Genomic DNA, 60,948 nt, shown 5'->3' with positions numbered 1-60,948 from the left:
ATAAAATTTATTTTCGTTTGATTGATAAAGAATTATGATAAATGTTGTAGTATAGGTATAGAAGAATGACGTTTTGTACCAACATATTTATATTAACGTGTACTTATTAGTGTAAATATATCTTAAGCTTTCACGGTTATTCCTCGATGGCAAAAGGCGATTTATTATATTTCAGATTCTTCCGTTACCATTAACGGACATCGATTCCGATTGTCATGTTTCTCTGCACTACTGTGTTTTATAATATCTTAGAATACAAATTTATATATTTGTGACAAGGACCATTCATAAAATTGAAGCAGTAATGCTTTAAAGTAAATGAAAATATATCAATACACTGAGTTAAGGTTTTACTCTAAATCTCATCTTTTATGCTAGCATGCATTTACCAAAGACATCGATTTTTTAAAGTATTTGGTAACTTATTTGAACAAATATTCATGTTAAAATAAATGGTACACAGAAAAGTGTTTTTTAGTAATGTAGGATCGTTTTTCTACAATACTGTGACTAAAAAGAATGATAACAGACTGAGTAGGCTGATATACAAAAAAAAAAACAAAAAAAAACTATGTAAACTATGTAAACTATGTATACTCATAAGTCAAATCGTTTGTTCCTGTTGTATTTTCACATCCTGTCATGCTTTGGCCTATTTACAGCAGTTGTTGTTGCAGTGTTGCTAATTGTTGGAAGCTGTAAGTTGATGTACAACATTTCTAGAAGGGATTCCTTTAAACGTAAACTATATGTATATGCACTTGTTCAAATGATCGTATGACTTGATGATATTTTCTTTTTATTTCAGCAAATTTTCTTTGGGTCTAGATTAATCATTTATCAGTATTTTCTGTTTTTATTTATAGTGTACTAAAGTGTTAAAATGATATCTAATTGAAAACTGGCCATTAACTAGGTAAAGAATACAATTGAATTATCATTTAAAATTTCATGAAATCAGTACATGTCAAATTAAAGAGGTTAAATGTCTTGTGAATGAATTAAGTGTTGAGTTGAAATCTCACTACTATGCTTAACGACGACTTGTTCAAGCTACATTTTGATCCGGGAAAAAAGTTAATCAATTAAAAGATGTCTTGAAATAGAGATATTAGAATATGTATAATCCGATATGTATTATCTTTAATAATTCATGGCACATTTAAAATGTTGGAAACAATATGTTAACTTTGACAAAACAATTAGTATTGATATATAAATTTAAAATCTTTGTAATATATAACAGATACCACATTAAACTTTCTATGACAGATGAAAGCATTCCATAAACAGTACGTTTTTTAATGAGACCTTAGTATCATTAACTATTAATAGTCTAAACTAGGTACAACAGTTAATTTTCTAAATGTAATTTGGTCTTTAATAGTTGCTTTGTCATATAATCATAAACAACGCTCCTTTCAATCCTTTGTACAAACAAAATATTCACCAACAAGTGATATGGCATCTCCAATCCTTAGGTCATTTCGACAAATAGTTATGTGTTTTACAGATCAAAGAATTGCACTGACGTTGTTGCTGAAAACTATAATTGTATTTCAAGATAAACAAATTGAATTTTATAATAACTAAGGAAAACGCATGCATGCATGTATAATCTGTATTACGATTCAACACATAACCAAGATCGCATATTCGGGAATACAAAATTACAGATTATACAACTATGCTGGTATCATAAGATCTAATACTGAGGAGACATTTTGTTAATGAATTGAGACACACACACATACACATATATTGTGGTTAACCATTTCGCAATGTTGATCGTAAAACGTAAATCAAGTCTTAACAGCCAGGATAGTCCAAAAAGAAACACAATAGTCGAACAAGATATGAAGTTCTGGGATAGTTTTAGAAAGTCATATTAGATTCAAAACTTTTTGCAACTTATGCCTTTCTTATTTCTATTAGCTGGAATTACTGCGGTTGTGTCTGAAATGACATGGATAAGTAGTTCAGACTTATGTGTATCGAAAAACAAACGACTGGTTTACATGATGTTTTATTCTCGACAACCAGAATTTTTCCAATTCCTTTCACAACTATCAGCTGATAAAGGTGTTGGGTAAGAATGCACAAACTTAATATTAGATATATCTATTTTTGATATATGTTAGTTTTTCTCACCATTGTCTGATTGTTAATTGTAGAATTCAATATACAGTCTACTTGTTATATATTTTGTCTATATGAATGTTTGTCTTTGTTTGTTTTGTCACTGTGGTATTATGAATGAAGGACAAAGTTGTCCACTGTGTCCTAATTTTGACATTTATACATTAAAGTTAAACCTTTTATGTCTGTTTGTTTTGTTCACACACTGTTTCAATATATTTGAATTTGTATGCAACATTCTTACAAGTGAGAGGTTTAGCTATCTATAAAACCAGGTTTATCCTACATTGTATACATGCCAGTACCAAGTCAGGAATATGACAGTTGTGATCCATTCACTTGATGTGTTTGAGCTTTTAAATTTGGTATTTGATTAAGGACTTTACGTTTTGGTTTTCCTGGAAGTTCGATATATTGTTATTTTTCTTTTACAATCAAATGCACTCCCAATTGAAAATTTGAACATCTATCGAAATGACTTGGATACCAACTCTTATCGAGACAAACAAACGGGTTGTAGTAGTTTATAGTGTTTAATTAAGCGGGGAAAATGCTGGTTTGAAACTATTCATCAGCATAAGTTGTCTGTTTTTTTCTACTATGTTTGGTTTTATATTTCTCTTAAATCTTTTCCCTTTACCAATTATCTTCGAAGTTAAATGTATTTTGCACAGTGAAAATATCGGTTTACGTTGAAAGCGGTAAACAGAACAAGTGCTACGATTAATGAAATCAACTGGCTATGTTTTGACGATGGCTGTAAAACCAATGAGTAATTCAACATTTAGTCTAAAAGTAACTGACATTTGTCACCAATAAATTATAAAGATCTTTATAAATCAGACACATACACACTTTTGCGATTGCGTGTTCGAATATACAGTACCCAGTAATTAAAATCAAACAAATGTTTTTGAGATTGCTTTATCATTTCTGATTTCAAATTTTATGTCTCACCAGCGAAATAACATTTTGGACAATACACAAGGTAAATGACACGACCGGCAAAGGTGAAAGGTTTTACACGGATTTCCCTGCTGACAATTTTATGTACGATGCTACATCTCTTCTATGTGTGTACCTTGTTTACGAAGCAGCATCAAAGACGATTGGATGGGAAGCAGATGACTGTGACGACAACACAGTGAAACATTTTTCATTTTGTGATGATAGAGTAAACAACTATGAGGAGTATGAAAGTAATTTCTTATATTTTATTGGCTTGGGTCTGATGTGATAAGCTATATTTTAGTTTTAGTCTAGTCTTTAATACATCATCAAGCACTATTGCTGCTGCCGAAATTATCACAGTATGTCTGGTGCATCTGTAGTTTCAGAGTAGAATCCAAGATGAACAATTTGTTGTTTGCACTATCTTGTTTGGTATATAAAAAGTAGAGAGAGAGAGTTGCATTTCCCTTGGTTTACTTCCAATACCAATACCAATAGACAATGTCATGAACAATCTAATTAAAAACCGATCTCTCATTGCTCCCGTTTTCTGATATGTCGCGTGGGTGATCTAACGAAACCCGCTTTGAGGTCACATGTGAGTGAACTGGAAGTTATGAATTTATAATGATATGCAAATGAGTTGCCGACCTATTAATAAGCCAATCAAAAAAGTTTATGAATTATTTGGACTGACGATTTCTTCGTAAATAAAATGAGTTACATCCCTTTACCTTACAATAAACTTTCAAGATCGTGGAAGACTCATTTTCATTGGTCGAAAAAGACACACCTACGAGGTCACTCACATGTGACCTCAAAGCGGGTTTCTTTAGATCTCCCACGAGACATATCAGAAAACGGGAGCAATGAGAGATCGGTTTTTAATTAGATTGTGTCATGAACTACAGGCATGAATGATCATGTCACATCAACAAAATGATCAATGTCACTGGGAAACACGACGTTAAACAAATAAAACTGTCAAGCTGAACATTAAATGTGCGTTTCAAATATGATAATATCTCATCAAAGAGTTACATTTGTAAGTGTTATTCCATTAACTATAGATTTTATTGAATTAATCGAGCATCTGTAGTTTCAGAAAGTCAATATGGCTTTTAACTGCTTATTTAAGACATGTCAATTGTGCATTGATGGAATATTGTAGCAAAAGGACGATTAATTTTTATTCAAAAATTTCATAAGTATACCCTAAGAATAATTAGGATAAAATACATTTTTGCAATCGGGCATTGATGTGTAAACATGGTCGCTACAGCCCTTATCTATGTTGTAAGCTATTCCCTCAAATTAAACTCCAATAAGATCTCGATTTATGTGTTTTCCCTTAACCATTCTTTTTTTCCTGCATATTTTGAAGATTTAAAGGAGATAACACTATTTGAAAAATCTGTGGCTTGGGAGGAAGCAAACACCTACTGCAACCAAATGAATAGTTCATTAATTTTAACGGACGAAAGATCTTTGTTCGAGCAAATTTGTTCTCAATCTTTGAGAGAATTGAACTTAACAAGGTATAGACTGTAGTATTATATTTATTAAGTTACGAAAAGGAATAGATACTTTACATAATTTGTTTAAAAAAAAACAATTATCAAATGTACTTAAAAAGAAGTGGAAAAGATGTCATGATTACGGTGCTACAAAACTGAAATCAGTTCTAGCAAGGACGTACTTTGACCTAAAATGGTTAATGTTCATATATTTTGGAATAATTTAATTTTGGATGTAACGCGTCTTCTGATTGGCTGACGTTATTTTTTTATCAGCCCATAGACATAATTTAGTCATGTGACCGTGACGTCATCAACATTTTTTTCATGGTTTTCTACGGTTTAAAATGGAATTTAGAATTAAATTATAAGAAATGACTGTAATATTTTTTTCGTCTATTCGAAATAACATAAAAAATGTGGTGCACACTGTTAAATAACCCGCTACGCGCGTTATGCAGTGTGCACCAAATTGTTTATGTTATTACTTCAGACAAAAAAATATACAGTCATTCCTTAATTAGATGGGCAGTCCTTTCATTGACACTCTTAACACATCTTCTTAATATTTATAATTAATATGGAAAAAATACTGTGAATTTCGTTTTCCCGACAAATACGACTTATTCATGCTGGTAAGAAGGAAATATCAAATTGAATGAAAATTTTTAAAAAAATCATCAATCAACGAAAACCGACAAATATAATTGAATTGACAATAAATAACATTCAAACAATATATATTGAAATAATACGTTAATTAATGACGTAAGAATTTGTATTTATGACTCTTATTTTGCAAAGTCGTTAAAACGTTGTAATTAATTTTGTTAGAACATGTCACAGAAAGAATGAAATAACCATATATATATATATATATATCAAAATTAAGAAATTAGTTTATCAATGTTTGCCAATATGTCAATATTTTTTGTTTATTTGGACTGATTTGAGTTTTTTGGTTGGTGAAGGGTCTTTTTAACTCTTTAAAAAAATGGTAGAAATCTAAAGGGAATATTCAAATCCATAAGTCGATAACAAACAACGACAACTGACCTTCAGACAAACAACAGTATAAAAAAACAATAAAAAATTATAAACAGAAGAAACGCACACATTAAACCATCGGGCCAAAAATATTAGACAAGTGTATAAAAGTATAATTTTTGAATCTTTCATTTCAGCCAAATAACGGTTTGATAAAAACGTGTATTCAATTAGTTGTAATTCAATTGCTGTAATTGGGCGCTATATTCCATCTTTGTTTTCGTTGTATCCTGCAGTTTTCTTTTACACATGTTTAAAGTTTTAAATGACAGGGATCTCTACTCTGTATATGTAAAGTTCATTATTCATGATTTTTACGTCCGTACAGTGGAGTGTTACCGATCACATCTTAACCAATTTGTCTCGAAATATTAGATGGTCGTTTCTATGACAAAAATATTAGATTCCATTGCTTTTATAACTTAGACGTGTTAAATTATAAACATCCAACATGTGTTTTCATGATACGTTCCATCATAATAATAACGTCGAACAGAACAACATGCATGCATTACCAAGTACGATTTTCAAAACATCACTTAAGAAATTGTACAGTCGCCATCATGACAAAAGTGTGTCAGAAATCATATCTGATATTCTTCCTCAGTCATAATAACCTTTCATCATTACCGAACTGAACATAGAAATAACACGACGGCTGCCGAACTCATCCGGAGCACCTGATTTCACTCCCGGTTTTTAGTGGAATTCGTGTTGTTTCTTTTTTATTATTTTTAACTGTCACAGACTTGTGCCAAAAGTGAAGATAATTCCAAGATGGCCACCACATAAAGTTGTCACGTATCTGTCAAAGTTCAACCTTTGTAATTTATAAATTAAATGATCTGAACTCACGTAATACTTTGTGATGTTTCCTTTTGCCCTTATTACTAGCCTCAAACGTCTTGGAATTGAATGATAAAGTTTTCTTATGAATTCTAAGGATATATTTGTCCATATGTCCCGAATTGCTGTCTCCATTTGAGCCTTTGTAGTGATGTTATGTGCCTGTTTTTGCAGTTCAATTTTGATTTTACTCCACATATTTTCAATAATATTAAGGTCTGGACTTTGTGCTGGCCATTCCATACCATGAAGTTGATTTTGTTCCATTTAATCCTTCACAATTTTGGCCCTATGAACCGGGGCATTGTCGTCTTAGTATATGTAATTGTCAGCGGGGAAATGACGAGCATTAACAGGCCAAACAAAATTTTCAACAATCTCAATGTACTTTAAAGCATTTACATTACCAGTTACAACAGTAATAGTACCAACACCTTCATAGGTAGTGCAGCCCCAGATCATCAAATTCAGTCGTGACCCACGGCCAGGATTTAAGCAAGGAGGAGTCCACTCCTCACCATGCCGTCACCAGACTAAAACACGATTATTCATTCCAATTTCCACCTTACATTCATCACTATATATGAACCTTCTCCAATAATCTTCCACAGTTTTGTGCCTGGCTAATTTACACCATGCCAGCCTTTTTTTGACTTTTGCAGCCCGAATTCTATGGATTTTTTTACAACACGTTTTTTTAACCCTTCTTCATACAATTTTCTCTGAACAGTACGCTTAGATACTGGTTCTTCCCTAGATTCATTAAAAACAGCAGTTATCTCATGCAGTGGACATTTTCTGTCCGACTTGACAGTGGTGCAAAATTTGCGAGTATCCCGCGGTGTTAACAGATTTGGCCTTCCCGTTCTCTCCTTGTTTTCCAAACTCCCCCGACCTTTGAAACGGTTTAAAACCCCATAAATTGTTAAAAGTGGGTGTCTTGTTTGTCTTGCTATGTCAGGTCCTTTCATACCAGCCTTATGCAATACGGCAATGGCATTTTTCTCAGAGAATGACAGTTCCTTGCGTTTTGGGGCCATTCTCAAAACTATACGAAATGTAAACAAAGCATACGATTACAAACTTCCGGTGACGTATCAGGTCAATGTGCTTTCTCGAAACTTTCATATTGTGCAAAAAGAGAGATAACTCCAACTTATTTACAGAGAAAACGGCTTTAGAAGTTGTTACTTCCAATCCGCATTCGACATGACGTCTTTAAATTATCTTCACTTTTGGCACGGTAGTGTAAATGTCCTTTGTTATTTTTAGCCTCTGTTTACTCCTTGGTTTTGATTGTTATTTTCTCATAAGATCCAAACCAGTTTTCGTTTGGTTCGTATTGTTCAGTCAAATGTTTCTATTTTTTATATACTTTTATTAACCTTAAAGTAATTTTTCGTTGTTTGTCTCCAGTTTTGTCAGTTTGTCACATCAGGGAAACTGAATCTAAGTTTACCTAAACTTTAAATTTCTGGAGACAGAATGTCTAGTAGGAATATGATAAATATTTGCGTAATACAACCTCTCCTCCTAAAATATAAAGAAGGTTTTTCAAGTTATTTTCTATTGAAGAACTTTAAACAGTTTCTGCTACACATCATGACCGTCTACGCTTACCCCCAAGGTTGTTTGTTTTAGTCGATTTTTCGTTCTTTCCTCTCTTTTTTTCAGTTTGTCATCAATAATACTGAATCTAAACATAATTAAACTTTAAAAAATTGGACATAAAACGTCTAGAAGAATAAGATGAACACTAATTTAATACAATCCCGCCTCGTAAAATATGGTATTTTCCAGCAAACCAACTTATTTTCTAGTTATGTTTTCTCTATCAAACTTTGCGTCGATTTATTACCGCCATTTTTTTATCTTTTTTATCAAATTATGTAGAAGATTCAAAATTCCACATTCTATAACTGTTCACCATTGTTGTTTCATATGCTTTCCAGAAGTTATAGAAAAAATTAAAATAACTAAGAACATGCAAACAGAATTCGATCAAACGATATGTAATCCTTTTGAAATTGTTATAAAATAACTCGTCAAGTTAATGTTATTAATAGGAACAGCTCACATACAAATGAATTAATGTCAATTAAACAAGTCTACTTTTATTAAAAGATTACAATTTCAAAGAAATGTCAAATACAGGTCAGTTCTATTTCATTGACAATAAATATTTTTTGTCTAGTTTCAGTACATTTTGGATTGGACAAAAGTATTATGAAAAAGTAGATGGAGCTTTGGAGTTTCCTGCAATTGGAAATCAAGTTATCAATAATGATTCCTTTTGTTGGTATGCAACAACAGATTGGGTTGATGGCAGTTTCAGGTTGCTGTGGTCAACAGAATATTGTCAAACACCTCTGCATGGGTTCATGTGTGAGCACCGAACAGGTTAAGATTATATAACACACATTATAAATTCATACTTTGAAACCAGTGAAAAATAGCAACGTGTTGTAGTACAGTGGTTTACACTGGGTCGATGCCACTGTTGGTGGAGATTTATTTCCCCGACAGTATCACAAGCCCAGTAGTCAGCACTTTTTGTGCTGACATGAATTATCATTGATATGGTTATATTTATAAATTTACTGTTTACAAATTTTTTATTCTTTTGCAATACTAAGGCTTTTCTACCTCAGGCATAGATTACCGTAGCTGTATTTGGCAAAACTTTTAGGAATTTTGGTCCTTAATGCTCTTCAACTTCGTACTTTATTCGACCTGATTAACTTTTTTGGATTCGAGCGTTACTGATGAGTCTTTTGTAGACGAAACGCACGTCTGGCGTATATACAAAATTTAGTCCTGGTATCTATGATGAGTTTATTAGGTCTTTCCACTTTTCCGTGTGGAAAGACCTATTGAATTTTTTTTATTGTTTTTTTTCTTCCGCCTTATTGTTTTCTTGCGGTGTAAAAATGTTTCAAAAGATGTCGCTTAGTTTTTTTTGTATATGATATCATACAGTCTATACGCTTTTGAAATTGACCCTGTTTAACCAAACACTTTTCTTTGTAAGAGTTTTCTCCCCAAACACTGTTTTTCTTGTTTTCAGATCTCCTCCGCAACGGTACAAGAAAGCGACAAATTTATTTTTCCAAATTGCTCGTACAATTCCTCAGGATGTTAGGTTTTATTTTGACCGAAGCTTTACGAAGACTCCATATGAGAGTTATTTCCCTCTTTGTATTGAAATAAGTGAAATAAGTTTGTAACTGGAAAACCATAAGTGATAGATGCCTAGGGTCTTCTGATTTGAGGTCCTTGGTCCAAAAAAATGAAAACGAGGTCAAAGTCAAAGGTCAAGGTAATGTTAAAATTTTTGATTTTGGCTTGTTATCTCTTATTTTCAGAAATCATACAAAATATCGACAAAATATTTTCAGACAATTGTTAGTTGCGACATGTCGTAACACGTAAATTTTACTTAAAAGGGTACGTAACATATAATGTGAGTTTTCCCCCTTTTATATCTTATATTAATTGTATGGTAATATAACTCACAATATAAAGTAAAGGCCTAAAGTCTTTTGATTTGAGGTCCTTGATTGATGACCTTGAAATTGAGCTCAAGGTCAAACGTAAATTAATTATCTAAATTTTGACCTTTGCTCTTTCTTATATGTATACATGATAAAGCCATGGGACTTTTTGAAAAAGTTACAAGCAATGTGACCTTGAAAAAGCAAACTGGAAGTGACCTTTTGTAAACCGGAAGTAGCCATGTTTTGTACTTATTTAGTGTTAAAGTATATAGAACCATCTATTTTTGGAATCAGTGTCAAGTTAACTGTCAAAACATACCGGAAGTAACATTTTTTAAACCGGAAGTAAAAAATGATTTCTCTTATTTATATCTGTTTGTATGGAAACCATATATTTTTGGAATCAGCGTTCAATACTGTTCGTTCATGTGAATGACTAAATATCTTTTAAATCAGTTGATGCATTTTTCTATAGGTTAAATAAATATTTGTGGGATTTAGAAATTGACTCTTATCTAGAAAATTATTCGGTTGTTGAATCAATGACAATATTGATGTATATCAAACATGTATTCATGTAAAGATAAATTGAGTTTGATATTTCCCCAAGCACAGAAGATTCTTGTAATAATCAAGAAACTAAAAAAAAAAAACAGCACACGATATCAATAAATGAAAATCTTATATATAATTCATTCATGCACTTACATATTGCAGAAAAACTTCACTTTTATGAATTATGGAATTATGCTATTAAACGCAAAATACCAATCAGAAGCATCATCACAAACAGAGTTACTGAGTGTAAAGAACAATGTTCAGAAATAAGAGAATATGGTCTCTACTGTATTGGATTCAACTTCGATCGGACTTTGCAACAGTGTATGCTTTTGGGTGAACCGAGTACGGAGTACGATACAACGTCGGAGTACGATATAACATCATTTAGGATGATCGAGGGAATGACTGCCTATTGTAGAATGGACGGGAAAGGTATAATATAAAAGTGAAAAAAAAGAGATATTTTAATCCTTGATTTTTTGCACATTTACAATGTACTATAAAAAAAACTGGAAGAATATACAAAATAAACCCTAACAAAATTCTTGTCAGTAGTTAAAAACGACAGAGGACAAAAGGTAGTCCCTAGCACATTATGTAGAGTGCAAATCATTAAACTGCAAGAACTACGCAAAAGACTGAAAGTGAACGCAGTAACGATAAACTCTTATTATAGTTACCTAAAAATGATATGTATCAATATTTATTTGTAAATATGCGTCCGAATAGCCGGTCATGAGACTGGAATACGATTCTTTATAAGAATCTACAAGTTTGATGTTCTTTGTTCAGGGTGTTGCCTCTTTGACATATTCCCCATTTCATCCTCAATTTGATGAATTATCGATTAAGAAAGAAGACTTTTTTTTCAATATTTTAAGACGGCTGAGAATTAAATGCTATTTTAATCGTAAAAGCTCAAGGGTGAATCCCACAAGTGATGAATTGGTAATTTCTGATATTGTAATATTTTTTTATTTGGAATGTTTACATGATAGATATAGGGCCAAATTTTAGTCAAGCATACTGAAAAGGGTTGATGCTCTATCTACACCAGATTTTACGAATTGAAAGGAATACGCTCAGGTGAGAATAAATATGGAAAGCATCACCTGCTATACATGCATTTCGGAATTTGAATTACCGATAATCTTAACCCTTCCACAATTGTAGTCGTCTATTCAAAATTACAGTTACAAACAGATCATTGTTAAATGTCTGTAGTATAGTATAAGCTCCATTTGTAACGTTCGGTTACATAGGGAAAACATATTCATATATTATAAGTAACCAATAAAAAAAAAACAGCAGTACATTCATCTTGTATCAAAAGTACTTGATATTGGCTTAAGATAAATCTTGCAGGAATATGATGTTCGTTAGTTGTCGTTTGTCGATGTGGTTCATAAGTGTTTCTCGTTTCTCATTTTTTTTTTAAATTACACTGTTGGTTTTCCCGTTTGAATGGTTTTACACTAGTAATTTTGTGCTTGCTGTTTATTGTGATCCAAAGCTCTGTGTTGAAGACCGTACCTTGACCTATAATGGTTCACTTTTATAAATTATGACTTGGATGGAGATTTGTCTCATTGGCACTCATACCACATGTTCTGATATCTAAAACATACAGTACGACCTTTAAAATATTGAAATTTCAGTTCAAATTGGTGAGTACAAGCCGTTATATGAATCTGGGGCATCAACATCGGATGAAACGACGACAGTTAAGGATAATGCAGAAACAGATAGAATCATGAACGACGAACGAGGTACTTATATATTGCCCTAACAATCCATGGTAGGTCAAACATTAATGTCACCTTTACTCACCACAGTTTGTGTATAACGATCGATTTCGTCTGATTGATTTATTTTCCATTTAATTTTCAGTTTTTAGAATTTTGTAACTAATGACGAGTCTGGTATTTTTTATTACTGTTTACATTTCGGTCAACTTGAATAGTCCTTTTATAAATTATCATTCACCAATCAGATTAAGCTCCGCTGGTGAGTAATGTACCTTTTATAAATTATCATTCAGCAATCAGATTCTGCTCCGCTGGTGAGTAATGTTCCTTTTATAAATTATCATTCACCAATCAGATTAAGCTCCGCTGGTGAGTAATGTACCTTTTATAAATTATCATTCACCAATCAGATTCAGCTCCGCTGGTGAGTAATGTTCCTTTTATAAATTATCATTCACCAATCAGATTCTGCTCCGCTGGTGGGTAATGTTCCTTTTATAAATTATCATTCACCAATCAGATTAAGCTCCGCTGGTGGGTAATGTTCCTTTTATAAATTATCATTCACCAATCAGATTCAGCTCCGCTGGTGAGTAATGTTTCTTTTATAAATTATCATTCACCAATCAGATTCAGCTCCGCTGTTGAGTAATGTTCCTTTTATAAATTATCATTCACCAATCAGATTCAGCTCCGCTGGTGAGTAATGTTCCTTTTATAAATTATCATTCACCAATCAGATTAAGCTCCGCTGGTGAGTAATGTACCTTTTATAAATTATCATTCACCAATCAGATTCAGCTCCGATGGTGAGTAATGTACCCAGCTAGTCTAGATTTATTATTCTATTATATCTGTTTTCAGTTGATCACCGAATTTTGTCAATATAACAAAACTGTAAACATCTGTCATACAGGCTGGATATTTACCTACATTTCTAATTATACAACAAGTTTAACCCATCAGAAATATGACAGTACAAGAAGATGCAAACCAATTGAACGATTCAACCTATCATGCAACACTTGATTACTCGATGCCTCAGCTGGTGGACTGTTAATCCCTGAGGGTATCACCAGCCCAGTAGCAAGTACTTCGGTACTGGCATGAAAATACGGATGTTTTGTGTTATTAAAATTTGCTGTTACAAAATGATAGAAATGATTATAAATAAAGGAATGTATCTCCCTCATGCAAAGCTCTGATTCCTTTCACGGATTTGGCTATACTTTTTGGACCTTTTGGATTATAGCTCTTCATCTTTTATATAAGCTTTGGATTTCAAATATTTTGGCCACGAGCATCATTGAAGAGCCATGTATTGTCGAAATGCGAATCTGGTGCAAGAAAATTGGTACCGTTAATTTTATTGATTGCTCTGATGACAAAATGACGAACTGTTGCAATACATCTTAAGGTCAAGATACATGAGTTGACTACTTAAACACACATAGTGCAAAAACTGTAACTTTTTTCACATATTAATAACCGATCCTTTTGTCACAATTAAGAATATATTTCCGATGTTCCGATAATAAACCGGGATATTGTATACATAGCTTGAAAAACATGTACATGCAGTAAAATTAAAGTTCATAGGCAGCTTATCTTTTATGAAGCGAAATTATTTCTTCATATATATATGTGAATGAGAATGTGAAGTAACTAGCGTACCAAAAAATTGTTAATGTTACTATAACCTTTGCTCTGATTATCATGAATTCAAAATGTAGTGGAATGATCATGATTAAAATAGAAATGATTTAAAATCGTATGTTGTTTTATTAAAACTGTAAAATGAGATTGTAAAAAATTCGATAAATAGAATAAGAAAGGTAAAATGACAATGTGTTTTCCTTTTAGATATGACTGCTTTACAAAGTGAACAGAGTACTGTGAGTAAAAACATTGGACAATTTAGTGGTGGTGAACAATCTGTAGCAGGTATGATAATGTCCCCGAGGGTATCACCAGCCCAGTAGCCAGTATTTCGATACTGGCATGAAAATACGGATTTTTTTGTGTTATTAAAATTTCCTGTTACGAAATGTTAGAAATTATTATAAATTAAGGAATGTATCTCCCTCATGCAACGCTCTGATTCCTTTCACGGATTTGGCTATACTTTTTGGACCTTTTGGATTATAGCTCTTCATCTTTTATATAAGCTTTGGATTTCAAATATTTTGGCCACGAGCATCACTGAAGAGACATGTATTGTCGAAATGCGCATCTGGTGCAAGAAAATTTGTACCGTTAATGTTAGTAATATAGTTTCAGAAATGATGAAAAAAACAAAAAGTAAATTCAAAAAGCTTCTATTGGCTTAAAACATCATATTATTACACATCTTCTTTTACTATTGAAATAATGATCTTCAAACTTCATAACTGAAAATCTTTGACATATTTTAGTAAAATATTTAAGTAATTTGGGATAACGAAATCATTGACTTTATCCCACTACATATTTTTTTAAATATAACGTTCAATGATGTTCATTATGTTGCTACATACATTACCATAGCTAATTCGAACTAGTTGGGATATGTACACATCGAAAAAAAGGACCACTGTCTAAAATTTATGAATAAAAAAGAAAACGAAATCTAAATATATTTTGCATTTTTAAATTTCTGTATTTGAAATCAACACGTTTAATGTTTTTGGGCTTTTTTTATTATGGCCTTTACGTTTTGAATTTTCCTCGGAGTTCAGTATTTTTTTTAATTATTTTTTTAATGAAAATCAAATAATATGTATGGACTCCAAGTTGTTGCTGAGTCTTTTTTCAGAGTGTAACGATTCTATTCAACCAACAACAAGCTGAAGATGTGTGTTGCAATTTTTTTTAAATAGGATTATCACTACAAATAACAATGGGATTTATTGGTATAATATCAAGTGCTGTGGTCCTTTATCATGCTATTCGGATGATACTGTTGGTTAAACAAATGCTACCTAACACCTCAAACGTATGTATATGTGTATCATAATAAAACATGTTTTTTAGTTGTTTAAATATATCTACATAGAAGTGTTATAATTTTTCCGCATAAGGTTCATATTGTATCATTTTAATCAGACAAAGACAATAGTGCAGCGATGCATATTGTCATCCACATGTAGTAATAAGGTATGAATATGATGTTAGAAAAATAAACGCACCAAGCATGTTGTTAAAATTACATTCAAAATTAATGATAAATAAAATTAAAAAACATCCTCTGAAATTGCTACTGAAAAACTTGAGAAACTGACTTTCATGTTTGATCGAACCTACTGTGTAAATCAGATGTAATCCTTTCATATACACGTTATACATATACATTGTATATATATATATATATATACATAACTTATCAGCAATGTTAAATATGCAAATTTACTTCCCTCACCCGGATTTGAACTCATGCTGTTGGAATAGCTAGAAATTTTCGACTACATACCTTCTGTCCGTAGCTCTAGACCACTCAGCCACACCGAGACTGAACTTATAATTTCGATTTCAATGGCATAGTGTTACTTTTCCTTGTCAGTAAAATCTAGAGTTGTAAAACAGTACTGGATATTTACTTACTTGTATACACCATCTCATACGTTTTGAACAAAAGAAGACTTATACTTATCGTATGTCGTCTAGGAAGTACAGACAACAACTGTAAACTAAAACAAAAACATTTATCCTAAACAAGCAATAGATACAACTTGGACTATATCAAAAGTGGTTAAAAAAGAAACAAGAAAACAATCACTATATAGAATACTAGAAATGACACATACAGCAAGATGATCATTTGAAATTTCGAATATTAAGGCATGTGCTGCCCCACTAATTGAGCCTATCGTGTAGAAGATGACCAGTTCAAATTATGTTAAACATTAAATTCGGTGAAAGTAACATAGAGAAAAAAACACAAAAGAAATGAAATAAAACAATGAAAAAAAGAACTTACGCCGTAGTACCTAAATTCTACAACATATGATCTGCAAGAAACTGTCAATTAAGATAGGAGTGGAACACAACTCCTATGTGCAGAGTTAAACATTACGACTTTCAAGTCTTTACATGTTAGTGATACAGGAGTTCCAATTATTATACCAATCGGCTATCGATTATTTGTAGAAAGATGAGAAGTTTATAGAGTATTACCCTTATATATATTTGTCGATTTGTCATCGGGTGAATGAACTAAGTACTTGACAGTTGATATGCACGTTTACTTTAAATCTTTTTAAATATTATTGACTTTTTAAAAGGTAAAAATATAGATGCTGACTTTATGTGCATTATTTCATAAAACCTTTATATTGAAATCTAAATATTTCAGCTGTTAGATTTTGCAGAAATAACAAACGAAAAGCTAAAGCATTTTCCTACTGGTAGTTCATTTGAGCGAACATTAAGAAAGTCTCCTTTATTTTATAGGAACAAATAACACAGACAGAAGTTGAAGATCATTTGACTGATACAGTTACATCATGTATAACAGATACAGATGATGAGAGAATATATACAATCCGAGATATCTATTTGAATGTTCCACCATTAGGTCATATTGATGTTATTTTCAAATAGTTTAAAAATATTAAAAATTTTGACAAGTCCTGTTTTCTTTATTGAACATGTTTAAAGCAATATTGTTTTTGGTGTAATACAATAAAGGGGAATTGCTCTTCGTGCATCAGTATAATAATGCTTCATCAAACCTTAAGTGACCTTTAAAACAATCTGTTTATTATATATCATACTAAATCTCAACAATACTTATTTGCTATTAAAAATGCATTTGATGATGTAGGTTAGAATAATGTTATTTATGTTTTTGATTCTGACTTTATTGCCTTTGAGAGTTCGCTTTGAATTCTTGCTGATTATTCGGTATACAATCAAATGCCACTTTTTTTATCCGCAATTTGTTTTAAACGTGTTAACTGTATATAAGAATTGAAATAGGGAAGGTGTCAGAGAGACAACAACCCGACCAAAGAGCACAAAATAGTCTTTGGGTCTTAAACACAGCGCGAAAATGTTGCAACCGGTGGCGGGCTTCAGTTGGCCCGAAACAAAAATTCATACTTCTTCAGTGAAAATGGACGTCATACTAAACTCCAAAAATATAAATGAGCTAAAATTGAAAAAAAACTACATACAAGACTGACAAAGGTTAGAGACTTCGGACTAAGGACAGGCGCCAAATTGTGGTGGATTGAATCATATTTTGTGAAATCTCAACCCTCTAAATATTTAATTTAGGTGTTTAAATATACAGATTATGATTAAAAAATATATACGTTTCATGTACATGTTTTGGTTTGAATTTGTTTATTTGAAGCTGGAGAGAACAGATGATTTTAGCTGATCTCTAAAGCTGTCAACAGAGACGGTTTCAATAATAATTTGAGGTAGCAAGTCCCGTTGTAAAATCGACCGCGGGAAATATGACCATTTGTATGTGTCCTGGAAGTTTGGATATGTCTGTATGTCTGTGTATGGTTTTGTCTTGTTCTACTGTCTGTTTGCCATTTCACCTAATTTAGCTTGTTTGTGACACTGCTCGTGTAATCGTTGTTGTTGTGTACATAACGAGTTTCTCGTCTCTGCACCTTTTTCTGATTTTATCTGTTGGTCCATCATATGCGGGTCCCAGACACTACAACTTGTTCTAGTTTGAGTCTTACTAGAGTCTGGTATGCTCATGACACGGGTTATGTTCTTCTCATATATGTTATGATGGTATGATACTAAACCCCTTACGGGAAGGATTGCGCCTGATGTTCATATGATGAAATCATAATCTTTCATCAGTTTAATTGAAGTCTGGAGCTGGCATGTCAGTTAACTGCTAGAAGTCTGTTGTTATTTATGTATTATTGTCATTTTGTTTATTTTCTTTGGTTACATCTTCTTACATCAGACTCGGACTTCTCTTGAACTGAATTTTAATGTGCGTATTGTTATGCTTTTACTTTCCTACACTGGTTAGAGGTATAGGGGGAGGGTTGAGATCTCACAAACATGTTTAACCCCGCCGCATTTTTTGCGCCTGTCCCAAGTCAGGAGCCTCTGGCCTTTGTTAGTCTTGTATTATTTAAATTTTAGTTTCTTGTGTACAATTTGGAAATTAGTATGGCGTTCATTATCACTGAACTAGTATATATTTGTTTAGGGGCCAGCTGAAGGACGCCTCCGGGTGCGGGAATTTCTCGCTACATTGAAGACCTGTTGGTGACCTTCTGCTGTTGTGTTTTTTTTTTTTTTTTTTTTTATTTTGGTCGGGTTGTTGTCTCTTTGACACATTCCCAATTTCCATTCTCAATTTTATCTTGATTTTATTTCTGTGTTTGCAACTTTTAAATTTCTTTTTAAAAAAACTAAGTGACCTGTTCCCATTTGATATTATATGTCTATATCTTTGTTTCACTTCAGATTAGATTGTAGGGTAATGCCGAGATATTTTGCAGATAATACTTGTTCGATAATGTGATTGTGAAGGATGTAAATGTGCCGGTAGTTATTTTTCTTTTGAGAGATATCAACAGATTAAGGTTGGTATAATCTGACTCCCATCGTGCTGCTTAGTCTAAAGCAAGTTGTAATTGATGGCAATCATCTTGTGTTTTTATTTCCCTGTAAATTATGCTGTCATCCGCAAAGAGTCTAGGCTTGCTGTGTTGTAAATATTTATGAATGTCGCTTATATCATGTATATAGATGAGGAACAGTATTGTGCCCAATACTATTCCTTATGGTAAACCAGATGTTACGGGTACTGAGATTGAAGAAATGCCGTGGATGACGACTGTTTGTGTTCTGTCATGTAGAAATGCCTGTATCCAATTTAGTGTGTTAATTTGAATAGCATACCGTTGAGTGTCTGTGATAAGTTTGTCATTTTTTTTCAAAGGTGCAACACCAGTGTTATCAGATCGTGCGCTTTTAATGAAGCTGAAATTTATTTTTTTTTTTGGTTTTGTTTTTGATGTTTTATATTTACCAGGTTCGTTTATTGGTATGTAACAGATCAGTTTTTTTCAATATAACGTAATTCCTTTTGTAATCTTTGTCATTTGTTTGGATCTTTCTTCCTTTTTCGGTAAGCTTTGTTTTGTGAGCTTACGCAATTTGTCCGTTATCTATGTTTGAATGTGATCATTTTTTTCTATAGATTTTATTAGGTCTATCTTAAAATTTTCACACTATTCATCTACACTACTGTGTTTGTATTTTTCTTGTATTGTTGTTAATATTTCAATAAGATTTTTTTTTTACGTTTCACCAATTTGTTTTATTGAATTGGTTTACATGTATTGTTGTACCACTGTCAGAGATAAGGTGAAGAGATTGGTGCTAGCAATCTTGGTTGTCGTTTGTTGCTGTTATCATATTTGACTTTTGTTAATTGTTTCGTTCAAACTTAAGGCCGTTAGTTTCTTGTTTGAATTGTTTTATACTTGTCATTTTGGTACCTTTTATAGTGTACTATGCAGTACGGGCTGTGTTCATTGTTAGGTCGTACGTAGACTTGTCGTTGTAAATTTCTACTTCATTTGGTAGATTGTTGGTCGAAATCCTATTAATAATCTTTTCATTTTTTAAAGGTATGTTTAATGCACATACTTTGTGTATGTTTCAATAAATGACAACAATAGTTTACCAAAGTTCAAAACTCAGAAATGCAACACAAAAATGCAAATTAAGGAAAAACAAAAAAACACTGAGGGATTGGCAACATTTCAAAAGAAGTCAGATCGGGTTCATCAACAGGTTTTGTGTGTACTATTCAGGCATCTAAAGCTTGTTAAGATCTAATATTCAAAGCTGTTTAGACCATATAAAAGTAAGAGGTCATGAAAAAAAAGCCAAAATAGACCAAATGACGCAAGCAACTACATTATATGTTTATGAATTCATAGATTTTTAAAATCTGAGTCCACGAACACATTTCTCACAGTATATGAGTTTTGGCATCCAATGTTTACAGTATGCTTGGTCAAACAGATCGAAACATCGTCCGTCGATAGTGCTAGCATCTCTTGAAGATGCATACAAAAGTAATATATGAAATCGGATCGGTCAACCAACTTGTAAAAGTGACCATGAGACTTGATGGTGTCAAATTCAGCATTACTTCCTCATCTCTTTAGTAGCTGGTGTTTTTGCTTTAGGAGCACAATCCTGTAATTGAAGACCGTATTAAGCGAACACGCAAACCCTTGTCCTATCGTTTTATTGGTATTTTGTATGTATCCATTGTGATACAAATGACTGAAGGGTGGCAGATTAACAAGTTTCAAGTATTTTAAACAAATCATGATCTTTCCTGATGCATTGGGTTTGACGCGAGTGATGCATCAAAACTATAGCATGTATCATGCGTATTAATCATCGCCATGGCCCAATCAATACCGTAAGGGCTGATAATAACATATAGATGACAGTTAAACAAATCATGACCAATTCTGATACAAGGCTCCCAAATGGCTGTACCCTAGGGATCAATCCGTCAAACATGGTCAGTGCTTAAAAAGGGGATTTGGATTGCTGTTAAACAGATCCGACTTGTCACAAAAGTACTACTGAAAGTGATGTAATTGTGAATATCAATAAATTCAGAACAGAGCGCTTCTTTTATTATTATCATACTATACGTTCAGAACATTCTTAGTCAAGATAATAAAGGTGCAAGTGCTTTCTTTAATACAAAATCATACACAAAATTATAAAAAAGTGTTCACTGGCTTTAAACTTATTTGAATACAAAATGATCTATATGAATATAGTAAATAAACTCATTATAAAGTATACCTAAATTTTTCAAAGAAATAATGTCATCTCAGATATAATGTATTCAAGCTTCAAAAAGTTTACTATAATTATTGTTTTGTGAAGCATTCTGTAAAATAAAGGGCTGCTTCGTACAAACAAATGCACAAGACTTAAAGAACAACAAACACCTTGAAAAGGTTCCATAAAAACGTTGACCATGTAAGAATATTACGACACGACATCACTATGATTGATGGGTGGAACTGACCATTTGTCAATACGCCTTGTAAATAGAATCCTATCATCTATACCTGACATGGCAATTGCAATGGTATCTGCAACTTGGTCTTCGACTTCTCCTTGTCTTATCTCTCCCTGTAATACAATTACAAAAAAGCTAAAACATCTGATACATTTTTTTTTTAATTTTTAAACAATTGCTTATTTTTTTAAGATATCTACTACACTACTGCTTATGATTTTGGATTGTTTATGTCAATGTTTAAGAATCGTCACATTAACTGCTTTCACAACTCAAAAGACATATCATCCTGACAGTTTCACTTTGTTCACAATATTTTATTTTGAAAGGGAGTTTTCCGCGATCATTTATATATTTTTTGCATACACATGAGGACATTTCTGAAATCGAACTCGAAGTCCCATAGTATGTTTGGAATATAAAATATTCAAGTTATATATAGTGGAGCAGGATCGAGTCCGTGTTGCTTAGTCTTAAGTGTTCTATGTTGTGTCTTGTATACTATTATATGCCTGTTTGTCTTATTCTTTTTTAGCCATGGCATTGTTAGTTGAGTTTCTATCTATAAGTTTGACTATCCCTGTGGTATCATTCGCCCCTCATTTTTGTGCAGTTCTTTAAGAACATTCGTTTTTTATAGTCTCGTGGGTGTTTGTTTTGTTCTACGAGAACAGGCCACTCATAGTCTTATGCGTGCTTGTCTTTTAATTATGGCGTTGTCTATGTTTCCTAGACTTATAAATTGTTAATACTTGCCTCATGGAAAAGAGGGAAAGCATACTGTGGATTCATTATTATTCGTTGGATATCAATTTTCGTAAATTTCAAAGGTACAGGGAAAGCACGAATTTAAGTGTTAAACGAATTACAAATGTTCCATATAATTATATGCTGACTAATGGAAAACCACGAAATCTAATATCCACGAAATTAGAAGTTTTCCTAAATCCACGAAAATTGATACCCACTTAATAAATAAATCAACAGCATATAGAGAAATAAATGTGGAGAATGTAAAAACGTGGAATGGCATAGGTCATCGACGTTGTTCGAAGACTTTAATGTGTTAGTGCGGTTTTTTAAGTGATGATTTGTTGAAAGTAAAACCACAGTTTTGTTTTATATATAATTTTTTATCCTTTTTCAAAATTTTAAGATACATTTGAATCCAACCTTGCTTTCATTATAAATGTATTATCTGCCTTTGCAGTTTGTAATTTTCCTAAGCTGAAAATTTCAATAAAGTTTATGAGGGAAATTCACAGAAAACTAAAAGAAGTTAAAAAATGCACCGGAAACCAGATGAAAATCAGAAAAAAACGGATTTGTTTATAAACATGTGTCATTGACGTTATCTTGTTATTCATTCATTTGATTTGTTTCAGATTTTGGTTTTGCCATTTGATTAAGGACGTTTTGAATTTACTACTGAGTGCAGTATTTTTGTGATTTTACTTTTTTGGAAAATGTATATTTAGATACACTGATGCTGTTCCAAATCTCATATTAACATTCCTTGATTTTTGAAGCGGTAAAAATATAATGTTTTATGTAAGAGGATTTCCAATGCTTTAAGCCGATGAGAAAACAGAAAACTTACAGTCATATAATTATACTTGAGGTAACTAGATATATGCACTTCTCGTTTTTTCTACTTTTTTATTTATAAAAACTTAGAAATATTCATTAAAATAATTACTTAAATATGAGAATTTTTCTATTTGCGTAATTTAGGTACGATCTGTCAGCAAAAGGTATAAGCAGTACTGAATTAACCACAGTTGATGAGTTTAAAAGACTGAACTTGACTAATAAATTAAGAAATTTTAACGCATGTAATTTGTTTACTAGTGTTTTTATTAATAAATGCATTTAGACCGTTGATTTCCCCGTTTGAATGCTTTTAAACTAGTAATTTTGGGGTCCTTGATAGCTTGTTGTTCGGTGTGAGCCAAGGCTCCGTGTTCAAGGCCGTACATTGACCTATAATGGTTAACTTTTATAAATTGTTATTTGGATGGAGAGTTGTCTCATTGGCACTCACACCGCATCTTCCTATATCTATTTGATTTGTCCGTAAATTGCATTATTTTGGTACACATTTAGTTGCTTGAAACATTTTATTACTCAATACATATACATACGTCAGCAGTTTTTGGTACCAGTTTAAATATTCCTTTCAACAAAGGTGCAGCGTTGTAAATAATAACAAAACTTGACATTATACCAATCACAGCACCTGCTGTGGTATGTACTTGTCCTAATAGAGATAGAAAGAAAAAAATTGACTTTAGGAAATTAGTATCAGTTCTAAATTGTGCATATGATATACATATTGAGTAAACAAGTTTTTCAACGTTTCTGGATTGTGATGATTGAACATGTAGCATTGATACTCTTTTTTTTATTAGTATACAAAAACGTCAGAATGAGAAAGATATATTTTCTTGGTTTTTTTAATTTGTTTTTATATTATGATTTCAGCAGAATTGCCTGAATAAGAAATAATAAAAGTGGACAAAATAAAACCAAAACTGCTGATAATCATTTACTTTTAAATCCTGGTAATGGACTCAGAAGCAACTTTCAAGGGGACAAAGTGTCCGGGGCACACTAAACCGATTTTTTCTCCAAACTAGTCTAAACTAAACCAGGTTTATGATATATGAATATTAAAAGTGTAAATGATTAATTGATATTTCTGTTAATTACAAATTAAAAAGAATAGTACCTCCCAAAGTTTTTTCACCGTTACTGGCCCGTGAAACTTTTCTACCATCACTGACATTTTTGTCTGGTGTAACTAGCAAAGATAAATCTAAAATAGAAGGTCAAAAGAATGAACGTAGTTAAGCCAATACTTATATTTGTGTAATAATTTATCTATATTTCTGTCGAACTTTTCAGATTATATTAACCAAACAGTATGCTATTTTGGAATGAAATTCTTGTAACAAATGTTAAATGTTAACAATTGGTTTAACGTGCTTTTGAATTTTGTTTGACCAATTTTGCCAATCACAATTGAAACCTTTGTTTAGAATATAAGTAAAGGCAAATGTCTTGTCTTCATCTTTTTTTGGAAACTGTGCAAAAATCAAATGAAACGAATATTTAATGTTATACCTTAGGAATATTGTAAAAAAAAATCGGACTTTATACCAGAAAAATATCAAATTTATAGTGTTTCCTCTATTTGTATTAACTTCTTGACTTATTGAGCATTGTGTAATTTTCATCAAGCATAGAAGCAACATAAAAAGTAGATCAACTATAAAAGATAATTGAAAATAAAACAAACTTGATAATTTAGTCTTAGATGCATGATATTTTAATTAGTTGTTAGTGACTTTGAACCAGCTGTCAGTAAGTCAGATCTGTATTTATTGTCGTTTTGTTTTTGGGATACACAAGTACCCGGCCACATTCACTCTGTGTTTTTGTTAGATGTATTTCTATTTGTATTAATTATTTTTTATAGTTGGTTCTTATATTGTACTGTTAAACCACTGTCCCAAATGAGGGGAGGGATCCCCCGAAAACATGTTTAAACCCGCCACATTCTGTATGGGTGTGCCAGTCCCAAGTCAAGGCGCTGTAATTTACTTGATTAGTGGTTGTCGTTTGTTGATGTGTATGCACCCTTTTAAAAAACTACAAAATTAGATCCATGAATATGCAAGTGTTCCTCAATCCACGAAAAATGGTATCGACTAAATTAAATGAATCCATATTATAATTCAAAAATGATATTACCTGCTAAAGATGTTTCTCTATTATTGGCTGTTGTAGCTGTTCTTCCAATGCTAACATTTTCCTCGGATGTAACTAGTGTTGATAAATCTAAAATAACATGCTCGTTAATTTTCTCGTTTGAATTGTTTTACATTGTCATATCGAAGCCTTTTATAGCTGACTATGCGGTATCGGCTTTGCTCATTGTTAAAGGTCGTACGGTGACATATATTTGTTAATGTCCGTGTCATTTTGTTGTCTTGTGGACAGTTGTCTCATTGGCAATCATACCACATCTTCTTTTTTATATCATAGAAAAAACGGAGTTCCGCGAAGGCTTACATTTGATGTTCTTAGCAATATTTTGGTTTATCATATCAGATAGAATTTTAACAAAATTGCATGCTATTTTGGTATTTTCAATATTGTGTTTTGACCAATTAAAAACAACTATTCAATGACAGTTACAATTCAACTCTTTTTCTTTAGATATAGATCCAAATGGTAAAATTGAAATTGTTCCTTCGTTAATTTTACGGACGCCATCACGAGTTGGTTGACCGTCATAGAGTAACCGTTTCAAAGATGATATCGGATAAAGTCGTCGTAACTACAACCCCCTTCCCTTTCACGAATGTGAACTACCGAATTAGATTATTTACCGGATTTGATACAACATGAGCAACACGACGGTGCCATATGTAGAGCAGGATCTGCTTACCCTTCCGGAGCACCTGATATCACAGTTTTGGTGGGGTTCGTTTTGCTAATTCTTCAGTTTTACATGCTGTGTCATTTGTACTGATGTTTGTCTGTTTGTCTTTTTCATTTTTAGCCATGGCGTTGCCAGTTTATTTTCGTTTTATGAGTTTGGGTGTCTCTCTGTAACTTTCGTCCCTATTTTAATGAAATGTCTTCTGTTTTCATTTAGTCTTCGTTCATTTGAATGTGAATGATACAAATGTTTAATGTTATACATTATGAATATTGTATTAGAATTATGCTTTATAGCAAAAAAATCATCGACTTTCAGGGAGTTTGCTCAACTTTTATTTTTTTAACTTATTGAATATTATGTTTTTTTCATTCAGCATTGAAGCAACATTTATAGTAAATAAACCAAATATCATATATAATTCAGAATAAAAGAGGGACGAAAGATACCAAAGACACAGTCAAACTCATAAATCCAAAACAACTGACAACGCTATGGCTAAAAACGAAAAAGACAAACAGCAACCCTCTATCAAGAAAATCATGATAGGAAATGCAAGCACGGGAATATCGTATCAATTTGGAGATATATACCCCGTAAGGAGGTGCTGCTGCAATGTTGCTACTTAGAAATGGAAAGTTCACAATTGGAAAGCTGAAATCATCTCTTTTGTCGTAAAGTTTTGTTTTCAACCGACCCTCAGTGTCAATTTCTAAATGTAAGTCAAGGTATGAGGCCGACTTATCTGTATCTGTAGTATCCGTTATTTCTAGCTCGATTGGATAGATGCGTTCCACATAGTCACAAAATTTTGAATTATTTAGTGAAAGAACATCATCTATATAGCGAAAAGTGGTAAAACATACGTCAATGGTGTAGTGTAGATAAATGTAATAAGCATGATTTTATTTTTTAAATCTGACTTTTACATCCATTTTCATTATGGATATAAAATAATATACGCATGGTCCGATTGATTTTTAATATATATTCTGCAACTTACAGCATTGTTTGATATTTGTCATAAGTTAAAATAATCAACAGTATTTTTATATCAAAACTATCCTTATTCAGGCTTGAACTAACATTTAACATACTGTTTATTGCATATAAAACGCACAGGTACTTGAAATTTGGTGGTAAAAACTAGGTTCTTCTGATCTGATATAAGGGCATATATGACCTCTTATACCATTTCATATATTTTCTTAATTTTTCAAAAGAATCATTAAAAAAATAATTCGTCAGTGATCAAAGTCCTTAAGCATATTAAATTAAAACTACCAACACATTTTACTAATATACAAAGTACAATGTATGCATAGGAACTGTCATATTTAAATTCATATCTTTTTACCAGACTTGAATAAGCAGTATAGCTATTTCTACCTATCAATATTACTATAGTGATGTATAACGGTAAAACAGGACACGTTTGTTAATAATTGTGAATATGAATAATTTACAGATTTAATCATAATAATGTTGCTAATTATCTTTATCATTTGAGTTAAATTCAGTGTTGTTCGGTCACGAGTTTCATGTGGGGGGAGGGGGGGGGGGTCTTCAATATTTGATTTATTTAATTTTTGATAATGAGTGTTACTACTTGAAAAATTTTTATGATTTCGAATATGAAGAAAGATGTGGTATAATTGCCAATGAGAAAGACTTTCACAAGAGACAAAATGACAAAGAAATTAACAATTAATCAACGTACGGCCTTCAACAATTACCAAAATTAGCAAACCCAATATCGCAATCACTGAATTACAGACTTTTGACTTGCGACTGGCTTAAACATACAGAATGTAGCGGGGTTAAGCCTGTTAGCGGAATCCCAACTCTCTCCTAACCTGAACAGTTGTGTAACTGTACAACATAAGAACGAACTATAAAATCAGTTGAAAAAGATTTGAATCACCAGATGGATACAAATAGAAACACATCTAACAAAAACACAGAATGGACGTGGCCGGGTACTTGTACACCCCAAAAAAAAAGACTGCGTACATATTTGAGATTACTGACAACTAGTTAAAATTAAAAAACAAATAATTTAAAAAAATCATCCTATAATTGATATCAAGCTTTTGAAGTTTTCATGTTCCGTTACATTTAATCTTCTTAGTTATTCTTTTATTACATTGACAATGAGCTTTTTAATAAAATTAAAGTAGAATAAAAGTATTAGTTTTTTTTTATATTTCTTTTAATTACAATTAAAAAAAAATTATACCTGTTGAAGACGTTTCTCCATTATTTGCCGGTGTAGTAGTTCTCTCACCACTAACCGTTTCGTCTGATGTAACTATTGATGATAACTCTAAAACAGCATGCAAATAGAAAGAACAAAGTTCCACTAATTGACTAACACTTACATTTAGAATGAACGAAGTTTCAATAAAACTAGTATACTATCATGAGTGTAACCTGTGTAATCCGACACACTGGCGGATCAGAAAAAAATGTCATGTTTTTTCATTCAGCATTGAAGCAACATATATAGTAAATAAACCAAATATCATATATAATTCAGAATATGTTGCTTCAATGCTGAATTAAGCAGGATGTCGGAATACTCAGGTTTTTTCTGCAAGGAAAGGCTTATTTTTGGAACATGAAATCAGGTCGGTTAAACCAAGATGTTGGAATAATCAGGTGTCGGAATAGGCGGGTTACACGGTACTTACATTGTTGTATTTAGCTATATTTTTGTTTAACACATCAGATTGTATTAATCAAACTGCATGCTATTTTTAAATGAATTTCTTGTTACAAGTTTAAACCTATCAAAATATTCAATGACAGTTAAAATTGCACACTCAGTCTTTGATTGAACTTATGAGAAAACCATGCAGATGATCTAATATAAGGGACCTCCGTTTTCGATTTCATATATGTTCCTAGTCTTTCATAAGAATCAAAAAACATATTCTTCGGTAATCAAAGTCCTAACGCATTTGTAAATCAAAATTACCCAAACATTTTACTTATTTACTAAAAAGAATGCGGAGAAACTGTCATATTTAAATCCATAGCTTTTATGCTATAAGTAACACTGGTTATGGGTGTTTGTCCAAATAGAGATACATGATGTGCTACTACGTTAACCGTTCATATTAAGTTGTAAGCCATCTTATTAGTTATTTTTTCTTTTACATTGACAATGAGTTTTTTTTATGAAAATAAAGTAGAAAATACCTAATGTACTTTTGATGTTTCTGTTAATTACCAATTCAAAAAGAATCATACCTGTTGAAGATGTTTCTCCATTATTGGCCGGTGTAGTAGTTCTCTCAGCACTAACCGTTTCGTCTGAAGTTACTAGTGAAGGTAACTCTTAAAAAAGCATGCAAATAGAAAGAACTTATACTAACATTTGTGTATTGAGCAAAATTTAGTTTAACATATCATATTATATTAACCAACCGGTCTGCTATATTTGGGAGGAAAACTACCGAGTTCCGAGAAAAATTCATAATCAAATGGCAAAATCAGAAGCTCAAACACATCCACCAAATGAATATCAATTATCATATTTCTGACTTGGTACAATCATTTTCGTATGTAGAAAATGGTGGATTCAATCTGGTTTTATAGTTTTGATATTCAATCAAAAACATATATTAAAAAATAAGTAAACATACACTCAACGAATAAGTTTGAGCTATGACAGTGCATGAATACAATGTTAACAAAAAAGGGGGATGTGAACAATATCAGAAAGACAACTTTAACCTTGGGCATAATGGCGGTAAATTGAATAACGTTACAGTTAAATTATTTTTGTTTAAACTGAACCTACTTGTGATATATGAATTTAAACGTAACAGGTAACGTATAATTGATATTTCTGTTAATCAAAATCTAAAAAGAATCATACCTGTCAAAGATGTTTCTCCAGTATTGGCTTGAATCGTTGTTCTACCAACACTGACCTCTTCATCTGCTCCATCTGATATAAAATTTAGAATAGCATACCAATGGAATGTTCCATCAAGACTTTTACTTGTGTTTTAAGTAACATTTTTGTTTTACATATCAGATTATATCAACCAAATGTTATGTTATATTGGAGGAAATTCTCGATCCAAGTTTTAAATTTACAATTGGTTTGAAAATATTGTTTACCAATTCAAAATATTCAATGACAGTTACAACTGAACACTCTTTCTTCAGAATATTAATTAGGAAATAGGTGCTGTTTTCATCTAGTTTTCGAAAATGTGAAAAATCGAATGAACGGAAAGTCTAATGTTATATAATAGGAATACTATGCTAGAATTGTATTCTATCGTTGTATAACATTGATATGTCAATAACTTACTATACTGATTTGCATGTTGGCATAAAAAAATAAGCAAATTTGTCATTTCGTAATGTATACCTTTCTTGTGTATATTCTAAAAAGGATATACCGTGATTTTTAAACAACATTCTTAAAATGCTAGTACAACCAGTGACCTGATTTGTTTTAAACAAATACGACCAATAAACATTACTAAAAGTCCTCAAAATTCTGAAATTTCTAATTCAGAAAAATGTGCAGATAAGAATAGTAATCCTTGTTGCCGCTGCTGCTCAAAATCATTGCATGATTTTTGATCTGTATAAAATCATTGTCCATATGAGATATTAACAAGTAAATGTGTAGGCATAACACAAAATTTTAAACATAATAGAACAGTTACAGATCTCATTAATGTATTGATGTATACAAATTACTATTTCAAAACTAAACATGGTTTGTGATATATGGATATCAGAAGTGTTAATCTATTTTTGAACTTTTTGTTAATATCAATTTAAAAAGAATCATACCTCTCGGAGATTTTTGTCTTATAGTGGCTGGTCTAGATTTTCTACGATTTCTGACTTTTCCTTCTTGTGTATCTAGTAGAGATAAATTAAAAATAGCATGTTAATGGAATCATTATACTAACCAAACTACATGATATTTTTGATAGGGATATCTAATAACTGATTTCAATCAAATGAATTTTGTTTTAAACAATTCAAGATATTAAGATATTAAATCGTAGGTACTCTTTCTCTTTAGAATATACATTGATGAATATGTGCTGTTTTCATTTAGTTTTCGATAATGTGAATTAAAAAACGAATGAAACGAGTTTTTAATGCAATACCTTAAGGATTTTGTAATAGATTAAAGTACTTTATATCAGAATACAAAAGTGCACAGCTTGCAGCAAATTTAAAATTTGGATTTAGTCCAAAACAGGGACTTCTGATCTGGTGTAAGAACATAACATTTTGTTTGTACTTGCAATCGAGCATATAAAATTGAAAAGCGAAATAAACATTTTAACAAATATCAAGTGAAGGCAAAACAAAAGACCTACATATAAGCGAGAGGTATAGATAGTTTTGAAATCAAGTTTTAATAAAAAAAAAAAAACAAAAAAAAACACCAATTTCTAAACAAGGAAACGCCTTTTACCAGATCTTCCTTTTTGATTTGTCCGCGGAGTTTGGTAATTATGTTATTTTATAATCAGTCTGATGCGTGCGGTCACAATCTTAATACGCAAAGCAACCCTGGAATATCGTATCAATTTCAAAATAAATACGGCTTATGCAGCTAGTGCTAGATTATTGCTTCCGTGAAATGGATAGTTCTCAATTGGTAGCTGAAAACATTTATCATGTTGTAAAGTTATGTTCTTAAACGACTTCCATTATCAATTTCCAGATGTAAGTCAAAATATGAAGCAGATGCCACTATATCTGTTGTATCCGTATTAAGTTAAATGGGATTGATGCGTTCAAAATAGTCACCACATTTAGAATTGTTAGTGAGAGGACATAATCGATATCATTTATTAAGCGGAAACCAAAGTTAAAGGATAATGCAAGTTTCTATTAATTTTCCAAAAGAAACTTTTGTATGAATTCAGCCTCTTATGAATAAAGGAACAACATTCGACAAGAAGAGGAGCACAGTTTGTTTACCTGGGAATGATAGTTTGTTTGAAAAACACGTTTTCCAACAAAACTCACATGTTGTCAAAGAAGAAATCAAGCATCTTGATTTTTTACAATCTTGAATTTTTACGAAGCCAATCAACATTACATGTGTTCAGGTACTTCTTAATTCTAAAAGTTGGTCAAGTACTTCGCACAAGTAGATTGAGAAAATTGAATGATTTAAACTATTTTTTCTCTAAAATCTTAAAAAAAAATCTTTTTTTATACATTCTCTCTGTATATATATCACATTTTTAGTTTTCATTTTTTATCATGATTACCATGATAATGAGTCATTATTTAGCAAAAAGATATTTTGACAAGGGGTTCTTAATAGCAGAATTATCCAGCTTATTGTTATTACTATTTGGTTGACCTTGACGGAAAACAAGGGACTCATATTGATTGATTCGTGTTTGCTTTACCCCAATCAATGCAAGAGTTAATTGTAAAGCTCCGGCATTTTTCAGGAAATAATTTTGGACAATATGACTAAGTTAAAGTCATATGAAACGAGTGACCGGTGAAAAATAATGTCATTCCAATTCTTCAACCAATGCATACAAACATCATAAACTTAGTCTTCTGTGCAAAATTTTATCATTTTTTTGCATAAATTTCGTATAATCGTCAATTTGTTTTTCAATCGGTCAGTGTTGTGAAAATATGGCAGGTAATTAAAGTTCGTGTTTTTAACTCGAAGTTTAACTTTTATCACCTGTTCGTCAACAATCATAAAAAAAAAAGCATGGATATTGAGCACGTTTAACATGTACAACCAGATAATAGTTTATTTTAAGGGAATCCATGTGTATTGCGATCAACGGATTTTTACGAGATGGGTCACACTGAGGTCACTTTGCATACGGAAAATATGTCGGGGAATGGCTTCCTGGAAGGAAGCAATTAAAATAAAGTTAACTTCTTCTTAATATGAACAATTTAAAGAACTTTCTTCAGAAAAAAGTATATGTATATAAGTTTTATAATGAACACTATCCATTGAGATATAAAAAAAAAACATATGCATTATTTTTTTTAATTTGAGGTTTCTATTTGACTGATTATGAAAGAAGGACGAAAGATACCAGGGGGACAGTCAAACTCATAAATCAAAAAAACTGACAACACCATGGAAAAAAATGAAAAAGACAAACATATAAACAGTAGTACACATGACACAACATAGAATACTAAAAAATAAGCAACACGAACCCAACCAAAAACTAGGGGTGATATCAGGTGCTTCGGAAGGGTAAGCAGATCCTGCTCTACATGTGGCACCCGTCGTGTTGCTAATTTTATAACAAATCCGGTAAATAATCTAATTCGGTAGGTCACATTCATGAAAGGGAAGGGGATTGTAGTTACGATGTAAGGAACATATCCGATATCATTTGTGAAACGGTTATTCCATAACGGTCAACCAACTCGTGATGGCGTCCGTAAAATTTACGAAGGGATGATTTCAACTTGACCATTTGGAACTCTTGGTTTAATTGCTTCCTTATGATGGATGTAAACAAACACGTCTGTTTAAACTAAAGTAAGCAAATAATCTTAATTACCATCATATAGATAAACAGAGCTCACTCGGTTACTGCACATTACATACTGCTTCTTTCCGAGACAATTATCTGCCTCCCATCCGAGCCTGTTGTTATATCTTTCGTAAACGTGGTAAACACATAGAGGAAATGAATAACCATACATAAAGTTCTCAACTGGAGACTCCGTATAAAATCTTTCGCCTTTTGGTGTCTGGTTGTTTACCTTGTGTATCGTCCAAAAGGATAATTCTCTGATGAAACATACATTTTTTCAGTCACAATATTTCAAATAATTTTCAACCATTTGATTGTCAGATAAACATTATGCCTTAACAATAATCAACATTACAGTAACTTTTTTAATTAACTGTATTCGTTTTCAGGAACTTTCTTTCTAAAAATTGACAAATAGAAATAAGAAGATGTGGAATGCGTGTCAGTGAGACAATCTCCATTCAATTTGTAAAAATTAATCATTATAGATACTATGAAATTTCTACCGCATGAAATATCGGAATCTTAGGCGCTTATATCCTATTCAACTTGATTTGAGCAACGATAATACTGTGAATTTATTTACATTCGTTGAATACTAATTGTTCATGGATTAAAATGTTCACCGAATTATAAATTTTTTAAAGGAATGTTTGCGGACTTTGTCAAAACCACGAGACTAAATATCCACAAATATGCAAGTGTTCCTCGATCCTAGAAAATTGATACCCACGAAAATGAATGAATTTCTATTCTAAAATCCATACCTAACATTGAGTGAAGCCGATACTTCCTTTAAATAAAGCAATCGTTCTATTTCAAGTTGTGAGAAATCTGACATCACGTACATCAATCGCTTGTTTGCCGCTACACAATAGTCATAACCCTCGTACCATGTCATTTTAGTCGTCACAAATTCTATTTCTTCTACAAAAAAGACAATCAGGGTTATACGAATGAAAACAAGATATGCTTATGAATATTTATTCATGTTAGTAATTTGAGTAACAATATTGAATTCATAAAAGCATTGTCAAAACCTACACCACACTTGCAAATTATGTCTTTGTGACTTGAGGTGACAGCTTCTTTTCGAACTGTTTTTTCCATTTAATATTGCCTATAAAGGACTTATCCTGAAATGATTTCTAAATGTATTGAAAGTTCAATATGTTACTTCTTGTAAAACATCAAATAACGAAATCTTTTCAAAATGCATGCCTTTAAGATTTGTAACCATGGTGTTGTCAGTTTATTTTCGACTTATGAGTTTGAATATCTCTTTGGTATACTTCATCTCACTTTAAGACTGATTACTCGATTCGTTATTGAGAACACGATACAGTGATTCATTGCATGCATTTACATATTGGACTGATGATCATCGTCATACCCCATAGAAATTTGAAGGCTGGTGCAATGATGAATATTCAACTGTTTATAGAACAAGATAAAACATTTGCATGAAATAAAACATGCTCAACACTTCGGGTGATTATACAAATAAATTATTGAAATGGTGATGTTCATTTCAACAGATGGAACGAAATAAACACGAGCAATGATTTAACATTATTAACTTTGTTTGTTTTTTTTTGGGGTTTTTTTTTTGTCATGTATTTGTTTGTGAAAGTTTTTAAAAAAAGAACTCCCCACAAAAAATAAACAAACAAAACAAACAGAAACCCGAAACAAAACAAAATCCCAAAGAAATAGAAATGATATGATACGAACAAATAATTAAAAGGACGCAACTTCTATCTACTCTCTTCACCCTCCACGAAAAAAACACACAAAAAAAAACCAGACATCAAAAACCAAAAGAAACACAAAGTGAAGTGCTATTAGGTGATAAAAAATTATTTCTGCCTTTCTTTTAAGAAATTAAAAACAAATATATTAAAATGTATTTACATGCATTTACATGTACTAAAGATTCATTTTTTATAGTCATCAGGAAACAAGTTCTACCCCTATCAGCAAACAAGTCAGAGAAAAATCATCACAACGTTTTTAATCAGTTGTAAAGCAACGAGTCAACTTCCGACAAGACAATCATACAAAGAACATATCAAACTCGGGTAAAACAATAATAACCAATAACATGCTTTATTCATAGTATTATTAGCACTAATATATAATCATACCTCCTTGTACTGCTTTCACAAATACTACCGACAATGAAATTAAACACATCTACAAAAAATATTGGTTTACAAGTGAGTTTACTATTAGGTAAGCAAGGGACTTACTTATACGCCCCAAAAATGACAATAAAAGACATGGAAGTTGTTACACTCTTACCGGTATCCTCATTAGACCTTGTCTCGTGATGTTAAGGCCAGAGCTTTAAACAAAAGCTATAGTATAATTTACAACACCGCAAAAGTATCAAATAGATATGAAATATCTATAACTCAACCCTTTTTATTTTCTTTGTGAGTTTTGAATGGTTTCTGTTGAACCAAAATGAATGACTCAAGCTTTTTCTTGGTTAATAAGACCAATGTTGCCCTTGATAGGAGGATAACTGATAAGTTAATTGACAACTGAAATTAGAACAATTTTTAGTTCGTTCATTTTTTTTTTCATCTATCTGTTCTTGAATTACAAAAAAAGTTATTTTATAATTTGCTATCATGAATATTCATTTAACTTCATAGATTTATAATAAATACGTGTTTCGATTCTTTTTATCAACAACAACAAAAAAAACAGACAAGACACTAGATTTAATTGCAAGCAAAAACTGATGTAGACATGTGTCTTTTGTACAGACACTTTTTTCATTTATTTTAACAATGACTGCATACGGTGGATTCATGTATTTTCGTGGGTACAAATTTTCGTGGATTAAAGAAATCTTCCATGTTCGTGAATATCTAATTTCGTGGTTTGACGAAGTCTGCGTACATGCCGATAGAGAATTTGTAATTAGTTGAACATGTAATTTCGTAGTTGACCTGGACCCACGAAAGTCACGAAAATTGGTATTCAACGAATAATAATGAATCCAAGGTATATTAGCATGACAGATCATATCTCTCTAACGTTTCATTAGGATATGAACAATGTTGATGTTTTTGCATTTTTGCTCTTTCGTTGATATAGTAGCAGCCGCTTTGTATTTCAAAATCACATCTACACGTATTATTACTATAAAGTTTCATCCATTTGAGAAAAAATTCCGATTTTGACATTTTTGAAGTTTCTATAGTAACCGTGGCATCTTGAAAATTGCAAATGCAAGTGCACAACTTCAAATAACTTTCTGGTAAAAAAGATTGTTCCATTTCCAAGAACTACCGCGGAAAAACAGTGCGGTAATAAAATGTTAAAATAAAACAACGTATCATAATAATTTGGCACCTTACATTCGTTGTGGGTAACATAATAATGAAAAAATTACAAACACTAACATACCCAACTGGGCATCCTTCTTACTTGTCGTATGTCTGACTCATTTGAACAGCTAACAATTGTGGTCCTTGCAAAAGTTACATTTGAAAGTTTGCAGTCTTCGATATAAGATACTAGACACAATGTTGCAGTACATGTTTTTAAATCAGAGATTTTGTATAATATATTTAGTTTTGGTGGGCGTGACAATAAATTATTCAAGTCATATATGCATTTTTCCGGTAATAACTCATTTATTTTTTAATATAGATTAATACTTTTAATTGCTTCTGTCACTTTTTCCTATTATCATAATCGTAAAAGTTGTCAATATGAAAAACAATATCTAAAATTTGAATGAATTGGAGTTGGATCAATTGATAAAAAAAGGAAACAAATAAGGAAATGTCGGGGTTTTTTTTTTGTTATGGTTACGTCGAAACAACGTGTTTTCTTTTCTTTTCTGCATTTGGTTTTGGTTGGCTGCAATTTTCGGAACCTTTACCTAGTGTGGCCATTTTGACATTATATCTTTCGCTAATGCTTGTTGGAGTTAGTAAATCCTTTTTGTTGGGGATGTCCGTCGGTTTGTTGTTGGTAAAGGCAGAAAACTGTTAATTTGATTGGGAATAGTTCCTGTTATCCTTTGATGTATTATTCTATTCCTGTTAATTTATGAACTGATAGTCGAGAATAAAACTTTCAAGTAAATTAAAAATCGGCATCTTTAAATCTTTTTCGTTTGATGAATCGAGAAACGATAAAGCTATTTGTGTGTACTCCTTCGGGAAATGTTTCTCTGAAGTACCAATTATTTTTATGTACAGTTGGGTCTATAAGCTCCAGCAATATTGAAGTATTTCAGCATAGTGTTAAAATGCGTTAGGGTAAGAGGGTTTCTAATTGAGGTAAATCTGGAAAAGCAGTGTCAGACGCGCAGGATTGTTATCTTATGTATACTAAATAGATGAATAAATCATAATGTATTCTATAATTTAGAGGAAAAAACAACTCATTTTATAAAAAGACATTGTAATTGATTTTTCAAAGCGCGCTACAAAAAGGTAAATATGAATATGAATATTCATGTATGCAAATCATGATTACTTTACCACAATATCGTGTGTTGCATCTAGTTTAGTAGTTATCAAAGGTAACAGGGTTATAATTTAGTACGCCAGACGCACGTTTCGTCTACATAAGACTCATCAGTGACGCTCATATCAAAATATTTATAAAGCAAAAAAAGTACAAAGTTGAAGAGCATTGAGCATCCAAAATTCCAAAAAGTGGTGCCAAAAGCGGCTATGGTAATCTATATAATCTATACCTGGGATAAGAAAATCCTTAGTTTTTGGAAAATTTCTAAGTTTTGTAAACAGGAAATTTAATAAAATGACCACAATATTAATTTTCATGTCAACACCGAAGTGTTGACTACTGGGCTGGTGATACCCTCGGGGACGAAACGTCCACCAGCAGTGGCATCGACCCAGTGGTGTAAAAAGTTATCAAAGGTACCAGGATTATAATTTAGTAAAATCGCTCGATGTTTTGTGGTTGTTCATATAACCACTTGTAAAAAGAATATAAAGCGATCGATCATACTGTTATAACTTCTGTTTAAGGTATCACAATACAAAGATTTTTTTACTTCCAATCACTAACCTTTAAAATGCTGTCACTTTCTTATGAATGCATAAAAAATAATAAAAGAGGTATATACAGATAAATAAAAGATAAATCTTTTAAATGAATGCAATATTTTTATTATGCAATCATTATGTAATCAATTATTATGTAATTAGTGGCAAAATCTCGGTCAGTTCACATGAATGAATTCAGCTCTATCATCTCTTTAACTATACAGAAAATGTTAACGAAATCTTAATCAACACATCATGGGCTTCAAAAGGGTGTCTCAAATTGTCCCTATGGTATTCCATTCTCTCATAAATCTCTAATTAGTTCGAACATCCTAACTACATTAAAGAAGATAATGTTTAATTAGGTGTAAAATTTGTTCTATACATTTTATCTGAAATCTGAGACACCCTTTTGTAGATAATGGCCATAGGAACAACACATAATAAAATCAACCCTCTAGGAACACCTATGCAGAAGCTAATTCCAATTGAAAGTGGAAATGTGGGGGGGGGGAATATTTAAGACACAGTTAAAATTATAATTGGTTACATAACTGTTGCATAATACTAACATAGCATTAATTTGAAAGAGTAATCTGTTAGCTATCCATAACTACCACTTTTATAAATTTTCAAGCATAAGTAAGAAAGTTAAAGCATTTTAAAACTTGGGAGTTGGAATTATAAAAACTTTTTATTGTGCTACCTTAAATTAAGTAAATATATAAGTCAAACAACTTGTAAAAATACCAATTTGAAATAACTTATAATTTGTTCTAAACTAGATAATTCGAGTTAAATGTATCGTCATCAAATGTTTTTTAAAATATAAAAAAAGTGTTGAGATTGCCAATGAGACAACTCTTCACAAGGGACCAAATAACTCAGAAATTAACAACTATTTGTCACCGTACGGCCTTCAACAATACGCAAAGACCATATTGCATAGTCAACTATAAAAAGTCCCGAAATGACAAATATAAAATAATTCAAACGAGAAAACTCACTGCCCAGTTTATGTTCAACAAAATGAACAAAAACAATGTATATCACAGCAACAAACGACAACCGCTGAATTACAGGCTCCTGACTTGGGTCAAGCACATATTTTAGCCAGGTTAAGACTTGTAAGTTAGATAACAAAATTTACAGAAACACCCCATGAAAGATATTAAATACAGTATTGGATTGGTCACATCTGTCATCTGAAACGTCCAACAATAGAGATATCAAAGAGAAAAAAGAAGGTTGTAATGTTTGTATACCTGCTTTAAGTGTCATGACATAAGACACATTGGTGGTGATACAAGACAAATTAGTTAGAAGGTGTTTTTTTTTTTTTGGCAGGATTGATAAACGTGTTGAGAAAGGTTATAACAAGTCTTGATAAGACCATCAACATTTTAATCCCTAACGTTTCAAATGATTTTAACATGCAAGGTATTTTAACCCAAAATGACAAAAAATATAGAAATAAATCTGGTATAAATATTTGATTCACAAGGAAGACGAATGTATATACTAGTGAAAATATCGATATGCACATTTCTATATTGATAGTAAGTTTAAATTCCACAGACTGTTTATGACTCGTGAGTTCAGGTATTGATTAGAATATAAAGCATTGTAAGTACGCCATATACTTTAAATCTTTATCGTAATTTAACAAAACTAGAGGCTCTAAAGAGCCTGTGTCGCTCATCTTGGTCTATGTGAATATTAAACAAAGGACGCAGATGGATTCATGACAAAATTGTGTTTTGGTGATGGTGATGTGTTTGTACATCTTACTTTACTGAACATTCTTGCTGCTTACAATTATCTGTATCTATAATGAACTTGGCCCAGTTAAGTTTCAGTGGAAAATGTTAGTAAATATTTACAAATTTTATGAAAACTGTTAAAAATTGACTATAAAGGACAATAACTCCTTAAGGGGGTCAATTGACCATTTTGGTCATGTTGACTTATTTTTAGGTCTTACTTTGTTGTACATTATTGCTGTTTACAGTTTATCTCTATCTTCAATAATATTCAAGATAATAACAAAAAAAGTCAAAATTTCCTTAGAATTACCAATTCAGGGGCAGCAACCTAACAATGGGTTGTCCGATTCATCTGAAAATTTCAGGGAAAATAGATGTTGACCTGATATACAACTTTACCCCAGATTTGCTCTAAATGCTTTCGTTTTTGAGTTATAAGCCAAAAACTGCATTTTACCCCTATGTTCTATTTTTAACCATGGCGGCCATCTTGGTTGGTTGGCCGGGTCACCGGACACATTTTTTAAATTAGATACCCCAATGATGATTGTGGCCAAGTTTGGTTTAATTTGGCCCAGTAGTTCCAGAGGAGAAGATTTTTGTAAAAGTTAACGACGACGGACGACGGACGCAAAGTGATGTGAAAAGTGATGTGAAAAGCTCACTTGGCCATGTGAGCTAAAAACATGAAAAATAACGCAAATACCGAACTCCGAGGAAAATTCAAAACGGAAACTCCGTAATCAAATGGCAAAATCAAAAGCTCAAACACACCAAACGAATGGATAACAACTGTAATTTTCCTGACTTGGTACAAGCATTTTTTAGCTAGAAAATTGGTGGATTTAATCTGGTTTATACCTAGTTAAACCTCTCACTTGTATGACAGTCGCATTGAAATACTGATGCCTAAATAGGTGAGGTGGTTTTAGTATAAAATTCTATCTCTATGTAGATCAACTATAAATATCTGAATCATCATTTAAATTACATAAGACTAATCAACCACTGGTAGATATTTGTCTCATCGGAAATCATACCACATCTTGTTTATTCATTCAGTATTGTAAAGTAAAGAGGCAACATACTTATTTTGTAAGTAAATAAAAATGTGCTGATGCGAAAGATGCATCTATATAGTTATCAAAGGTACCAGGATTATAAGTTAGTACGCCGACGCGCGTTTCGTCTTCACAAGACTCATCAGTGACGCTCATATCAAAATATTTATACAGCCAAACAAGTACAAAGTTGAAGAGCATTGAGGATCCAAAATTCCAAAAAGTTGTGCCAAATACGACTAAGGTAATCTATGCCTGGGATAACTTTCATGTTTTTGTCGTCTTCTGTAAATACAGTCAAATGTATACTGTTATACAATCAACTCATCATAGAGACCACCATAACAAGTATGTATGCTACACGTCCTTTTCGTTTTCAAAAAAATAACATTGACACTCGGACCGATTTGTTTAAATTCTGAAATAAAGTGTTGTCTACAACAAAATCAACAGGTAACATGGTTAACATTAATAGTTGTCATTAATATGTCTCTGTATATCACAGGCACTCGTCTCAGATTTTTCCCCTATATACCTGTTATATAAAGGTATATAGGTATCATTCCTGTTTTGGAATATAAACCAATAAAATTATTTGATTTGATTTGATTTGATTTTAATGTAGATCCATTTAAGTTCAAAAAATAAATTCTATGAAAATAAGAATCTGAATACCACTTTTTAAAATAAAATTTACAAATTCAGCATGTAGTATAAAAATTATGTCTATGAGCTGATAGACAAATATCTTTCGGCCAGTCACATGTGACATACAAAATCAAATTATTTCATGTATTTAGTGCATATGAAAATGAAAATAATAGTTTGAACAACATTATAAATATCGTGGATCTGAACCCCCTAAGCTGTAGTTACTTTTATCATGCATGGCCAAACCCAAAAGTGTGAAAGCCAATGATTATAAAAAAGAAGATGTGGTATAATTGCCAATGAGACAACTCTCCACAAGAGACTAAATGACACATAAATTAACAACTATAGGTTACCTTACGGTCTTCAACAATAATTAAAGCCAATACCACATAGTCAGCTACAAAAGGCCCCGAAATGACAAATGTAAAAAAAAATCAAACGAGAAAACTAACGGCCAAATCTATGTACAAACAATGAACGAAAACCAAACATATAACACATCAACAAACGACAACCACTGCATTTAACTGGATCCCACCCTCCCACTAACCTGGGACAGTGGTGTAACAGTACAACATAAGACCGAAATATAAAAAGGTATGTATAAATGTATACTTCAAAAATGGGGCGCTTTAAAACTCAAATGAACCTAAATCGAACAGTCAAATCCACTTAAATTCAACTTCGCCTAACACCACGGGTGTCATTCGGTTTAACGAGAGAAATGATTGTGAAAGAATATCTAACGGCGGTCAAGTATTGAGAGACGATCGAGAAAGTTCTGGTAACGGATCGTGAAAGTTCTGGTAACGGATCGTGAAAGATATTTAATCGAGAAGACATATGAAAGGTCAATAAATATTCTAATTTAATAAATTACACAGACAAATTAACGTAAAAACAAAACTGTCTGTCAAAATGGTTCAACATTATGATCAGTATGTGAAAATATCCAGTTTTAAAAGTACATTGTTATTACAAAACAACAAAAGGCAGATTGCTTCTCGACATTTCAATGACATAGAAAATGTAAACAAACATGATTTTTTCACAAATTCGACTAGAAAAACTACTTTATCCGAATAAGGGCATTCTATTTGAATTAATCAAATGGTTCTCATAGTTATTTTGTATAAACATAATCTGAAACTTGATAAATAAAGAAATATTTACACAAAAAATTATTTTTCGGATCGTGAAATATCGCGTACCGCATTTTTAAAGATCGTGAAAAGGATCGGGAAAGATCTGATGCTACGAAGACGTTCAAATTATTCTTCAATTATATCATAATCTATATGTGTTATTAGTATTGAGAAAAGCTAGATAAGTCAACATCCTCAATAGGTTTAAGCATTTCAAAGTATTGATATTGTCAGAAAATGAAATGTAAAATAAATTCAACTTCGACTAACACCACGGGTGTCATTCGGTTTAACGAGAGAAATGATTGTGAAAGAATATCTAACGGCGGTCAAGTATTGAGAGACGATCGAGAAAGTTCTGGTAACGGATCGTGAAAGACATTTAATCGAGAAGACATATGAAGGGTCAATAAATATTATAATTTAATTAATTACACAGACAAATTAACGACAAAACATAACTGTCTGTCAAAAATGTAAACAAACATGATTTTTTCACAAAACTGTCTGTCAAAATGGTTCAACATTATGATCAGTATGTGAGAATATCCAGTTTTAAAAGTACATTGTTATTACAAAACAACAAAAGGCAGATTGCTTCTCGACATTTCAATGACATAAAAAATGTAAACAAACATGATTTTTTCACAAATTCGACTAGAAAAAAAACTACTTTATCCGAATAAGGGCATTCTATTTGAATTAATCAAATGGTTCTCATAGTTATTTTGTATAAAGATAATCTGAAACTTGATAAATAAAGAACTATTTACACAAAAGTTGATTTTTCGGATCGTGAAAGATCGCGTACCGCATTTTTAAAGATTATAAAACACTCATGTAAGTAAACGGAAAAGTTTTTATCAGTAATTGTTGTCAGGTTTTACTGCTTACTTGGACAAATATTTTAATGAAGTGTTTAATGAAAGAATTTCCAACAAAAATGTAATCCAAAAGTTGGCCGGGGGGACGGAGTTAAAGAGCTTCGATCCGAAAAAAAAATAATATTTTGATTTATTGTTTACTGAAAGTCCAATGGCAAATATTTCATGCAATTTAACAAGAAACAGAAACATAAATTGCTTAGCATACGGTGTAAGATGTTTCAGAACTGTTAAGCTTTTAAACACATAAATAAATTTTAAATTTGTTTCCATGATAAAAAAAAATCAAACTGCTTAGAGCCCATCATGGTGATCGTTCTTTAAATGCATCCAGAAATATTAAAAGCCATCCGTAAAAATAAATCTGTCAGACGTCAGATCGAGTAATATCGAACTAGGTTGAATGGTTAAGGTTGTTTGCAACTTTGTAATTATCATTAAAGGTGTAACACTTCATCTGCATGTCTCGTTACCTGATATTGCTATGTAGAGGTCATCACATGCGTGTAATTATTAACCTCTTTTAGTCTTTAAAACATATTTGATAAATAATTTGATAACATTTTACGATAGAGAAGACCATAAATATTTGTGAAACACTCGATAAAAGTTTACAATCTGTAACTTAAAATTTGAGTTATCTGGCACCATCTGGCACACTACAAGCGCATCACATTATTTTCTGAAAACACTCTACTTCAGAATAATGTAATTTTCATAATCGGATATTTCCAGATTTCAAAGTTCCAATGATTAAAACATACTCAACAAAACTAAAAATAAGCTTGCCCTCTTTCCGAATGCAGTTAATTTTCTTATGTCATTCTGTTAAATATGGACCAATTTCTCCGATCTTTTCAGCGTTGTTCTTCATTTATTGAACGGAAACAGGTGTTGTTATTCATGTGGCGATACACAAATAACCACGGGAGTTTCCGTGTTTATTTGCATTGGTAGGTAGATATAAAGACAATCGATATCAAATCACGTGATAAGACCAGCTTCAGTTAAAAGAACAGGCGAAGGCGGCATCACAGATACCCCACAAAGGAGTTATCACGTACTTGACACACTGAGTCGGAACTTTTTATTTTCTTAAAGAAATCAGTGGGATGGGAATGTGCTAATTTTTCGTTAGAGTTCCTGTCAATATAATACTTCCATGATAATAAGTTTACCATAATTTACGTGATGTTTTGAATCATAATTGAAGTTTTAACTTATTTGAAAACTGTGGTATTTTAGACTAAGATCATATATGATCATATATCTAAACTACTCAGGTAAACATGATTATATACAACATTAGAGTGTACAACACAAAGTTGTGAAAAATAAAATAAAATAAAAAGTAAAAGAAGAAGACAAAAAAGTGTGTATTATACAATATTGAATAATTTATTATTATTTTTTCTAACATGTGTTAGATGTTAAAGTACATTATTGTCACCTGACTTAATACTTGGGTCATGTGACCTCAGGGATATTTATTAATATTTATGATCATTCATGTAGTTTAGGGTTTTTATAATCAATTTACTGTTTTTTTCTTTTAATTACATTATTACCTTCAACTATATATTTTATTTCTGCCTTGAATATTTTAAAGATATCTATTTTTGTTCTCTTTGAGTCAGAGATGTAATATGATTTGTAGATAGAAAAAAATATTACAGTCAAAAGGAAGTTTGTTTCATAGTAAGCTTCATCAGTTTTTTTATATCCTACTATAAGATTTTCCATATAAAAAATGCTTTCATTGAAACCTATAAATTTAAGAAGGTTCAATATTTTTTATATAAAATCACTGTTGTAACTGCAAGACAAATAAAAATGTTCATAATCTTCTTTTATACTGCAATGATTACATTTATTATCTGTGAGTATTTTCCATTTTACTAATAAATCATTGCATGGAAGTTTATAGTGAATTAAATTCCATCTACACATTTTCAGTTTATTGTCAGGTAAGTAGTTAAAAATGAAGTTGAAAAATTTTTCTAGTTTGAAGCAAAGGTTTCGGCAAACAATTTTCCCCACATTATAACTCCTATAGGTTTGTCTGGTTTGTTTTTATTTATAATAATGTTATAAATTTGTTTTGTACTCATTTTAGAATTGATTTCTTTATTAAGCATGATTTTAAGACTATTTATAGTTTCATGAATATTAACTTTAGCTTTAATTGAATTACCTTGATTTATTATGGTAAGCCATTGCTTTGGTATTGCTTTTTAAAGCAAGATATCTGCCTGATCCAATCTTGTTTAGTTTTTAGTTTAGAAAGTATATATGTTTCTGAAATTTGACCTCTATCATCTATGATATCATTTATGAAAAACAAATTGCTTTTTACTCACTCTTCAAAAAATAAACATTTTCCATTTAGTCTGATAAAATTATTTCCCCATATAAATTGTTTTCTTATTTGTAGAAAGTCATGTGGGAATGATGACCCACCTCCTTTAACACTAATCCAAGTTTCAATTAATTCTTGGTAAAATTCTGGAACACTTTTGAAAATTGTTTTCTCTAGATCATTTATATTTTTTAGATTCATTAGAAATATGATCAAGTTATTACCAAATTTATTTAAATAAAATCTTGGTATAACTGTCCAATTGTCCGTTTCGGTATTGAATAATTTTGTTATCCAGCCTATGTGTATGGATTTTATTAAAATATCAATGTCGATCATTTTAATTCCCCCTTTTTGTACTCTGTTATAAGAGTTGATCTTTTAATTTTATCTCTTTTACCATTCCATATATAATTGTATATGAGGTTTTTAAATTTTTGTAGCAAATCTTTTGGTATTACAGTATTTGATGCTATATATGTTAAGTTTGGTAGAATTAAAGATTTAGTTAAATAAATTCCCAAACTTTTGATAGGTTTATTACTCCAATTAATATTTTCATATTTTTCTTTGCAGTGCTTTAATTTGCCAAGCCATATTACTTCAGTTTTAGTTCTATTAAGTTTAAGGCCAGAAAAGTTACCAAATGTTTCAATTAAATTTAATGCAACTGTAATATCCTGTTTAAATTGTAGGAACAGAGTAGTATAGTCTGCTAATTGACATATTGATAGGGTATTAGTGCTGCTTTCTAGCTTAATTTCTAATCCTTTAATATTTATATGTTCTCTAATCTTTATAGCCATTATTTCTACAGCAAGAACAAAAAGTAACGAAGATAGCGGACAACCTTGTTTAATACCACGGAATGCTTTAAAGCGACTTCATACCCAGCCATTATTAGTTATGCATCCCTTAATATCTGAATACATAAGTTGAATCCATTTTAAAAAACTTTCTTTAAAACAAAATTTGTTTAGTGTTTCAAACATAAAGATCTACTCTTTATGTTAAAAGCTTTGCTAAAATCTAAAAATAAGACAGCTCCATCCATTTTGAGATTTTCTGAATAGTCAATAGTATCTTGTATCTGTCTAATGTTGAAACCAATGTACCTATTTTTTATGTATCCTTTTTTATCTGAATGTACCAGTTTATGAAGTAGCGGTTTAAGTCTTTGCGCCAAGGCATATGCCAGAAGTTTAACATCATAATTTAAAAGTGTTATCGGTCGATTATTTTCAAGCGACAATGGGTCTTTTTTTTTATATATAACTGAGTGATATAACGCCTATTTTTTGTGTGTTGGAAAATTGTCCTTTAGTATAGCAATAGTTAAATGTTGATTCTATTAAAGTTTTTAATTCTACCCAAAACTTTCTGTAAAATTCAACATTTAAAATGTAGTCCATCTAATCCTGGGGCACGGTTTAGTTTCATTTTAAATATAGCTTCTGTGCATTCTTCTTCAGTTATTTCTCCTTCGCAAGCATCACTTTCACTTTCACTTAATTTTTTATGTTTTTTAATATCATTTAAATAATTTTGTGTTTCTTGTAAGTTTGGATTTGTTGACGTGTTTTCTTTCACCCTCTTCCACCCATTTTGCTTTAGCTCTAATTGTTTACTCTTTATTTTTTCATAGTAAAGCTTTCCTAATTTTTCTTCTGTATATTCTATTGTTTGCAATAAACTTGTTTTAGTTGTATATAGTTATTTTCAGTATCAACTAGAGTATTAAATCTTTGTAAGTCTTTTTCTAAAATGTTTATTTTATTTCTATTTTCCTTAGCTTTAGATTTGCGACAATTAATTGAAATATCTCTTACCTCAGTTTTAAAGTTATCGCATAGTAGGTCGAGATCGGGATAATTTATACTTTTATTTTTATAATTGGTTATCAAATTAGAAATTGTTTTCACATAGTCTTCATTATCTAATATACTGCTATTCAATTTCCAGTATCCCCTGCCTTTAGGACCTCTATTTATATCTATTTTTTCAGTGACTGGAATGGTCACACCATTGAGTGACGAGGAGTTGAATGATTTTGAGTATTTATCTTTATGGAAGAAAACATAAAGTATGAGAAGATGCCATCAAAATATACATATAAACTTATGAAAAAACTAAAAATAATATGTACAAATTCATGATTTTTTTTTTATACTTTTTTTTTTTTATTTTATATTAAAAAGAAAAAGTCTGCATAGTATTCTGGTCTTTATCTCTGGCATGACGTCTAGGAAGCAATTTTTGATCTTTTGTTTTCATTATTACGGGTTCCATCGTGTAATTGCTCAGTTGGTGTCACTGGTGACTTTTCGATGCCACGTCCCGAAATTGATTTTCCTGGCGTATTGACTTGTTTATTTTCATTTTTTTTGTTGAACGGGATTCCTGATTTGTGACTTGCATAAATTGCGTCATTTGCTTTTTGACCCGTATTCCTGCTTTGTTTGACATGATCAGAATTAGCGTGTTTGTTTGTTGGGCCTGATTTACGTGCTGGAAAAACTCTAGATCTAGCTGCTGTTGGATCAATTTTTTGTGACGCTGCATTTGTTTTATCTGTAGTGGTAGTTGTGAGGATTGACTGCGATTTGTCTATAGTGCAGTTTAACAAGTCATCTGGTTGTGCATCACCTTATGGATGTTGCGTCTCATCGTCGTTTATGTCGTCATTGTTATCTGACTCTGAGTTTGACTTATGCGATGGATAATAACTAGTATCATCTTCATTATATTCTGTGTTGTTGTGCGGTATGCATTCACCTTCAACTGAATCAATTTTAGTGCAATCTATCTGCTTGTGTCCAGATTCACTACAATTTCGACATTTCCAGTCATTTTGGCATTGCGAAGCGCCATGACCCAATTCCATGCATTTGTTACATTTTGCAATGCTGTCATTTTTACCTCTGTATAGCACGGTTCCTCTATATTTACCGAAAGGTATGTTTTTTGGGATCGGTTCCTCTAATGTACCTTGACATATCACAATGCGGTCTCCAGTTTGACAGTAAGTTATCCTGTTTTCATATCGAAGTCGTTCTCTGAAATGTTTCATTATGACACATTTGTACCTCTCCAGCACTCTTAGAATCTGTCCATCATCTGCTGAGAGAGGTATATCTTTGACACGAATCTTGGTACCTGTTGAGTTTTCATATGACCTATCTCTTGGATTTCTTGAGTAGACTTATAGTTGTCTCATTGGCAATCATACCATCCCTCCTTTTTATAATACTATCCTACCACGAAGTTCTAAGCCATTAGACACTAAAAGTTTCCTCTCCTTTTTGTCGTCTAAATATATCCGCCAAAGTTCACGGATTCTTTGTAGGCCTTTGATGCTTCGTTCAGGCACTACTTTATCTTACGGACGCCATCACGAGTTGGTTGACCGTTATGGAATAACCGTTTCTCAAATGATATCGGATATGTTCCTTACATCGTAACTACAATCCCCTTCCCTTTCATGAATGTGACCTACCGAATTAGACCATTTACCGGATTTGTTATCACATAAGCAACACGACGGGTGCCGCATGTGGAACAGGATCTGCTTATCCTTCCGGAGCACCTGAGATCACCCCTAGTTTTTTGGTGGGGTTCGTGTTGTTTATTTTTTAGTTTTCTATGTTGTGTCGTGTGTGCTGTTGTTTGTTTGTCTTTTTTCATTTTTAGCCATGGCGTTGTCAGTTTGTTTTAGATTTATGAGTTTGACTGTCCCTTTGGTATCTTTCGTCCCTCTTTTATCAATAGCTTTAAACATTTCGTTCGTAGTCAAGTATAGACTTTTCATGGGATTTGTGATACTACCAAATAGATCTGATTCCTGAGAGAAAACAGGTTTAACTGATTAGATGATATCAGATTCGTCAGACTTGGGTCCGTTTTTGAATGCATCAGCATATAGGTTTATAATTATAATATCTCTTTATAATTTTTGTGTTCGAAGCATTGCCTAGGTATCGCTTCACCACAGCACCAATCTGTTTTTTATCGTGGGACTAAGTTTTTTAAATGAATGATTTATTTCAGAATGGAATTACAGAAGAATATGTAACGATATTTGAATGAATTTTATTTTTACCTAATCTAGTGAAAACTTCGGTGTTGATATGGTTTATTCCTAAGCGTATGTGAACGTTATCCTAATTCCGATATTGACTGCGCTTATACGATTACAGTGAAGGCATTTTAATGTTCCGCTAGTTTCAGAAAAAATATCGCATGTTTTCTTTACAGTCCAAAAAATATCGTAGAATGTTTACATTTGAAACATTGGGAATACTATCAGTCAAATGAACAAGTTCGTCTTATGTTCTATTTGTCTTCAATTCCAGCCAACAAACCATTTTCTATTCTGCTTTCAACATCTCTCAGTACGGTGCTTGTTTTCGCTCAATTATATTCGTTGTCTTTTCAGATCAACTGGTATAAAAAAAAGTCACTTGGCGTCCGTCTTCGTCGTCGGTAACATTTACAATAATTTCTCCTTTGAAACTTTAGCTACATTAAATCAATATTGGAGTATTGCGTTAATAATTCCGCTCGATGACATCGCCCGCCAACCAACCAAAAAAAAGGCCGACAGAGCTATAATAAGTATATAGAGGTAAAATGAAAGCATGTTTATTTCTTTAAAAAATATATAAATACAGAAATTCTGAAAGAGCAAAACTGTCTGGAATGTTGACCTTAGATGCATTCGGCTATATGTTTATAGGTTTTAGGTATATTTGTCATGTAGCTCTAGTGCTAATGCGGCGTAAAGCAATCAACAATCAATCAATCATATAGCTCTACAACTGTTTCGGTACTTATACATTCTCGGATTTCAAATGTTTGGCTCTGGGCGTTCCTGATGACGGTAATTCCATAGCAAAAGCGCATCGGACGCATGAAATCATTAAACGTGTTGGTTTATTTTTTTTGCACTTTACCAATTTTTTGTAATGGAAAAATGGTCAGACGATTTTTGTAAAAGTTATTGTCCTTAAGAAGAATGGAGGGTCTTTCTTAAAATCCATATGATTTGTTTCTATAGTAAGTTACAAATATAGTTTTAAGGGTATAGTCTCATTGACAGATATTCCACATCTTTATATTATCTGCGTCTTCAGGGAGGCAATATTCCACATCTTGTTTTTAACTGCGTCATAAGGATGTAGTCTCATTGACGTATATTCCACATCTTTTTATTATCTGGGTCGTAACGATATATTCTCATCGACGTATATTCCATATCTTTGTATCATCTGCGCCGTAAGGGTATAATGTAATTGACGTATAACTCACTTTTTTTTATCTGCGTCGTAAGGGTATAGTCTTATTGACCAATATTTCATACCTTTGTGGTATATGCGTCGAAAGGGTATAGTCTCATTGACGTATATTCCAAATCTTTTCATTAACTGCGTCGTAAAGGTATAGTCTCATTGACGTATATTCCACATCTTTTCATCATCTGCGTCGTAAAGGTATACTAGTCTCATTGACGTATATTCCATACATTTTCATTATCTGCGTCGTAACGTTATAGTCTCATTGACGTATATTTCTTGTCTTTTTATTATCTGCGTCGTAATAGAAAGTCTCGTTAACGTATATTCCACATCGTTTCATTATCTGCGTCGTAAAAGTATATTCTCATTGACGTATACTACACATATTTTTATTATCTGCGTCCTAAGGCTAAAGTCTCATTGACGTATATTCCACGTCTTTTTATTATGTGCTTTGTAAGAGTATAGTCTTGTTGACCTATAATACACATATTTGTATTATCTGCGCCGTAAGGGTATATTTCTATTGACGTATATTCAACATCTGTTCATTATCTGCTGCGTAAAGGTATAGTCTCATTGACCTATATTACACATCTTTTTTTAATCAGCATCGTAAAGGTACAGTCTCATTGACGTATATTCTACATCTTTTTATTAACTGTGTCGTACGGTTTAAGTCTCATTGACGTATATTCCACATCTTTATAGTATCTGCCTCGTAAGGGTGTAGTCTCATTTACGTATACTCCACATCAGTTGATTATCTGCGTCGTAAGAGTATAGTCTCATTGACGTATATTACACACCTCTTTTTTTTTATCTGCGTCGTAATAATGAAATCGCATTGAGGTATATTCCACATCTTTTTATTATCAGCTTCGTAAGGTTATAGTCTCATTGACCTATATTACGTATCTTTTGTTTATTATCTGCGTCGTAATGGTTAAGTCTCATTGAGGTATATTCCACATCTTTTTATTATTTGCGTTGTAAGAGTATAGTCTTAGTGACGTATATTACACATGTTTGTATTATCTGCGTTGTAAGGTTATAGTCTCATTGACGTATATTCCATACCTTTGTATTATCTGTGTTGTAGGAGTATAGTCTTAATGACGTATATTACACATCTTTGTATTATCCATGTCATAAGGGTAGTCTCATTGACGGATATTCCACATCTTTATATTATCTGCGTCGTAAGGGTGTAGTCTTATTGGCGTATATTCTACATCCTTTTATTATCTGTGTCATACGGATAGTCTCATTGACGGATATTCTACATCTGTATATTATACATGTTATATGCGTCGTAAGTGTGTAGTCTCATTGGCGTATATTCCACATCTTTTTATTTTCTGCGTCGTAAGAGTATAGTCTCATTGACGTATATTCAACATCTTTTTATGATCTGTGTCGTAAGGGTTTAGTCTTCCTGACGTATATTTAACAGCATCGTAAAGGTACAGTCTCATTGAAGTATATTCCACATTTTTTTATTATATGCGTCGTTAGGGTATAGTCTCATTTGCTTGTATTCAATATCCTTTTATTATCTGTGTCGTAAGGGTATAGTCTCTTTGACGTATATCACATTTTTAATTATCTGCGTCATAAAGGGATAGTTTTATTAACATTTATTCCACATCTTTTCATCTGTTTAAGTTCTGTATAATTGGCATATATGACAAACCTGTTCTGTTTCTATGTGTCGTTTGTTATTGTCTGTGTAAGTTCTGTTTAATTGGCATATATGACAAACCTGTTCTGTTTCTATGTGTCGTTTGTTACCGTCTCATTTACACATATCAATAATAATGTGTTGGTTCTTTTTTGTACTACATCATTAATTCATCTTTATTTTCGTAAGGACGTGAAATATTAAAGGTCAGTTCCAAAGCGTGCAGTGGCAAATATACGACCAGACGGCAATAAATGGACGTACTACGTACATTCATGTCTACCAGAACAAACAGGATGTAATGTTTGGGTGTTGTTGATGTTATTTGTGGGGCTATGAACTGAATAATAATGAAAGTTAACATTAAATTTTAAAGTTTTTTATATCTAGAACATACTAAGATTAATGATATACATATAATCAAACTTTAAATAATGATCTTTATTACAAAAAGCAAAACCCTCTCGGCGGGTTAAAACCCAAAACATTACACATTGTGTAACATGTAAACGAAACATACGCCACTTAAAAAAAATCAAGTTAATAATATGTAAATAAAACAATAGTTGTGGGTTCTAAAAGGATGCACGGAAATAGCAAATGGAAATGGACCAAGTATGCAACATTTCGCACAAATTGCAAATAAAGCTGTGTCTTTAAGCGACAATCATTTAATGTATACACGGACAACAAAATGCATTTAGTTAAAAACATACTTTGTATTGAGCATTTAAGGAAGTATTGCTGTAATTCTGTAATATAAACCATAATTTATTAAGTTGAATTTGTATTCGAGTGATAACACACAAACCCATGAATTTCATTTCGAATGACTTCATTAAAAACAAATCTGGATCGAATAAACTAATAACAGCCGATCGCATTGAGTGCGTATGTAAAGGTAATATATTTGGTTAGCTTGCTAGCTGAACCGTGAAATCATTATTAGGTAATGTGTACTTTAAAATCTAGTCCTACAGGCAGATAGATTGGTTATATGTCGGACACGTCTACTCTCAAAGGAGGTAGTCTACATAACCTAATAATGGCTTCAAAGTTCAAATGCTATGTTCATGCATGTCCTTTAAAAAACAAAATAAAAACAAAAAACCTCTCGTTATTTATATACAAATAGAATATTTTCTTGTGTGTTTCAATAAATTCTAAATAGCCTCTTCAATCAATATGGTTCAGTAAAAATAAAATCGTTTTTTAGATGAAAACGCCTCACATTTTCATGGATACAATCTTCTCATAAAAGTATGAATTATACATAAAAGATAAAAGCATGTGCACTGTTTTTTTTTTAACTCAATACTAGAACAAACGGACAGTGTATATTAAATTGTACATATAAGTCTTCAAGGATGAAAGACAGAAATGAATTAGCAAATGACTGAAAACCGGAATCCAGTCAATGAGACAGCAACCCAAAAACACAATACAGTTTTAATTTGTTTCGATTTTATTTACAACCAACGCATCCGTATAGAAAATTTGTTTCGGTTTTATTTACAACCAACGCATCCGTATAGAATATTTGTTTCGATTTTTTTTACAACCAACACATCCGTACAGAATATTTGTTTCGATTTTATTTACAACCAACACATCCGTACAGAATATTTGTTTCGATTTTATTTACAACCAACACATTAATATAGATTATTTCATATCGGTTGAGAATAAGATTCTCTTATTGGATAAAAAATGGTCACATGGCATTCATTATTCTTCAGTAATAAATTCCATCGGTCATTAACAGAAAAAACGGACCAGAAAACCGGTCGTTAACGAACTTTTACACGATAATGACCGATGGGGCGTGGTTTCCGTCTGATATTGACCGTTGGGGCGTGGTTTCCGTCTGATAATGACCGCTAGGGCGTGATTTCTCTGTTAATGACCGATGGAACGTGGTTTCTCTGTTTAGAGAGATTTACCTTTTATGAAACATGTTCCTGATTTTAATATTATATTTAAGTTGTTGAATTGTTTATTATATGTTTTCGTTAAATATAAAATTAAAGATAACTTGATTAATTTTCATATACTGAAATAATTGCACTAAAATGAATGGCAGTATTACTACGACTGGTCTTCACTCTTTCTCATAGAAATCGTACAACTACTCGAGTTCGCTTTAGGCATTTTGAATTTACGAGAATTTTCCAAAACATGGTTTCTCAATGAAATAAACATAATAGTTCTTGAAAAACTGGTCATTATCGTGATACATGGACTGCCCGTAGGACAGTGGTATTGACTGCGACAGCGATAATGACCTCGCCTTTGGCTCAGTCATTATCACTATCTTAGTCAATACCACTGTCCTGTGGGCAGTCCATATATCACGATAATGACCAGTTTTTCAAGAACTATTATATAAATATTTGTTTCGATTGAAAAAATGTTGAGGACAGACATATGATTATAATTACAAATTCCTCTAAAATAGTTGTTATGTAGTTTTGAAAAGATATGATGACTTGTATCAATCCATGCACATAACACAACTGTTAAGATTGTCTTAAACCTGAAAACAGAATACAACTGTACAGGTCATGCCAAGCAATTATATTAGATTGAAAGTAAAGAAAACAAAAATAAATAGAAATTATTTTCAATCACAGAATGTACAAAAATATTCGAGTCCGAACAAACTCATTGTCTGAGGGAGTTATTTATGTTTATTTGTTATTGATTTTTTTCTCGTCAAACATAAAGGCATTTCCGTTACTTTTATTACAAACAAGCAGAATGTTTTCTTTTTTGTCAAAATAAATTCCATACGGCCTATCCAATCCATCTAATTCAGTAAGAAGTTCTCTATAATGTTTACCATCATCAGATACAACTATTACAGTGTGTGTCTCCTCATTAGTCACATAGACATTTCCCTCATCATCTGTTTTTACACAAGTTAAATCTTGAAATTTATCATTTTTAAATTTCCACATTACTTTTCCATCTAACGAGCAGCAGTATATTGATGTAACGTCTATACAGACCAACCTGTCTCTGTCTACTGTAATGTCCCAGATACCGCCTGTAGGTACCGGTATAGTACGTGTTACTTTACCTGTCAGGTCCATCACATGTATTATACAATAATCAATAACAACGTACAGGTTATTATCATTATATGATATCCCGTAGCAGTCACCACTGGTGTTAATTGTACTGGTGACAGAACGTCTAGATATATTTATTATCAGTATGGGTTTGTTATCTCTACAGGAGACTGCTACAGTATTACTATCTATCTGTGTTATATACCATGGTGTATAAGACAGAGGTTTGTGATGGATATCAGTACCGTCAGAATTACAAAAAATAAGATCGTTATTCTTGCAGTCGGTAAATACTAATGTATTGCCTGTTTTGATACAGCTATTAATCATCAGTGTCTTATAAATCCTTGACCATTTGATATTTAACTGTTGGCGCAAAGTGGCAGAAACAAGAAGGTTGGTTTTGACAGATGTTTGATCCTGAACTTCTTTGTTTAGTTCATTTTCTGAAATAAATAATCAAGTATTTAATTGGTTATTTCACCAATCGATTATCTAATTTATAATATTACATTAGATGAATGTTTCATTATAATACTTTATTCTGATTGGCTAACTGCACATCACGTGTTATTCCTTAAGCCATTGCATTAGTCAATAAAACTTTTCATTCATGATAACACGTGGTCCCACAAAAAAAGTGCACAAGTGAATTAAATAAAACAATCATAAAATTCGTGTTTTCATGATTATAGCTAAAGAGTGTAATTATAAGTATTGAATGCTTCTTTTTGTAACATCATATGGTTGTAAAAGCGCTGACCTTGCGCATACTTTTAGAATGAAGCTCTTCCGCGCTTCATACAAAATGTACTTCGGTCAACGCTTTTACACCCCAATGAAGTTAAAAAAAGAAGCATTCAACTCTTAAATGCAGTTAACAAAAATTTTACAGTAAAATGGATTAAAGAATGTACAAACAAATAATTTTGCATTCTATATTATGTATTATAATTGATTTTTTCACCACCTCAAATTTTCTCTCCAGTGTTAACGATTTATTTGAATAATTGTCACTTGGAACTCGTATAATTAAAAAAAAATCGTAAAAGTTAAATGAAAAGTATAAAAAGACAGAGATTGATAAACAGATATGTGTAGAGCACAGTCATGTACTTGATTTACCAATTCAATAAAATATATGTTTGACTTCATTTATCCGAATAACGGGAAAAAAGGGGGATCTCTTTCTATATTAAGGATTTTCAAAGAGGTTTCGCTAGGATAGGTGCCTTTTTTATGTATCAAATATATCAGTGGGTTGTTATCCATTCTTTTGATGTTTGTGCTTTTGATTTTGACATTTGCTTAGGGACTGTCCGTTTAGAGGTTTTTTTGGAGTTCGGTATTTTTGTTATTTTACGTTTTGCAATTCCACCCAGGTAAAATGTAAATGAGTATATAATTTTTATCTTTCTATTGAATATCTGTATATATGTGTTTCCACTTTTTAATCAAATTTAAAAAAAAAAAAATAAGAGGTCTAATACAGAAAACATGGTTAATACAGAATTTTTACAAGCTTTTAACTTCCGGTTTTTGGTTCAAAAAGATGAAAGAAAATGGATGTGTGTATTACGCAATTTATAAGATATTAACAAGTTTGATGTTAGAGTTTTTGTTATTTTTTATATGTTATACTATTTTTTTACTTTTCGTCGAGTGTTTACAAATATGCACCATCGAAAGGGTTAAAATATCCAGAATTATCAACCGTAAAATATTATTTTCTTAAGGGTGCAGTCATAAGTGAAAGACATTTTAAGGGTTGACAATCTTGGATATGCACCGCTTCGAATTGGAAACCTTAATTCAATTATACCAAAGGTGCCCTTCAAACCATTGAATATATATGTTACAGAACCTCTTGCACATGTTCTACTATTGAAACAAATTGTCAAAATACATAAGCCAGAGAAATATTTCGTGACTTAAAATGTGTTATATCATATTTACAACAAATAAAACTCTTTCAAATACTTTTTTATTCGTCACTCCAAGGACTGCTAACATGGCCGTTGCAATATTGCTTACATAGGATCGCGACATCATTTGGATGGGAGATAACTCGTGTAAAAATCAAGACTGAAAGGGTTATTTATCGGTGATTAACATTGTAATTTATCGCACCTTAAAAATATTTAGGATAAAATTTAGAATGGAAATGGGGAATGTGCCAAAGAGACAACAACCCGACCATAGAGCAGACAACAGCAGAAGATCACCAACAGGTCTTCAATGCAACGAGAAATTCCCGCACCCGGAGGCGTCCTTCAGCTGGCCCCTAAACAAATATATACTAGATCAGTGATAATGAACGCCATACTAAACTCTGAATTGTACACAAGAAACCAAAAGTTAAAATAATACAAGACTAACAAAGGCCAAAGGCTCCTGACTAGGGACAGGCGCAAAAATGCGGCGGGGTTAAACATGTTTGTGAGATCTCAACCCTCCCCCTATACCTCTAGCCAATGCAGAAAAGTAAACGTATAACAATACGCACATTAAAATTCAGTTCAAGAGAAGTCCGAGTCTGATGTCAGAAGTTGTAACCAAAGAAAATAAACAAAATGACAATAATACATAAATAACATCAGACTACTAGCAGTTAACTGACAGTTAGCTCCAGACTTCAATTAAACTGATTGAAAAATTATGTCTACATCATATGAATATCAGGCACAATCCTCCCTGTGAGGGGTTTAGTATCATACCATCATAACATATATGAGAAGAACATAACCCGTGTCATTCCAACAACTGGTTTATTAATAATAAATGTGTTTAGTTCCGATGCAAAGACCCTATAAGTGAATCAATAGTAACGCCAAAATATGCAATTTTTAATGACCTGACAACAGTATCGTAACTATATCCCTTCTTAATAAGTCTATTTAAATGTTTTGTTAGCTTCTGAGGTGAATATACTGACATTTTTTTGCTTTATAAAGAATATTTACATAAAATATTGGATGTGAAATACCTGAACGTATAAGCAGTCTGCATGTTGAGCTATATTTCCGAATGATGTCCTTATACCGATGATAAAATTTAGTAAATGTTTTGACTAGTTTGTGATATCGAAAGCCCTGGTGTAATAATTTTTCAGTAATACATAAATTTCTCTCGTTAAAATCTAAAACATTGTTACATACACGAGCGAATCGTACAAGTTGAGATATATAAACACCGTAAGATGGTGACAAGGGAACGTCACCATCTAAAAATGGATAATTAACGATAAGAAATGAGAAATCATCTCTTTTATCATACATTTTAGTATTAAGCTTTCCGTTAATGTTATATATATCAAGATCGAGGAAAGGGCAGTGGTCATTGTTAGTATTAGTTTTATTTAAAGTAAGTTCAACAGGATAAATTTCTTTCGTATGCATACTGAAGTCGTCATTATTGAGAGCCAAAGTATCATCCAAATATCTAAAAGTATTGTTAAATTTTTGTATCAAATGTTGTTTCGATGGGTCTTTGTTAATTTTAGTCATAAATTGTAACTCATAACAATACAAAAACAGGTCCCCAATAAGTGGCCCAAAAAATACTGCAAAATTAATAGTTATCATACATATTTTTTAAATTACTGTACAATATCTAAGGTACAAGGTATTCAGAAAAACAACACAATTTTGGACATTGAACAAGTTACTATGGCAACAAATCAGGACTTAATTTGCATATTTTGTAAAATTTCGTGATTTTCTTTGTTTTTCATCAAATTTTTAAGTATATTTTAGATTGAAAAAGTATGTGCGCACCCATTAAACAACTTTATATTTAGTGAGATTTTGTCAATAGTTACAATAAAGCTTCTGTTAAATTATTTTGTTGTTTCTTGGCTGCGCACGATGTTTCCACAATAGAATTAAAGATAATAAACTGCATAAATTCTGTATTTTTCATCATTTTTGTGAAAACAGTACACATTATGACGTAATTGTGACGTCATCACATAAATTTTTTTATGTTTGTCATTGATATTTCTTGACCCTATGCATTTCTAAACATTATGTGCCAATTTGAGAAAGTTATCAAACATGTTATTTTCATGGGCAAAAACCAGGCCTTAATGCCCCTACTCCGTGTATCAGATGTTGTTTCGATGGGTCTTTGCTGATTTTTGTCATAAATTGTAACATGTGTAACTCAAAGCAATACAAAAACAGGATAATTGTTATTAAAATGAAAGTTCATATTGATCATGGATGAGTCTTCCTACAGTTATGTTTATCCTCAGTCAGCTTTTGATAGTACTTTTTAAATTACTGGTTAATAGAGGTGTCATACAATAGGTGTTTCGTATTATTCTTGTATTGTTTGATCTCGGTCAGATGTATTGGCGCTCATGATCAGCTACGTCTCGAGCCAATAGAGATTACATCTACCAAATACAACGTACTTCAACATAATACAAGACTTATATGAAAAATGATGATCATATTTGCTATTTGCAGCTTCTCCCAATCTACTATATTTCTGCGTAGACTTGGATTCTGCACGATGGTCTTTGGAATTTTAAATTATGGTTTATACCATAACTCCTTCAGAAAAGAAGTCTAAATATTTTATAAGGTCAAAAGGAGACGATTTTATGTAAGTTTTGTTAGTTGACGAGTGCTCTTCACTTAACTATTTTTAAATT

At 31.8% G+C, this 60,948-nt stretch overlaps 2 protein-coding genes and 2 long non-coding RNA genes across 4 annotated transcripts in view; 2 read left to right on the top strand and 2 right to left on the bottom strand.

Annotated features, from left to right (window-relative positions):
* The first annotated feature begins 3,029 nt into the window (after window positions 1–3,029).
* On the top strand, window positions 3,030–12,443 carry LOC143046687 (uncharacterized). The gene is made up of 5 exons (XM_076219790.1): window positions 3,030–3,338; window positions 4,475–4,628; window positions 8,695–8,900; window positions 10,715–10,990; window positions 12,217–12,443. The coding sequence occupies exons 1-5, from the start codon at window positions 3,188–3,190 to the stop codon at window positions 12,345–12,347; spliced, it is 918 nt and encodes a 305-aa protein (XP_076075905.1). The 5' UTR covers window positions 3,030–3,187; the 3' UTR covers window positions 12,348–12,443.
* A 1,246-nt stretch (window positions 12,444–13,689) lies between these two features.
* On the top strand, window positions 13,690–16,861 carry LOC143046686 (uncharacterized). The gene is made up of 3 exons (XR_012969230.1): window positions 13,690–14,250; window positions 15,165–15,280; window positions 16,735–16,861. It is a non-coding gene; the product is annotated as an uncharacterized LOC143046686 (long non-coding RNA).
* A 4,304-nt stretch (window positions 16,862–21,165) lies between these two features.
* Window positions 21,166–34,244, bottom strand: LOC143046685 (uncharacterized). The gene is made up of 10 exons (XM_076219789.1): window positions 34,090–34,244; window positions 33,347–33,579; window positions 30,612–30,683; window positions 29,674–29,745; window positions 29,043–29,129; window positions 28,027–28,113; window positions 25,094–25,180; window positions 24,069–24,155; window positions 23,482–23,597; window positions 21,166–21,450 (listed from the first exon to the last, which is right to left on the bottom strand). The coding sequence occupies exons 1-10, from the start codon at window positions 34,221–34,223 to the stop codon at window positions 21,304–21,306; spliced, it is 1,122 nt and encodes a 373-aa protein (XP_076075904.1). The 5' UTR covers window positions 34,224–34,244; the 3' UTR covers window positions 21,166–21,303.
* Window positions 34,245–53,577: 19,333 nt separating this feature from the next.
* Window positions 53,578–60,948, bottom strand: part of LOC143044592 (uncharacterized) — a 19,164-nt gene continuing 11,793 nt past the window's right edge. Inside the window, exon 3 of the long non-coding RNA XR_012968724.1 lies at window positions 53,578–56,734. This is a non-coding gene — a long non-coding RNA (uncharacterized LOC143044592). The remainder of the gene's footprint in view (window positions 56,735–60,948) is intronic.

This window comes from Mytilus galloprovincialis, chromosome 9, assembly GCF_965363235.1.
Source record: "Mytilus galloprovincialis chromosome 9, xbMytGall1.hap1.1, whole genome shotgun sequence".
Taxonomy (NCBI): Eukaryota; Metazoa; Mollusca; class Bivalvia; order Mytilida; family Mytilidae; genus Mytilus; species Mytilus galloprovincialis.
The sequence above is the reverse complement of the archived record's forward strand: the minus strand, read 5'-3'. Positions and strand labels throughout refer to the sequence as shown.

What these genes read in the sequence shown, in the direction of transcription:
- LOC143046687 (XM_076219790.1), top strand. Translation starts at nt 3,188, where the DNA reads ATGTACGATGCTACATCTCTTCTATGTGTGTACCTTGTTTACGAAGCA. An exon ending in CAACTATGAGGAGTATGAAA is followed by an intron (nt 3,339 to 4,474) that starts GTAATTTCTTAT and finishes CATATTTTGAAG; the next exon opens with ATTTAAAGGAGATAACACTA. An exon ending in TTGTAGAATGGACGGGAAAG is followed by an intron (nt 10,991 to 12,216) that starts GTATAATATAAA and finishes TTGAAATTTCAG; the next exon opens with TTCAAATTGGTGAGTACAAG.
- LOC143046685 (XM_076219789.1), bottom strand. Translation starts at nt 34,223, where the DNA reads ATGACATGGTACGAGGGTTATGACTATTGTGTAGCGGCAAACAAGCGA. An exon ending in TGGAGAAACATCTTTGACAG is followed by an intron (nt 29,130 to 29,673) that starts GTATGATTCTTT and finishes TGCTTTTTTAAG; the next exon opens with AGTTACCTTCACTAGTAACT. An exon ending in CGGTGAAAAAACTTTGGGAG is followed by an intron (nt 23,598 to 24,068) that starts GTACTATTCTTT and finishes TATCTCTATTAG; the next exon opens with GACAAGTACATACCACAGCA.